Source organism: Anopheles ziemanni, chromosome 3 (assembly GCF_943734765.1).
Source record: "Anopheles ziemanni chromosome 3, idAnoZiCoDA_A2_x.2, whole genome shotgun sequence".
Classification (NCBI taxonomy): domain Eukaryota; kingdom Metazoa; phylum Arthropoda; class Insecta; order Diptera; family Culicidae; genus Anopheles; species Anopheles ziemanni.
In genome coordinates this window covers 4,723,518-4,787,737 of record NC_080706.1, presented here as the reverse complement: position 1 = coordinate 4,787,737, position 64,220 = coordinate 4,723,518, and the positions used below count along the sequence as shown (strand labels likewise).

General features: G+C 45.5%; 1 protein-coding gene and 2 non-coding genes across 3 annotated transcripts; 2 read left to right on the top strand and 1 right to left on the bottom strand.

Moving 5' to 3' along the window:
• The first annotated feature begins 11,885 nt into the window (after positions 1-11,885).
• Positions 11,886-11,958, top strand: Trnaf-gaa (transfer RNA phenylalanine (anticodon GAA)). Its single transcript has one exon. It is a non-coding gene; the product is annotated as a tRNA-Phe (tRNA).
• A 5,034-nt stretch (positions 11,959-16,992) lies between these two features.
• Trnaf-gaa (transfer RNA phenylalanine (anticodon GAA)) lies at positions 16,993-17,065 on the top strand. Its single transcript has one exon. It is a non-coding gene; the product is annotated as a tRNA-Phe (tRNA).
• Positions 17,066-28,408: 11,343 nt separating this feature from the next.
• LOC131289346 (nephrin) lies at positions 28,409-59,110 on the bottom strand. Its single transcript, XM_058318581.1, has 19 exons — positions 59,045-59,110; positions 58,309-58,417; positions 57,580-57,721; positions 51,523-51,669; positions 46,717-46,778; positions 46,063-46,307; positions 42,718-42,790; positions 37,130-37,281; positions 36,217-36,367; positions 35,821-35,951; positions 35,336-35,489; positions 33,480-33,571; positions 32,997-33,387; positions 32,672-32,784; positions 30,744-30,845; positions 30,429-30,513; positions 29,545-29,663; positions 28,936-29,202; positions 28,409-28,867 (listed from the first exon to the last, which is right to left on the bottom strand). Exons 1-19 carry the CDS (start codon positions 59,108-59,110, stop codon positions 28,409-28,411), a joined length of 3,060 nt encoding a protein of 1,019 aa, XP_058174564.1.
• Positions 59,111-64,220: the final 5,110 nt, after the last annotated feature.

The window sequence follows — 64,220 nt, the reverse complement described above, 5'->3', positions numbered from 1 at the left end:
TCCCGATTGGCTACGGCGTGGTGAATGTACCGGGAATTTTCTCACCTTCCCGCCCCCCTGAAGGGTCTGCTTTCCTCGCGAGTTTTTCGTTCGAAACTGGCAGCTTTTTCTCATTAAAATGGTTCATCGAGACGGAAAGATTGCGCAGTTGCGACAGAAATTGTTTGAAAAGTTTCATCTACCGTGTTTTTTTTTTCTCACCGTTGCTGCTGTTGTTGGCCTCAGCCACGTTATGGTACGCCCTTCGTCCTCGAACCGACCATTCGTGTGACACATGTCAACAGATAAATAAACAAAATCGTAATTCCCACTCGTACTCCGGGCGGTTGGGGGAGGGAAAAAATGATAATTTAATTGTATGGCATGTTGTTCCAGCTATCGGAACTTATTTCGGATTTAATTCGTTTCAAAAAGTATACACCCAGTCATTAGCAGTTAGTGCAGAGAAGCTTTTATTCTGCACCGCGCCATGGCGGCTGTGGAATGGATTGAAAATATTTTAACCCACTACCGCTCATTACTTTCTGACGTTCACGGAAAGGGAATGGAAGTGAATGCAAAAATCAGAGAGCAAACGGCTAAACTTTGGCTCGTTATCTCGTGATTCAATTTTCCCAACATTTAACTGCTCCGCAACGTTGGGTTGTCCTTTTTTTTTTTTAACCGGTGTGAGTGCAATTTTGTAAAGTGCAGAGCGAGATTCCGGTTTTCTAATTGCTGCACATTTGCAGTTTGCTAGCCCTCGGTCGTCCAAGACCGGTACTTTTTCGCTCCCAGTTGGACGTTCTTTCTGACGTTTTAGACGAGTTTCCTGGCCGAAAGCAACGAGAATTCCATTCCTTCACGATGAGGCGACCACGGTTGCTCGACCGGAAGGTCACACACAGGGGGCACACAGTCGTTGCGAAATATTGGACCTCCAAAGTTACTGGAAAAGTAACGGCGTTTGTTGTGTGGTTTTCGTTTTATTTTCACCAATCCCAACAATCGTTGAAACTCAAACGCTCGACAGAGGATGCAACAAAACGAATAGCATTAGTGGCCAGGCACAATTGAATCGCCTTTTCCCGGAGCCCGTTTTCCGTTTCTGTCGCTTATCAGATACATTGTCGACATTCGGTTGACTTGGAGACGCCCCAACAGTCGGGCAGCACTTTGTGTACGCTCGAGATAAGTGAAGGGTTTGTGGAATTAAGGAAGAAATTTTCGTTGGAATAATGGTGCCTTTCGGACACAATTTGCTGCAGGCAGAGATTAGCAATCGGTGGGCAAATAAATGATGAAACTGCTGTGTTTTGTTTTTGTTTTTTAGATAATTTCTTTTCCTCAAAGGTTGAACTAATTCACACGATATTTAAGAATGTACAGCTTTGTTTGGTATCAACCAAGTTCATACGCTAGAATCGACTCGTTTTAGGTGCAACATCCTACGGCTCTTCGAACACAAGGGAGTTTATTCGTTCAACATCGAATGTCCTGCGGCAGCCCATATCGATGGTGTTATCAGATGTGTCCGTTGTGGGTCAAAAAAGAAAACAAAATTATCCATCGCAACGAATGCTTGCTACTCGAAAGGGTCTCAATGTTCAGTCGGCCCCGAGTGAATTGTTGCACTTCAGGACCGTTTTCCTCTCGAATGATTTGATCCCGGGAGACTGTTGTGCTATAGTCGATTCAATTTTTCTCTTCGCGCAGTTGTAGAGTTGGTCAGAAAGTTGTCTTTGAACGGGGCTTTAGAAGCCCAATTTAACCCTTGCGGGCGCAAGAATGTTTGTAAATAACCTGTTCTAAACTAAAAAAAAGAAAAACAATTTTAAATCTTTTCTTGAAATAATACTAGCGCAGTCTTAAACACTTTATTTAAAAACAATTACTAATGTATTAAGAAAACTGTATTCCAATCAATACTAAACTTGTCTTTTGTAAAACACAAAAAATATATAATATGAATACAAGTTTCTAAAGTTCAACTCTTCAATGATTATGGTACTCGTAACTTTTAGGGTTTCTGGCAACATTGTAGAATAAATGGTTTTAACTCAAACATTGTTGAGTAGAAATGGCTTAACAATTGCACAAATTCAACGCAAAAAACGTGCTTTTACACAATGGGATGTACCTATCGATCATTTTGCTTCCGTTTTTCACAAGAAACCCAGAAGACTCCGATTGTCAGATCGATCATAATGCTTTACTCCAAGAACTATTCCTTACTGATTGCTCTGACAGTTGACTTCTCTGACCTCGTTCGCAGTCAAAAGGAGATACATTGGCGTAGTATCGCCCCGTTCCCTGGTGTAATGCGTTCGGTCAGCTCGGAAAAGCGGATTCCATCCAGCGAACTTAACGTCTGAGTTCGTTTGGCAGAAATACCCAGCTGACTTGCTGGGTATGTATGTGTGGGCCGTCCAGTGAGTTGTCTATCTCTATCAGTAGGACGTGGGACATGGCAGGAGTGGCGTGTAAGCGTAATGCGACCGACCGAAAGTAGCTCGCAAACGCTTTATCAAACCTCGCATCGTCCACATCGTCGTCGTCTTGTGAAGCGCGATCGAGCAAGGGGAATGGAGCGGTTGTAGGGAATTTCCGCTCCATCGATGCGCTTTTCCGTTTTTCTTTTTTTTTTTGCAACCGGTTTTCGGTGAGTGCATCGGTTCAGTGAGCGTGGAGTACGTGCAGAACGCAAGGTTATCAGACGCTGGAGAGCCTGTTTGTTCGCCCTTTTCGGAGTGATGGTCTGGGTTTGGCCAGGGGCAGGATGGGGCAAGATAAACTGTTCATTCTTGCGCGTGAATGGGTGATAAATGTAATTTAATTTGTCCGAAACCATTCAATTAAGTGTGGCTCCGACCGGGCGAAGAAAGCGGTAGATAGTCGACGTTGGGCTATCGATACGATGTTGGTTTGACGTCGGGATCAGAAGCTGCCCGAAAGATATCATGCACCGGCGCCCCTAACGTTCGCGTTCATATTTGCGAATGGAGAAGTTTCGGGGAGAACTTTTCCGGAATTCTCGAGGGAACCTCGCCGCGCACGAAGGATCCCTTCCAGACAGGGCGGCTTGGCGATTTGGGGCAGGGACTTTTACGCTCGATTACGGACCGGGACTCGTTTACGAGCTTCTCGTTTTGATGGCACCGGGGTTGGGATTTGGGTCATCACCGGAGCGGATTTAACTATCGACGTTGACCGGACCGGGACTCCGTGGTAGATCTTGGCCGGTGGCAATGATGTACCTCGTCCAGGTTGGCAGACTAAGACTATTAGAGGTTACCCGACTTGCGATGGCTAATTTGGAAAATGATAAAATAAGAGATGAAGCCGTTCGAAAGTGCATGCTCGGAAAACGGGAAAGTTTCTATAAGGATGCGGAGGGAGGTATGTTACCGTGGATAATGGACGATGAAAGCCATAAAGAGTCACACAGTCATGATGAAACCGCTGATTGAGGGGCAGAAAGTGCACTCCAGACGGGCTTTATGACCTTTCAGTCATTTCTACATATTTTTAAATAGATAAAAGATGCGCATTTTCTCATCTCAGCTGCTAGGATAGTGGACGCTTTTCATTAGTCTGCCAAATGGTACCGAGAGAAAAAGTGAGCGAATGAAATCTGAAGAACACTTTACGTCTGCTGACAGATTGCAAATGCTGGCTTTTATAGCGCAATGATTGAATAAGTTTTATGGCACAAATTTAGATCATTTCTCTCCGGTTCAACGAAATTCAAGTGAAAAGGATGAGTGCATCAGCTCATCAGCTGTGAGTGGTTTTAATAACAAATGAAATATGAATGCAGGTATACGATATTTCATAATTGATCTTTTCGAGTGAAGAAATAATAGTAAAAACATATGAATTATATAGTTCGTAGTGTTCGCCAGTCGCGTCCACCAAATGGACTGAATGTATGGAAATCTTTCTTGAAATCCAAAGAACACAACGCCCAACATGAAAAACAACTGATTTCAACAATTTTAAATCAATCTTTTTAAGAGGGATCGTTGTGTTGTACAATTGATACCATTTATTATCAACAGCTTTAAGCTAAAACATGCTTTCGACTGTACTCCGCTGTTCCCAAAGTTGTGGTTAACATGGTTTTGACCCTCAATTATCCGCTATACTCTGGTTGACTTCCAAATGAAGCCTCGTTTCAATCTAAAACATCGACAAACACGAGATATATTGAAGTTTATAACAGTTCGGGTTCGAGGAAACGGGTTGAGCCGTTCCGTATGCAACGGATTCATTAAAGCTGGTACTTGAGTGTTTGAAATGAAAGCATTGCGAGACGGTGTGTGTGTGTGTGTGTGTGTGTGGCATTGGTTGCTGGCCGAAAATGTCACAGAATGAATAAATTTAATTAAAACTTTTCAAATTATATGCCGCCACGGTTCGGTGTTTTATGTTTAAGTGGGAAATGCCTGGTTTTCCCGGGAGCGCCCGAGAGTTCACCGAGAGAAGCGGATTTTGGGTGGTGCATATTTTTGAACTGCATTGGCCGAGGACGGGGATCGATGCAATATTTCACGAGTCGACCGAACCGGGCGCCGTTGGCATATTTTTTTCACCCAGTAATTAAAATTGATTGAAAACTGGGGTAATGGCTGACGGCGATTTTGGTGGTTTGCTCGGAAAAGTGACCGCCTGATTATTGCTCAGACACGCCTCCAATTGGGGGGAAGGAAATGGTGAAGAGTTGTGTTGTTTATGGAGATGAAAGAACCGAAATTGGGGGATACCATTCTTCCGGTTCTTTTCCACATTGAATGTTACCGAATTTTCCCTCATCGAAGAGCGTGAAACTTCGAGCAGGGACTCATTTCCATTGTTTATGAGCGTTGTTTATGGCGACTATCGTTCATCTTCCCATTTTTCCACGAACTGTAGCCATCTTTGCAATCGGGGTGTGTGTGTTTTTTTTTCCAACGGTAGTGCTAATGGAGTTGTTTTTCCCACCGGAGCCGGAAAATTTCGCACCGAAACAAATAACTCAATTATGAATTTTGGGTCGCTGTCTTCGAACGGCAACGGGAAACCACATTGCGCTATAAATAGACAGCCGGTGAATATAGCTTTTTGGGCAGCTTTCCGAAAGTATATAACAGCACACGAAGATAAACAACCTTAAACCATTCTTGTGCCAATTTTTTCCACTCGCCAAGACGGCGAGTTATGGAAGAACAATATATTCATAGCTCGAAGTTCCTTGCGAGGGAAAAAAGTTTTCCCCTTAACGATGGCCAACCGGATGCAAAGCCGCTGTGAAGTGCGTCCGTGGTTCAATTAAACCGGCACCCCGCCCGGAACCGGCACCGACCGACGCCAAAGTAGTGAAGTTGTGCAATTAAAGAAATAAATTTTACGGTCCGAAAGTATCTGCGAAACTATCCACCGAAAAACCTCCCCGTTCAGCTGGTGGAAAAGTTATCCCTGGGAAGCTGGTCGGTCAGTTCGCTCCTAAAACTAAGACTGGACTGGGAGGGATGGTTAAATTATGCGTAAGCACTCGGCTGACCGATGATGAGAAACTGTTGGTGGAAGTTGTTTTGAAGTGGGCGAAGAATTTAATTTGGAAAAGTCGAAACTATTCCACAGATCCGTTTTTCCTGGTTAGCTTGGGTTGGCGTTTTGGGTATGTCTAATACAGATCTACTACTTGTACACTAGTGATGGGAATAATAACTATTTTAACGGATTTAAATCAAACTGTTCACTCGTCATGAGCATTCAATTCATCTTTAAAGAACTGTTTTATGGTTCAAAATACATACAATAACGCCATGCAAGGAGTCGAATTCCCGAAAGCAGAGTGACTAAGTGAAAGAGTTGCTAGTTACTACAAACATTTTAATCTCAAGCAGTTCGAAATCTTTCATTTAACTTTAGTAACATTGTGTTCACTCATTCTTTCTGACTGAGTACACAGATTTTAAGACTAGTTTTTCAAAATAAGGATCTATTTTAAATCGTTTTTTATTATGCTAACATAACCCATAAAAATGGTAAAATAAGGTATTACTCAATAAGTCGCAATTGCTGCCTTAATAGGTATTGAAATATTCAATAGTTCCACTGTTGACACACAGTTCATTACTCAGATCTTGCATGGGTTGGAACGTAAAATAAAGAATCTTGATGCTGATTTCGCTTTTCTTCTCTGTTTGCATTGGTCATGGTTTGGAAACTGTACTTCCCCCTGCACCATCTGCACAATGAAAGTGCCGTTATATTGGCGCAGGGATTATTAAATGAAGCCGGCGTTTCCGGTGTGGCAAAAGAAACAAAGTCCAGCATTGGAACCGGGCGTTCCCCAAAAGAAAGAAAAAAGCCAACGTAACGAAAGTAGCGTTCGGAAGCCACCGTATGTATCGGTGAAGTGGCGATGAATAATGCAGCAGAGTGCAGATCCCGGCACGTCGATCCGCTGCGAGATGTGACGACGAGCAGCCGTGAGGTACGTTACACGCCCCGGTTGGGAGATTAGCCTGCCGGGGAAGCTGACCCGCGTCACCTCGTAAGTCCTCGGCCAATCGGGTGAAGTGCGAAGCCGGTGCCGGTTGCCAGAGCGTTGAAAGTGTAACTATTGATTACATCGAAAGCAAAGGCTGCCGGAAGCGTCCATTTATCACGCACGGAAGCGGAAGGTGTTGGCAACCGGTGCACTTGAGGGGGGGGGGGGGGGGGGGGGGAGAGGCTGACATCAGGGCAGTTCACCAGGACAATCGGTCACAATGGACCAGCGTTGGTAGTTCTGCCCTCAGGGGAATCAAGGACGAGAAATAGAAAATGAACGCCGAGAGAGAGAGAGAGGCGTTTGTACCGTGTGGCACTAATTTGATCGTGATGCAGGATAAAAGCCATCCCGGAGTGGTCCCTTCCAGACTGCGACCGAGGGGTTCCAGAATTTGCTGCTGGCTCACGTAGCGCCAGTCGTTGTGCGGAGTGTTTTATTGTTCCCCGGAGAACACCTGGTTCGAGTGTCTTCGTGGTTCTCGTGACGCGTTCCGAAAGACAACTTCCAGAGCCTGTACGAGGAGCACGATCTTTACCAAAACGTTGGATAGTCTTCTTTCCTCTCTCTCTGCACTGTACAGGTAGAAAAGGGGGTTGTGGAACTTTTCCACCCAGTAAGCTCACACATGCACACACTCTCCAACCACCATCTCGGGCAAAGGGGAAGCCATACTTTAATGTCCTTGGGCGAGTGAGGTTTGTAGGTCAAAAGCATCCAAACGAGCGGCTTGGATCAGGGAAATGGTTCGGTCTTGTCGGTCGTACCCTCGGGGAGCCCAAACTCCCCCTCCCCCTACCCATTTCCCTCATTATCTCCAATCCAATCTTTCTGTCACCACTTGTGCGCTGTGGCTCATTCTTGGTGCTTGTCACCTTCTGGAGTCGCCTCCTGCTCCGCCTCCGAAACCGAACCCGGGTTGAAGTTCTGTGTGTGTTTAGGGTCCAGGCGGGTTTCCAGTCCGGTCGGTCACCGTGTCAGTTGTGCAGCGGCGTTCGGTTTTTGCTCTTCGAAACAATATTAGTACGTTTGCTTCCGATGGTCAACATTTATCTTTCATTTACGTGCGGTCCTCCAAACCCCGTTGGACGAACTGGCGATGGATCACTAGCGGGAATGGCAGATAGAACAGAACTCCTCCTTGCGCCCCCCCTGGCGATTTCCACATATCCCTTTGTGTGCCGGTGTGTGTACATTACGAAATACCGGTGCTTTGATGGTCAAGCGTTCAGGTTTTGTTTGTTGTCCTCCCTTGTGGGGCTCAGTCCTCTGTTTCCCGGTTTGGGACTGAGGCGCTTCGAACGCTTTTCCCCATTAGCGGGCGGCCACATTAAAGGTAGTGTACGACCGCGGAAGCAATTATGATGGTGTGAGTCATGGGTGCGTGTATGGGTGGCGGATAGTTGCTGATTCAGCGGCCATTTTACAACGCACGCAAAGCGGTAGGTTAAACGGCATCCCCTGGTAAGTAATTGTTTGAACAGCTCCAAGATGGCGAAATCAAATGTTTTCATCTCGGTGCTCGGTGCATTACGAAGCTTTTAGCTTTCCCAAAGGTGTACGTTACTGCTTGTGTAACGTTGGTTGTGATATGAAGGGAACACACACAAGGGAATAACGAGGCATGCTCGTGAAAATATGTGAAAGAAGTTCCCATAAAGGAACTCTGCAAATGAGCCTATAAGAAGGGGAAGAGAGTCAGTGCCATAGAAGAGAAGAAATCACACCGACTTACCTGAATCGATGCCTTTGGTAGAAATTGATTGAATAAAAGGAGAATATTTTTTCCAGGAAAAGTTATAATTCCACCATTGAAGTTTCCTGCTCCTTTATATCGAACTGAATCGAAAGCTTTTTGCTGAACTCATGAAGAGCGAGCATCATCGATATTTTCCGTGTGCGAAAGACGCCAACCAAAGTGAACAGAGACCCATTTTCATACAATGAGTAAAACGAGGAAAAAGGGTAACTTATTGAAGAAAGAAAAAAAAGTCTTCATTAGCAAACTTTCCGGGTGATGTTGCGGTTCGGGGAGAAAAGCTGGCAAGAATGATCTGGCAAGAAGCCAACGGAAACCCAAGGGACATGACAATGGGCTTGTTTATAAACACCTGCTCATCTCCGTCTCGGGCAAGGATCCACCAGACGATACCGATGCGGGGAAATGTGTGTACCGGGTGGGTGGAAGGTAAAGTCGTTTTCCCAAAAAAAAAATCAAGTTCCGGCTGGATGTATAATTTTTTGTTTTGTTTTAAGTAAACTCTTGCGTATCTAGGTTTAACCCATCACATTATCGAGGAAAAAGCTGGAGTACAGATGCGTAGTTTTTTCCAAGTTGCAAGGGTTTTCACTTTCTTGCCTGGATGGAAAGCTAAAACGATGGTTATCAGATGGCCTAGCAAAGTGTGATGTGATCAGGTGAAACACTGATAGCACGACCCCGGGCTAAAGTGATGAAAAACTGGTCGAAAAGTCAATTTGGTTCGTGCCTTTTCAATTTTCTTTCCTTCTTTCTCTCTACCGTAAGAGGTTGCTCAGTTTTTTTTTTCGTACGTTACCTATATTACTGTTTGATGTTTACATGTTTTGTTTTCCTTTTCTTTCGCTTCAACAAATAAAAACATTCTTCACGAACGAGCGTGCCTTTGCTTCGGGGTAAAATGCTTTTCAACTTTTTGTTCTTTTTGCTCCGGAAAGTGTTACAAAAGAAGGCTTATTTTCGCCTTCATTCGCGCCAAACAAGATGCTAAGAAAACTGGCGAAAAAGCTGGTGAGTTGAAAAAAAATTTCGAAAGCTTTCGGTGCAGAAAACTTGCCCGCGAGCGATAGTTTGTCACGTAAGCAGTTTATGCAAAACAAGGCCTCACGAGAGTGGAGGGGGGGGGGGGGGGAAAAATGGATCAAAGTAGGCAGCGAAAAGTCGGAAAAGTGGGGTAAAAAAGTCAACACAGGCAACCGAACAGGCTGCAGGCGTTACAGGCTTTTTGTGATGGAACATCGTGGCATGAAATGATAATGAACTTTTATTTAGTGTTTATTAGGACATCCAACGGAATTCCTGATTAGGCTGGGAGGAGTTGTGGAGCTCGAAGTGTTTTGGTGCAGCTTGTCGACCCGAAAGCCGATCAGCACAGTCGTAGACAGAATAAGGCAAGAATTTGTAACCAACCCGAGAGTAGGGGCCCGCCGGTGGAGGATTATTTCAATCAACATCAACGCAGGTGCTGGTGAATTCTGATGGAGACTTTTCGGAAGGTTTCGGAATCTATTGGAAGACGTGGTAGAAAGGAGGCGTTTGTCTGCTATTTAGATTCGATTTTCATCAAATACACCGCACGGAAAGCTGATCAATTTCCATCCTACGCACAGCTTTTCGGAAGAGGACGACATCGTCTTCGTTAGGACGGGACCTCCACCGAGACGTAACGTTTGAGGTTCCACGTTTTGGAGGCGTACGGATTCCTGCCGATGAGTGTCGGCAATTTTTCAAGCCAACTATTATCTCATTCCGGGCGAATGCCGGGCAGAGAAGGCAAGATTGGGTCGATCGGATGTCAGGGATAGATCACGGAATTTATCTCATCTAGAAGCTGGGCTTAGCAAACCATTGTATCAGCTCAGCCAGGCGAACCAAGGACGATTGGGCTGTCAGATATGGCGTCTAGTTTTGCCTTCTGCTTGCTCCTTTTGCTAGAATCTATACAGTTCCCTTCGGTTTCGGGATAACAATGCTACTTCTTTTTTTTGCCCTCACCCGTAGGTGTTCTATGATGGCGAGATTAGGATTCACCGTTTGAACGGAGCGTGAGCATCTTGCCGGTGACGGCGACGCTGGCAATATCGTGTAAATGAGGCTGGCAACCATTGAAGATGGCACACAAACGGAAAAAAGCAACAACATGGCGGCATGAAACAGCATCCTCATCGTTCGGCTGCAGCAGCAGGAGTCTGCCATATGTAGGCATTCATAAATCTCACGGTCTCACATGGGCCCAGCCATTGGGTGCCTTTGTAGTTTCCGTTTTCTTTTATCGTTTACTCGTCTCACCGTTTCCCGGGCGCAGAAGGTTTTCCATTTTTCCCACTCACTTTTCGCTCGCTTCCCAACTGTTTCCATTCCATCCGGAGGGTGTCGGTGTGGAATTGCCATATTGGATTCCGCGGGGTGTTGTTTTTCTTTCCTACATTTTTGCTTGCACTCTCCTTCGCTCCTGCTCTCTTTGTCATTCAATCAGCCAACTTTTTTCCCCTTGATCGTCGGCAATTTCTCTTGCGAGTGATATTATTCACACGTCATCGTCGGATGCCGGTATGTTTTCGTGGAAAAATGCTCACAAAAACACACGTACCCATGGTTTTTCCTGACCTTGAACGCCGAAGGAGGTTAGTAGTCGGCTTGCCCGTGGGCGAGGGAACACCCAATTGTGCCATCCTTTGGGGTAGGTTGGTTGTTTTTTCTCGAGTTGTTCTCATTCCAATGTCACACCCCGAAAGGAATATGGTGTGTCTGCATATATATTGAATTTCAAAGTTAATATATGAATGTATTCCGGCTTCGCCACGCACACATCGGTACATGATGAACATCCATATCCTGGGTATATCGTGCCAGGCAAGCCGGAAAATGTAATATTGGTGGCAGAGAAATCAAATCAATGTGCCATTTTAGAACATTTTTCGTCCGGCTTCACACGATGTAGGACGATAGGCATGTGGAATGACAATATTAGGTGCTAGGCAGAAGAGAATACTTAAACATATTCCGAAACAGGAAATGATAACATTCGCAATTGTACTCTGCTCGTTTAAGATGCATTAAAGATTTTATTACAATATTTCTAAGCAGAATAGATAAATTTATTCTTTCGAAGACTTAAATGTAAACCGTGTGTCTTCATTACCCCATACAGTTTGTACTGAAAGTCTAGATTTCGATGTTGCCCTCTGGGAGAACTCTCTGGGAACTTCTGATTGCAACTTTTGATGTTGTTGAACGGCGAATCGGAATTAATAAATAAAGTTAAACATACCGAACGACTTTCAAGGAGTGGTTTAATTTGAATGAAAAATTATTCCAACGAAAACCAATCAGCTGACTCAATAATTTTAATGAAGCCTACATGTTGTTTTCTTGGAATGTTATGAACAACCTCAATGGAAGGCCTCGTGTAAGGTAATAGCAAACTGATAAGGATTCCTTGGAGTGGGTCAATAAGTGTAATCCTCGTCTTTGCAATGCTTATAATTTGTATGACCTGGTTCTTATCACTTTTGACAACTGCAACGCGCATTGAGTAATGTGCAGCTTTCTTGTCTCCTTGCTTTTTTTCATCCTCCACACAGCAATAGATTCTTGCATTAACCAGCAGCCGAAATAGCTCAGTTGGGAGAGCGTTAGACTGAAGATCTAAAGGTCCCCGGTTCAATCCCGGGTTTCGGCAAACAAATTTATATTTTTGCTTGAAGACTCCATTTCAATAAAATGTTATGTGCCGATTCTTTTATATCTAGACATATACTAAGTATTCTATGACTAGCAGTTCGACCAAAATCAGACCCAATACCAAGCGTGCACTCGCATTTGATCGCCGAACCTAGTCGAGCGGTTCTTTCTTTTGCGGAATGCTTATTAGCGTGTTTGTGAAAGATGGAAGAGTTCAGTCTGGAAAACGTTTGACTGAAGATCTTCGCGTTCTCAGATCGATGCCGGGTTGTGTCAAATTAGTTTTTATTTTATATAACAGCATCGAATCACAAATATATCATGAAATTGAATGCACTACTTACACTTTAAATTTTAATCTAACTGGCTCCTGAAAATTCTCAGATATCTTTCCACTCATCGGATGTTGTCGGCAGCAAGAAGGCCAACTAGATACTAATGCTATTCGGCTAGAAGAAACGTCCTGCAAATATCGATTCGAACATTCAAACGAGAAAAATCTAGAAAAAACGAATCCCTATCTCGAAAACCAAAATCTTAAACGAATATGACAGGTTGACGAAAACGGACCGTCCAGATGCAGGGGTTTGCTACTTTTCCGACCCACGAAGGACCCGCCGTCTACTGCCAAGAGTGTGTGTGTGTGCGGATCCTCACGACTTTGGTGAACTCAACCCAACGTTTGGCCCCGATTGATGGAGACGATTAGGATTGAAAATGATTTTTGGGACGGGTTCTGCAAATTGCCTTCCAAGCCGAAAAAGGGGCTCGGCGGAGGAGGTGGTCGGTCGAAGTAGGCTATTCTCAACATATGTCCATCTTGGTCGAACCTGAACGCCCGGAGTCAATGTGCTGGGGATCGAAACGAAAATCTGTTAATATCGAAACTGGAGGGGGTTCTTCTCGAGCCCCTCACACACGAAGGTTCTAGGGACACCACGCGTCCAATTCCTACTTATGATTGGCAGTTATCCAAAAGGAAGGTCTCCAGCAACGGTTTGACTCGTCGGCCAACGTGACGCACACAGACCGACCCGACTGACCGTCGCAGACCTTTCGTGCTCTGATTACCTTCTTTTGCTTCACGGCTGGCCGGAACGGCATCACGGATCGGTAAAACTAACGACAGTCCGGTCCAGCCGTAGCTCGTTTGTCATAATGCGTTAAAAATGGAACCAGACGAAATGTCCCTTTCGTCGTTTGATACAACGAAAAGATTAGGGAAAACAATCTCCAGCAGAATTTATTTCAGGTTGATAAGTAAGTAAGAACTCCAGATAGATGTTGGTCGCTTAGCTCAATAAATAGTTCTCATCGATTGACTGATGTTTTTATTGAAGGTTTTCTCTGCTCTTTTTATTGTTACTGTTTCATCGAAATTGCCAGTTGGGTAGACATATTTATTTACATTTCAAAACATGAAGAAACTACCTTTTTTTCTCGATCGAATGAACAACGAACAAGAAAGCGATAACATCGCACGACAAATGGAAGCGACCGGGCCCGTTTTCGTGGCAGATAGATATCATATAATTTAGAGCAAACTGCCAAATGTGACTCCAGACTCACGTGCATAAACTCGTAAGACGGCATAATCTAGTGCCCTCGCGACTCGCTTTGGGAGTGAGTTCCGGAACAAGTTTGTGTGGATTGCAGAAGTTTTCACGATTTCAAATTTCCATTTCGTTCAAAATGTATCCGTTTTCCTTGGTTTGCTCGTTGCCCGAGGGGAAACAAGGCGGAGGCAACGGACGACCTTGCACCGGTAGATGAGCGGTATTTGTGTAAGTGTGTGTAAAAAGTTGTGTCCCCATCGGGGACTGTGGTCCACCATTTCGGGGGTGGAAGAAATAATGTGGAAAAGTTCGTTCGAGTCGTTTCTCTTGGCGCGGGCACAAGCAAACAAGCACTTTTGTTTTGTTTTTCGGTTCCGTCGTGAAGAAAGGTAACATTGAACCGTGTCCGAAATTTTTATTCGCAAGTCGACAAACCTCTACCGGCGTCCTTGCGTCGTAAGTTTCTGCCGGGTGGCAGTATTTTTGAACACTAGTCGCCGGCTATAAAATGTTGCTATTAAAGCGTAAATACAAATACGAACAGTTTACAACCGTGGGGGGGGGGGGGGGGGGGGGGAAGCGGAAACCAGGGCGAGGAAAACGGACTGGTCCGAAGGAAAACCACTGTTTCGTTGTAGCGGGTATCAAACCGGGACAGGAAATAAATACCAACGCTAAAATGCGACTTGGCACTCGCAAGAATTGCGTTTGAATTAAAAGTTTTGCTATTGCGTTGTATTCCGGTTGGTGGGATAGTTTTTGTTGTAGCTATTTGCTTTCTTTGCTATTCTTGTTCCAAGGAAAAATCAAAAAAGTCCACACTTTGTTCGAAAAGAACAAGCGTTGGCGTGTGAATGAACGTATGAACTTTTGTACAAAACTTGCTTCTGGTTTTGGGCGGCGTAAAGTAAGCAATTTTGTGCTTCTTTCGAGCCTTTCATAAAGTTTTCGCTGCTTCAGCCTAACTTCGAGCCTTCCTAATGGTTGGTGATGCTCCGGAATGGTAATGAATACCGAACAGCCAGTATTTTCAAGGCATATTGTGATGATTTAAATTTCCTTCACCATTGCTTTTGTCGGAGACTTTCGAGGAGACGCCAAAATGTGGAGCATCCTTTACCATCCTTTCAGCGGCGAGCTGGTGTTGGCCAGTCTTTCACGCTCGTATAAGACCAACTTATTTTCCCAACCGTGCTCGAGAGTAATAATTTGAATGGCAATAAACGTGCCATTACCTTAAAAATTATCCCACGAGGCGCGAAATATCCTTTTACAAATTAAGGAAACATACCTTTTTTTGTCACTCGCTTCATATCACGCGGAAGTATAATGCTTCGCAGGGGTTTAAAGTTTTTTGTGATGCTTTCAGAATAACATACAAGCACTCACACACACACACACACACTTACGGTTGCGATTCCGTGAGAGCAGTGCCGGAAATGAGACAAGACTTTTAATTGAATTACTTTATTCCGTCAAAAACTTTCGCCACGCACAAAACGTGGGGGAAAAAAGACGAGCGTACAGAGCTCAATGGAAAAAAAGCTGGCGAAATGTTCCCTGCCCGTTGAGAGGCTTTTCTCGCTCGTTATCCTGCATTTATAGCAGCTGTTCTATTGCATAAAAAAAGTAAAAGGCAGGAAGAGTTACGCCGCAACATTACACACAGTGACGGGTGCATTTTTCGGAAGCGATCCGTTTTTAGAGTAACGTAAAGTAACACGATGTGGGGAGTGAAAAAACTTTCCATTTTTTTTTTTTTTGGAAAACTCACATCCAACTCGACCAAAACCTCGGCTCGGCAGCGAGATGCAGCCATGGAAAGTCATGGTGGGGGTTTGGGTGTATGAGGAGTTTTCATCCCGAGGGGAGGAAGTATTATGTGCCGGTAGAATTTATGAGTTTATGGCCATTCGGTAACCGAGTCGAGCATGTGAAGGTGGCAAAGGATGGAGGAAAAAATAAGATAAATGAAAATCAGCCTCACCCATTTTGGGTGTAAATTTAGCAAAAGCGGTCTTGCCTTGTTTTTCACCACGGGTTAACATCGTAGTTGTTGGCAAAACTTTATCTTGGTGGTGTTAGTTCTATTCGTATTTTGTAACCGGGCTAGGAAAAGATTCCGAAAGGTGTGAAATCCTTAAAGGGCCTATAGTGAACATTTTCGTTCATAATTTGTAATAACATTCCTTTAAACTATAATGTTGTGAATATTTTCTTGTACCAATCTTAAATTCTAGCTGAAAATAGCCTCTTCCCTTGACTACATTTGCTCAGTTGCTTCGTTCGAACAAGAAACTACTTAGTACAGGTAAACATCGCATCGTGGTAGGAGCAAATATTGAACCTGAACAAGCGCTTCATATTTACAACTCAGCACTAACCTCGTAGTGATAAATTTTCCAACCGATGCGCGCGTTACCGGAAAAATACCGATCCGTTCCGGAAAGCTACCGCTTTTGCGGTTGAAAATGTACAGGATTCCGGGTTACGTTTCCAGGTTTGCAGGTATGAACATACCCTATATTCCGCTTAACGCTACCATCCTCCTTTGGAATGAAGAATCGTGACAATGAACAGCTCTAAAGTTAGGTAAACCTTGGATCCGGAAGCCATATTCAGCAGCCAGACTTTACACGAACAAAATATGGATTCTTTTTTTCCACCATCGGGCACGTTCCCTGGAGGCAAGGGTTCTGGCAGATATTGTGTTCAAAATATGGCTTAATAGAAAATATCACACAGGAAAACACTGCCGACAAGGGAAGCTCAAACAACTTCGAAGGAGGATAGTTAAATTGAAAAAAAATAAGCAAAGTAGTAATAAACATCAGCCAATATATTTCTCGTAATGGGATGATAGGTAAATACCAGAACAGCTAGGGATGAATTTATCAAAACTCATGGTTAGTTATAGGTGGTTTATTAGATTTTTCACATAATGGGCTTAGTACACATCAGTGTCTGTTAATAATCTTAAAAGCAACACGTTGTGGGAACTATAAGACATGCATATTTAAATACGCTTATTGGAAAATTGATTAATGGAACAAAGCCATGTTCGTTCTTTAATGCTCTAGAACGTCAGGCATGCATACACACCACCTTGAAAATAATAACGCTACTTTGGACGTGCTCGTTGGCTTACTAAGCTGCTACATTCGGAGAAAGGCAGGTTTATTAATCACCGCCTTTTCACTGACCTCTTGGTCGACCGTCTTGGTTGGTATCAGCTTGCGGTTAATTGCTTGGTTTGCTCGGTAGGTAACAGTATGGTGATTAGACATAAGCCCTCCTTCACTTCCGCTTATTTTCTGCTCTTCTCGTACACTTTCCGATGGTTTGTAAAACACTTTCCAGGCTGGCGAAGCGATAGCGAGGCGCACTCTGATGCGGAATGCTTATCAGCTGTTTGGGGGGAAGCTGCAAATGCAAAATGCGACGCAAACGTTGTGCAACAGGTGCAGATTATCGGAGCCGAAATAGCTCAGTTGGGAGAGCGTTAGACTGAAGATCTAAAGGTCCCCGGTTCAATCCCGGGTTTCGGCAAGAAGTTTGATTTTTTTTCTCTTTTAATTTATATTGTTTCCGTAGACGTAAAGAAATAATATTATGTGAAAGGATTATCATACATAGATTTAATTTTAAATTTCATAGAAGACACACATCGCTTGAAGGAGGCATTTAGTTCTACGAAATCCGTACGCTTTTAACGGTCCGGAATTAGTTTCGAACAAACCCACCGATATACACTTCCTCTACTCTCGAACCAATTAAAAAGGGATTATCAAAAACCGGCACCTAATCGCAGTTTAATACTATCGAACGGATCAAACGTCGTACCAGTTGCCATGACAAACATCCATCATGTTCCTGTTGCCACTAGATCACTGAACCTGTGCGAGTTCTGACCCGCCCGGACTGGAATCGCTCCTCTTCGTATTGATTCAAATCAAACTCCTGACCAACCCCAATATCGTTCGCCCTCCCCTATCATCATAATGCTCTTACTCGCTAGAACTCGCACCGATAAATGTTCACACCCTTGTCGAGGGCGACACGACATTAAACAACGTGTAGGTTCACGGGCCGTCAGAACGCCGAGAACGTCGTGGTTTGGCCAAATGAAAATTGAATTGTCATCTGCAGCGTGTTTTCTAGGGTTTTGAGGTCCCCGAGGCCCGACACATTGTTGCTGTCACGCGCAGCTTAGTGACACCACGTAGGGGGGTTGTGTTGTGTTTTTGTCAGTTGACTGATTCGACCTTATCCGGTTATGATGCATTGAAAAGAGCTTAAAAAATTTTGGAAAAATTCACAACACCTCTGGACTGTAAATATGATTAACCAACAATTATTTTAGAAACAATTTACACAATCCAAAAGCATTACAGAGATCGGTTTTGCAAATGATTCCAATTCTGACATTGTGCTCACATGTGCTTATCATGCAAATATCATCCTGAAAGATGCTTTTTCCTAACCTCATCATTGGGCCTCGTTCAACCATCTATCTTTTTCTCCCCTTAACTGTTTCATTTCGCGGGAAAAACTCACGCTCGGATGACTTTGCACCGTTTTTGATTGGAAAGTGGTTCGCCATTCGCCGCTGCAGGCGTTTGCAAATTGTGCTGAACGGGATACGAGGCAATTGCTTGGCATTTGATGTATCCGGTCACCCAACGCAATAGGAAGCAACCCGTTGCTCGAGCCCTCCGGTGGGGTGGAGGAGAGGGTATGTGCTTTTTTGCATTTTACACTTTTTCCCGAATTCACGGCTGGCAAGAGCATGCTTCCGTTGCGATTCTTCGGCAAACATTTCGAACCACTGAGCGTCAATTCGTTCCCGTCATTCGGTTCACCTTGGCTTCTGCGAAAATAAACGCTGAAACACAGAGTCAAATGCGCATGAAGGATTGGGTATTTCTCCCGCAGTCATCTTTGTGTTTGCACTGAGCGCAACGTTTTGTGGCAGCCGAAACTTCCGGGTGGTTTTTGTTCTACGTAGCTTCTTTTAGGGTTTTGATCCTGTTTGGTTCTGTCTTGTAAAAACAAAAAACTTCAGTTTGAAAACAGCAGGTCATCAACCATCACTGCCACATTTTTTACCCATCTTTTTGGTAAAAGACGTTCAAAAGGAATTTATATTTTTTTGTTAAATGCAAAAGGCTACATCGAAAAGGAATTTGAAATGTGGAAAATAGGGACATATTTGCTCATATTTATATAAATCCTTTGTCTACTGGGTTTGCAAGTGCGATGAGTAGAGTACTTTACCATTCTTTATAGAATTGTAATCATTTTATCTATCCGATTACTTGCACGCTACGATTCCATCGTTTGGTTTAACATATTTGTTATTCTACATTGGTCATTTAATTTTTTGAGTTTATTAAATATCTTCCTGAAAAAAACGCAATTTAGTTGCAGTTAAAAAAGAAACAAAATTTAGCATTCAACTAGTATCCAATTTCATACGGTCAAACAATATATCCACGCTGCACGGCCCTAATAGGGGTAGGAAGTAATCAACTCCCAAACCTTGACCAACGATGCGCTGGAAGTTCGAGCGGCTGATTGTCCAATCAGTTTCCCTGGAGTGCGGGAGGAAATTAAAAATTTCCCACACATTCATGGTCCTTTTTTTTCCTCTTTTCACAAATTGATGATGATGCCTGCGTCGGACAGCGTAAAGGAAAACCTTTGCCCGAACCTCGACCCAACCAGAAAGGAGTCGAGCGAGAAACTGCATTCCTCGAATCATCACTGGGCTGGCCGATAGGCTTATATCTGGCGTGCAAAGGGAGCGTTTTTTTTTATGTAGCGAAAACGATAAAATTTAAAGCGCTAATCGAAATGTCGGACACGTTCATCCATCATTTTTTTTTCCCCGGAGGTGTGTTTTTGATGGGAGTTGATGAGAGACTTGCTTTTCACATGCGGCATGTATGTTAAAAAATTCTTGGAATACTTATTTCGCCAACGAACGTAGGAATATTTGATACTGTTTAGGTGAATGTTAAAACTCAAACTGAAACATTATAAAACGGATTTCTTGGAATTTGTTGTAGCTGCCAAATAATTCCAGAATGTTCTTTTTTCTGCTAATTTTACGTAAGGACGATTCGGATAAAACATGAGGCAGGCAAAAACGAGTCCTCGATCCTAAACAAAGAACCCTGGCCCTTGGAGCGATTCGTCAACGTTTGTGTTCCAGACCGATACGAAACCATCGGAAGCTGCGAAGGTTCAGCCGAAGGGATAACGGATGTTGCTGCCAAAGCAGCCCCGTTTTTATTCTGTCCATCACGACCAAACCGTTCGATAAAGCCATTCAACCGGCAACGCACCACTAATAAAGGATGAGCTTGTTCCGAGCTTGGGTTGATGAAAAAGTGGTCGAACCTTCAAAGCGAACCAAAAGTTCCACCATGATGAAGAAATACGGGAGTGTTTTTCACAATCAGGTGCCACGATGGCTTTGTTCCATCGCGAAATGACAACGGGCTCGAAACGACCGGTAGGACTAACACGAATTTAGCGAGCGTTGGCTCTTTCGACCCTCACCTCAGGGTACGTATCCCAGTGTTTCGAGTCCGGCTGAAACATCCCTGCTGGAGGGCTCGCTGGCGTCAAAGTGAACAAATGTCCGGGGTATCTATCTAGGTTCGGAGTCAGCCAAAAGATGCGCCTGCTTATGTCATTTTACAGTACGGTCGTTTTGGTTATCTTGTGCCGCTCAATATTGTTGTACTGAAGCTCCAAACTAGGTCGTCCAAGGGAACAGCGACTATGTGTTTAACCGACATCGAAGTCGAAGGTCCGTTGTGCGCTATTGGCGCCACCATTTTGCAACGGGAAACTGTACAAGGTATGTTTTTCTCCATTTCTGTACCCGGTTTAATCCGTCGTTTTCGAGTTTTGTTAGCAAGCAAACTTACCGTTTTGGCAGCGAATGCGAAAAGAACGCACATCGGCCGCTTGGTGAGAATTGATTTATGCTTTCTCCAGCCGCGAGAGCTAACCAGCGTACGTTTTTGTCTTTCAAACACGTCGTGAAGGGCCAGTAAAATACACTTCCGTCGACGTTTTACTCGGTGTAATATTTTGACTAGGATGGTTTCGTGCCATCCTGGCGTTATTTTTCCGACGCAACGGTTACTTTCGGTTCAGCGATGCGTTCACAGCTTGGTTTAAAGTTCGCTCGAAAATGTCCGCTACGTTTGTTCATGGTTTCCTGAATTGCTCACTAATATTTTCCGTAGACGTGCAACACACTCATATAGGCTGATGTTTTCAAACTCATAAAATGTAGTTTTTAGTAAAAGAAGCTTAAAAATGGTTCTGTACATTTCCATCGCAACAACCAAGCAACAGATCCGATTTCCTTACAAACAACCAGGCGTCTCCACCAATATTCGAATATTCGAAATTTACAAACGACCATGCGTCTCCATCCACCAACCAGCTAACTTATACAGTATTCAAACAACAGATTCCAGGGGAAAAAGAAATCAAATCGCCCTCGCCGGGTAGGTTGCGAATCGGTGTTTCGATTGTTTCGAATCCGGTGCTGAAATGTATAAATTATGAAATAATGTATCGAAATATGCATGAGGTATAAGAAAATAAAAGGGGGTTTTCAATATGATTCAATCGAATTCCGCATCGGAAAATCGCACCGGTGTGGTGTGTGTGTGTGTGTGTGTGTGTTTGCACAAGCTATAGGTTAGTCGAAGCAGGTGAGACAATTCGGTGTTCGTTTTTGGAAATTCTTCAATGGCCCCCGCAACTGAAGGATGCGCCGCGCTCGGTATAGGGTCGGATGTGCAAATGCACCATTGGAAATAAAGCCAGTGCTACTGATTTGCAGGTGGTGCAGGTGGTGGTTTGAAGAACAAGCGGGGGAACATAAGAGGGTTTCAAAACTTAAAACGTGGCGCACAAGTTTTGCACGGGTTTACTCAAGCATTCCCTCTCTTGAAGCCGGAGGTTAGGAGGCGTTGGCGACCGGGTGACGCTAACCCTGGCGTATTGGAAAAGATTGGGTGCATCGGGAGACTGCGTATGAAATTGGTTTCAACATGCGAAGCCGAATCGAATGCCTGCATGAATAGTTATGTGTTGCGGTGCCGACCCGAAACCTGGTTTCGTGCATTGTTTGTTGAATAAATTAAACAAAATGAAAGCACTCACCTAGGGCCCGACCCGGTTTGCTTGCGTACAGAGCCCGTACACTAGTTTTTGCCCGCCACTGCAGCATTGAAACCGTTTTAAATACTCGCCAATAATCGGGAACAATGGCCAAGGGCAGGCCGTTGCATTTCGAACGATTTGATTTTCCAAGTTTCAATTACCGTTTGGAAGTTTAAACAGGAGAAACGTGCCATCGAAAGGGTGGAAGTGGGTTTCCAAACTGGTTCAAAAGATGGTTTTCAAATGGTGGAAAACTAGTTTCTTTAGGATTTGGAATTGAACTGAGCAGGTTCCTTCTGCTAGGGTTATTTGTTAAGAGGATTCATTTACCTTGTGGAGGTCTGGGAAGGGAAGGAATGAAAAAATGATTTTAGGATAGAGCTGTTCATCGCCTTATATTTCATTTCTTTGAAATACAGTGTGGGCTCACACTGAAATGGCCAACTTTCCTACATTTGGAGCTCCGGAAAAGAACGCACCGAATGCCGAATGCAAGCATGTGAATTAAAAATTAACAAAATATTTCCCAGCCATTTCCTTTCGGGTGAATGTAGGTCATAAAAGAGAATATTTTTCTTTCGAAAAGCAATCAAATTTTGAATAGAAACGATAACCGCTCAGAGGTATAGCATGAATATAGTTTCTGGTTGCAAGCGAAAGTTGGAAGTGAAGAGAGCAAATCGATGAGTTGTAGGGGCCAAGTTTTGCGATCAGTAAATAGTGCTGCGTTCATCGAAGTGTTTGCCATCTTTCAGTTGGACATTTGGGAAAATCGTTCTTTGGCGAAAAAAAGACACACACACACTGTGAATTTATATCGCATGGACACCACTGGACAAACTCTGCCATCGCCGCAGGCAATCGAGTTTTCCGAGCGTCCCGTTAGGAACAGTCCCGACTCAAGAAACGTGTGTCCCCCGGTTTTATTTCACCCGCTTGCATCCTCCCTTCTGCGGTGGTTGCTTTAGAAAATGAGAAAACTTTTCGACGTTTGCCGGCAAACTAGTTTTTCGCAGACGGCGAGAAATTATGAGCCCTAGCGCCAAACCATCTGTCGGTGGAGTATTTAGGGAGCGATTTTCGGTAATCGGTTTGCTCCACGGCACGGGTGGAAAGTTGGTCCGGTTGGGTTTTCTTCCCGGGCCTCCGGGCGGGAGATGCATTCAAGTGACTTTGACTTATTAAATCGGGTGCTCCGGAAGGACGCGTGGTAAGTGAAAAATTCGGTCGTTAACAGTTGCCGGCGTTTAGTTTCCCAAAGGGTGTGTGGTTTTTTTTTTGTTTTTGGTCTCCTTTTCCGTACCTTGTGGGGGGAGATTTTTCCGCAGTAAAACTTTTCCTTAGTACACACTTGTACAGTGCTGATTACGGGAAGGGAATATTACCACCTGAAATGGAAATGGTTTATGACTCTGTTTTCTGCAAACAAGCAATGATGCCGACTTAAACATATTTTTTCCAACTCTAGAAAGATTATACAAAGTATAAAAATGTGTTCTCCACTCTCCATCAGGGCAGGAAAATTCCTTCCCAAAAGTTTGCCGTTTTCTGTAACGGAACATCCCGGGGAACACGTTGACGGTTTTATTGCAGCGAGATTTTTATCTCCTTCCTTCTCGGCCTGAAACCTAAACTATTCGAACACTCCGTTCCACTTCCGGAACTCTCCCGGAAGCTCGGTGGAAGTTATCCGCTGCGTGATCATTCTCTCGGAAGCGACCAAACGCGGGCTGAGGACTCGGGATAACGTGGTCGTTGTCGTTGTCGTTGGCATCATTATTATCTCGTTGGCATAGCAATTAACTGGCGCTCCACGGTTCATTTGAAGTTTGGCGAGTTTTGCGTAAGATTGGAGACGTATCGAATGTGCCAGCGTGGTAGAAGGGACGGCTAAGTGAGCTGTTTGGTTGGGGATGCTAATTATTGGACGATATTTTCTCTCATCAAATAACGGTTCGAACGGTACGCGGTAAGTTGATTTACTTGGAATGGAAATAATCCTGAAAGCCATGGATCTTATGACGGTTATGGAGAAAATCAATACTTAACAACACTAATACCGGGGAAAACATGACTAATTCGAGAATATTTTGTTTTTCAGATTATGTATATAACTATTCCTGACACAAACTTAATCTTGTCTATTGCAATCACCAAAACACTAAGACATCAGAATTCCATCCCGGCTCGTATCGATTTTAAAATCAAGCTAATGTGCGCTCCATTCCATCTGGGGTGCTAATTAAATTGCAATTAACTAACAACTTTCGACCGCCCCGGATAGGCCTTGAAGGTTTCGAAATTAGAAAAGCGACTTTTCGTCCAACCAGTTGAAACCTTCGTCAACCCAGTTTTCCCCGGAAACGCCTGCTCGAGGTAAAGTAAATGGACGTAAAATGGAAAACGTCCCAACGTCCCAGGGCCGAACCAGTTTCACGGTGATCATCGTACCTTTCCGAACCTTGTTTTACCTTGTTTCGCAAATGATTCGCCGGGTTTTTCGGAAACCGTGTTTGCGGAAAAGGACAACTCGGAAGTCGTCACTTAAAAAGCAAACTGTGGTTATCGTGCACCGAAAAGAGATCCTTAATGAACATTTGTGCTTAATTTCCCTTTCGGTTTGTTGTGTGCCGTGTATTGTAAGAGGTTATTTTTTTCGGAATCTTCTGTCGACGAAACATAAAAGATAAAATAAATATAGATATTCCCAGCGGGCAAATGGAGGGTACGAGTCGGGCTAGGAGCTGAAATCAAATAATCATAAGAAGCGTGCTGAGCGAAGAAGGGAGCTAAAGAACTCCGTACATTGGACGAGCGGCGACTACAATCTTGTTCTTCTTAAATGGATTCAACCGTGTAGTGAAAAGTGAAGCTTTTTTTCCGCTCGCACCCGAACAAGCTCTCAGGAAGGGACAAAACTTGTTGAAAATCCGGTCCGTGCTTCCGATTTCCGTCCGGTCGTTAGTTTTGTTTGCGCTCGAAGCTGCGGTAGAGTGGAGGAAAAAGGGAAAAAAAGCCGCCCCAAAGAAACTTCCATTATGGTGGAGAGAAAACTGTGGAAAGGGTGTTGGTGTTCCATTATGGTGGAGAGAAAAGCTGTATGAAGGCGCAGCATTGCGATATGTCCACCCTATCGTGTTGAGAGTGGAGAACTTTTATTTCCAAACCGGGAAACGCTGCAGAGCATATTTTCCGGCGAGCGAGGGAAACAAAAACGAAACCTCAACGGTGGGTTCAAGGGTATATTTAGTTGCTGCCATAACGAAGTTCAAAAGTAGCCGCGTCATTGAGAAAATCGTTCCCAGTGCCATGGAAAAGCGCGCTCTACACGAACCCGATTGGTATTGAGGCGCTTTTTTTCCACAGTGAACGTAAAATTATGTACCTCATCGAAGTTATGATACCGTAAATTAACGAGAAGTAGCTCCGAAAATCGATGCACATTGGGTGAATGTTTGTAGATGCTTTTCGAGCCAACCCCGGTCCGATTTATAGTGGAAAAATAGTGCCAACACGAACGCCAGCATGACTCGGCATGGAATATGATTGAGGAAAATGAAGGGTCATTATTTCCCGATTTTTTGCCTCATCATGTTAATGTATAAAAAGAAGCATGGAAGGACAAATCATTGGGGTTTGTGAAATGGGTCAGTGTCTGTATGTGTAACATTACCTTAAATGGGGAAAGCATAGTGAACTTTTCTTATGTGAAATAAATAAAGCGGTTAGTATGTACTTAAATCAATCTAGTTATAATGACTTCATTGGACATTAGGTTGTGGGACAACTGTGTCAAAGTGTCGTGTGTTTTTTGTTCTATTTCAAATATTGATAGTCATTGGAGTGATATAACAAATCAAACACACACAATCAGAAACACACGTAAGAGTTTTTTCATCGTTTTATTCGTTCTGTTATAAAAGAAAAGAAACGAACTTTCATAACGAATCCTTTCATCCCTGCACAATGTTTCTCTGTTCTGCTCTTTTCTGCTCACTCACACACCCCTCCTGCTTGCTTTCAACCGTTTTGTATGCTTTCGTATTTTGTTGGCTTCTGTTTTAACACTTGCTGCCTCATCATTCTTCACCCCCTTTGCTATCGACACTTAAAACATTTATACACTGAAAGAAGATCTCTGTCGCGTTCCATTTGTTTGCATTGGTGGTTTTCGATTTGGTGGTTATTGTATGTTTGTGATTTATTTTTGATGTTTGTTATACACTGTGTCGTTGTTTCTTTCAGCTTAAATCTTGCTTTAGTATTGATGTTTCAGTTGAGACTTCTTTTCATACAATGTTTGTCTTTCCACTAGAATATAGTTTTCTCGATTTTTTGATCTTCATTTTACACATCCAGTTCGTTTTCTAGCCTTTTTTTTGTAACCATGCGCCGTTGGTTACACTTCTATCACCTGGTTTCAATAATTGAAAATAATTTGCATAACCTACATCTCTTATCGGTATGCTACTCGATTTGTTCACAAATGTTTGTATTGACTTACACTGCGTTTACAGAGACCCGCTGCTTCGAGTTTCTTTTCCGTATCCGTCCTTCTAGATATGTACATCTGTTATATACAAACGTTACGTAGCTTCTTCGACCTACATATGTCGTTACACTTCTCGGGCCCTTGCTTTATTGTCCCTTACATCTTGTTTTTTTGTTTTTGTTTCGATTTGTTTCACACTTGCTTCGTTCGTTTTACACTGCCGTTATGTTACAACACGTAGTTTGTTTGTTTTTTTCCTATCAATTTTCTATTCGGTTTTCTATCTTGCCACCTTTCTTATGCACCGTTACAAAGTGCAATATAAATAAACTCTGAACATGGTAGGGTAAAATGTAACTAAACAATATAATACTTCTGAATTGTTTTTTGTGTCCTTTTTTGCGTGGCAAGGTGGTTACTTGTGCCGGAGCTGCTGTCACTATTAAATATCATCTCCGCGAAGCTTTAAACCGATTTAACAACTCCCAATTAAAGATGCGTCTACATTTTACAAATTGAATTAATTGGATCGTAACGTCCATCGGAGGCACCGAGGGTAGAATGGGTAGCAACAATCGATATGCATAAATTTGACTACTGAGCGATTTTCAAAACATATCGGAGATTAAACGGCCAATGGTAAAATTACCAGGGGGCGGTTTTTCCAAACCAACTCTTCCAAACCATTCGGGGAATGTTAGTTTGTAGCTAACAGTCGCTACCATGTACCAACACCAACGAGCTCGAAAAGATCGCCGATTGACATCGCTTCCATTCACGTGATTTTCCACCCGACACGGGGAAAAATTTCCATATCCGGTCGTTTGCGATTTTCACGATAGCACCATTGTGTCGGGTTGCGTCAGTCGATTGTGTTGCGATAAATTGTCACCAGCCCCATTCCGAAGCTCGGAACCGGGAGGGAAAACACGGATAAGCAACCAACAATTGAACGAACACTTGCACGCTCCCGCTTTCTCTTTCTCTCTCTTTCTACCTCTTTGACCTTTCCATCGCCGTTCGTTCGAGAGTGAAAATGTTCCCCAACAGTTGACAGCCCGTCGCCTGCTTTGGTGGATGGTGTTTGATAAAGCATTTTGTTTTTTCCTTCTACCGACCGCATGCACCGGATGCGTTTGTTATCGTTGTTTGATTTTCGAATTTATGCAATTACGCGACACACCCCCCCCGCGACGTAGACATGGATTGACACCATGTGGCCGGCCGGAGGGAGTATCACATCCTAACCGCATGTTGCGCGTGAGCATTTGGCAATGTTACATAGATTGCATGTCCTGCGGTAACTAATATTTTTCCGATTTAAAGTTTTGATTCGACCGTGAAGGAAACACGGTAACAAAATATTGATAATTAACCGGGGGGCGCAAATATTGGGACATCAAACGGTTTGTTTGTTTGGTTCAACCAGTGATTACCAGCAGTTTGAAACATGGTGGTAAAATGGTTCATGGTTTTACAGTTACATTTAAGTAAGTGGTATTTTAAATTTATATGTGTATACAAAATAAATGTAGTAGAGAGAAATAAGTAAACTTGTGCCAAGGAACGATAAAAAAAAAAGTTAAATGTGTCAATGTGATTAGGAGTCGTGTGGATGGCAACCGATGTTTTCCTCTACAGAATATATATTCTATCTACATTCATTGACTTGGTACACTTGGTCTCGTGTGTGGCGTTGACCACTCGCTCATCAGGGACTCCGCAAATGGCACATTGTAGTTTACTAAGCTAAGTAGTACGTACATGACACTATTCCATTCCGCAATTGGGATTCGCGAATCAATTCCTGCCTTCTTCTTGTTGTTGGCGTTAAGGAAGCGCTTGAGACCTGGAGTGGAACTTGCACTGGGTCGCTTTACGATCGATTGTGGTTTATGACCTTGTTGTCCCCCTGTAATCTACCGAACGGAGGCTGAATGTTAAACTATTTTCAACGGTTTATGACAAATAACAAAAACAAACCAACGTTCTTTGTTGATGCACCACAGTGAGAGAGAGTCCTTGGAGGACCCTGCGACTGTCCCACGACTGTGCGTTGGCCACCTTTGCTACATTCTAGCTACCAAGTTTATAGAAGCTCACCCTCGGGGTTCGGCCTCATCCGCTCCGGTCGGACGAGGGAAAGTCTTGTGGTGGTGATGCTGGTAAGTTCGCTCGCTCGCCCCGCCTCACGCTTTTCACTATCAACACTTGTCCACGGCCAACCCGCCCGGTCCCACCGTGCTGTCCAGCGTGCTATAGTTGGTCGTCAGCAGTGGCATCTTGGCGGTGTAGATTTGCGTCGCGCCGTAGCCCCCGTTCGACGACGACGAGCAGGAGGTGGTCTGCGAGGTGCTGAGCATGCTGTCGTAGCTGTTCGGCGTGAAGTCCCGCAGGGGCAGTCTTGTGTAGATGTTGGGCGAGGTGCGCGTCGGCAGGACGCCACCGACGCCGGAGCTCGGCGAGGTGGCGCTCGGAGGGCACGTGGAGCTGAGCAGGAGCCCGCCGCCCGCCGTCGCCGAGGTGGTCGTCGTCCCTTGCGGGCCCGCCGTCGACAGCAGCAGCGAGCCGAGCTGCGGACCCGCGCTCGGCTTGGCGTAACTTCGCACCGGCGAGCTGTATATCGCGTAGCCCGGATTGGTCGTTAGCGAAAGCTCTCCAAACTGCGGAAAGGATAACAACGGTGTGTTTGGACGTTTGGTACCGTGTGAGGGTATCTGCTAGGACGTACCTTCTTGAACCCGTTCCCGGTCGGTGACATGAGGTGATGGTGCGTCGGCGAGTAGGCCGCCCCGGTCGAGGCCGGCGTCGTGAACTTTAAGCTCTCGGTGTTCAGCGCGAGCCGCTCGAACTGCTTCTCGTCGTCGTCCTCGCTATTCTCGTGCGGTATCACGTCCGGGTTCTTGTCGTCGATGCTGGAGTGGCTGCCGATGTTGCGGCTCAGCGGCTCGGCGCTACCCTTATCCTGCTCGGTGTTTGCCGTCTGATGGTGCTTCTTCTGCAACAAGGCAAGAGAAGGTTTCAATCCTCCTGCAGGAAGTCCAACCACCCGCGTGGTGGAGCACTCTTTCATAAATCAAACTTTAAAAACACACATCTTTAAAGGTACAAGAGTCTGGCGCGGTGGTCCCAGTACAACATGGAGCATCGGGTTTCAAAGCATCTTCCCGGAAAACGTTATGCTGCCGGGAGGCAGCTGTAAGGCCCCATAAGTGTCGCATATTTTTGCCAACACTTTTACCCTCCCCGCGGTGCGACACCTTCATCTGCTCGGGGTTGTTTTTTTTTTGGTGACTGTGTGTGTGTGTGCGGGAGAGTGTCTTCCCCTCAGCAGACTTACCTTCGTTTTGAACTTTACGAAAACAATGATGCAAAGGGCCACCAGGCAAAGCGTTACGGCAGCCCCGACGAGAGCACCGAGCAGAGGCGTTAGCTGCACGAGGACGGCCTTCGATGGTGCTGCAAAAAAAAAAAGAGGGGAAAAGTGTAACGAATGCACATGGATGGTGTGAGTATGGGTGGGGCGGGGGTTTTGTTTGTTACCGGGCGCAAGGAAACGATGTAAAAATAGAGCATAATTTATGAAACAAAAAGAAAACCCCTTAAAGCACCATAATGGTCTAGGTTTCATCCCCCTTCCGAGTAGTGTGGGATTTTATTTTCTTCTTTCAAATGGGGCACCTTCGTTCACCGTCCCGTGGGGGACCATTCTCGCCCCCCCCCGCTCCCATCTTCACGGCGCTCGTTATCGAATATGGACCAACAAAACTTATTGCGCCCGCTCGCTCCCTTGGAAGGGTTTGACCTTCCTTGCACAGGTTTCCTTCGAAGCGGTTCCTTGTGTCGCTCGCCATTGGAGCACCGGGAGAAGGTACAAATGGAGGCAAAATTTGTTTGCCCTTTGGTGGGGCGGGTTTCGTTGCTTGCTGTATATAGGTTACCTCGGGGATGATGATTAGGCTGGCGGGAGCTTCCACCAAGTACCCATAAAAGGCTACATTACGAACCGTTACCGTTACCGTTTTTGTGTCTTAAATGGTGAAAAATGGCGATCATTTTTTGAGGAGGAGGAGGACACGGCGAGGGGGACAAAAGTTTTGTAATTTAGTGGACCTGTATGTTACGTTTTTTGGGTATTGCTTTATGCTGGTGAATATGTTGAGGCAGGGAAAATTTGAATGTAAAGATTTTGGTAAATAACAGTCCGTATGTTCCATTCCTTACCCGTCCTTAGCAGGGGCGCCGGAAGCGTCTGTGCCTTCACCCGGTAGCTCGTTGGGGCCGTTCCCTGTAGGTTGTACGGCGTGATCTGTTTGTCGCGTTGTTGGAGGTATCAAAAAATGGTAACAAAAAAAGATACAGCAGAAAGGTTAATGGGTAGTGAAATGACAAATTAAAAAGAAAATTGTTCGTGCAGTTGAAAAACGTTATGTCGCTCAATTCCGAGCCGGCGGCAAGCGCGTCGACGAGAGCGCTAGGGATGACGGATGATATCCGACCACCGTGGCGACATTTAGCTCGACGCAAACCGTGGCGTACCTTAATGATAAACTTCGTGTCGCTCGGCAGCTTCTTCAGCAGCATTTCCGCACTCTGGTAACTGATGCTTTGCAGTAGCTTCCGTTTCGACTCCTCAAACACCTGCAGATGGAAAGGATACCGGTAGAAAAAGAAAAACAGGTAAGCAAAACATGTTAAATGTCACAGTCGACTACGGGCAGCCGGACGGACGGACGGACACTGCAACGTCGTCCGGTGATTATTCCCCTCCCCTTGTAGCGCGCTCGTAACAACCAGCGTGGATAAACTCCTGCTAGGCCCCCTCTAGGAAACGGATATCACGTTTTAAACACTCCGTTAGGCGGTGTCCGTATCCTGATGCACTTTTGTGGCGAAAGGGATCAGCGCGAAGACGGAACCGGGCGGTCCATTTGCTGTGTTTCGCCATTGCGCAAACATCGTCCGGGAATGTTTTCCGGAACGCGAGTGTATCCTTCTGGCGATGGGATCGCAAAAGTGATCCCTTCCGTCCGTGCGGGGCTCTTTTCGTGTCGTTTTTTTTTTCGTCCTAGTTTCAAGAGCTTGTTCACATTGGAGATGATTATTTCGTTTTTGCGCCCATTTTTCTGCTGGTTGCTGCTGTTTTTTTTTGTTGTTTATCCCTCTACACGTTTGCCGCATCTTGGGGTGATTGTGGGGTGTTTTCATTTTTTTTTCCTCTAAAGGACAGTCCTTGTTCATCCTTGGGCGAACATTTGACGGGTGCACCCTCTTTCTATCTGTTCTGTTTTTTTTTTTAATGTGCACGCTAACGTCCATTCAGGCAGTTTCCTTCGTCGTGAAACTTCCCGATGCTGCTGATTGGGACAAGGGTTGCCTTTTTTACCGCGAGGAAAAGTAAAAAGTACTCAACATCGCAACAGTAGTTGCATCAAAATGCCCAACGAGAGCAAACGAGGGAGAACGTACATAAGAGGATACCGGAACGTTCGGGCAACAGGAGAACGTAAATGGCGTTCCCCTTTTTAATGGACAACCCGTGCTTCCTTGCCCGGCATGCGGCTTAGTTTGTTATTGTAACGATGCAACTTTTTAATAAGCGCGAATGCAGTTCTAACCCCCCTCCGCCCCCCCACCGGTAATAGCCACACCCCTTTTCGCGTGGCCAAGGGTGAGGGTCGTCTAACAGGATTTTTGACGGTCGTGCATCGGAATGAACAGCCGTGGGATAGTTTGCCATAGTGATTATGCACTTTCCCGCCTTTTTTCGCGCTTATAGCGATGTTGAGTCAGAGTTGGAAACAAAAGGATTTTATATCATTACGCCAGGTACGTCGGTTTGTACCGTACCGACCCTGGGAAATGCTTGTTTTTCCCAGCTTCTTGTAGTGAATCATCATCCTCTAGTATGTTCTATAAGTGCAATATGTGCTTAGCAGGTTTTCTTTTCAAACCTAGCTCTTTCATAAATGTATTCAGAACGTTTCCCACAGTTTTCTTTGAGTGTCGATGCATTTTCAAGAGTTACATTTCTTTATAACGTGCTAGTATGTGCTTTTAGTGGAGTAGTGCTCCTTTATCATACCTCTAGGTATCTCTTTATTTTATTAAAACCTCCAACAAACCAACATGCCAACCTGGGAGTGCTTTTAGTTGGATCTAAACGCCATGTTCTAATACGTTCTCTGGTGCAGCGCGAAGTGCAGAGTTTTGCGCGGAATGGTTTTCTTTGCAAGAGCAGGTCTTTCATAATCAAATGCATTCAGAACAGTTTCCCACAGAGCCACAAATTTTTCTCCGAGTGTCTGTTCATTTTAAAGTATTATTTCTCATTTTAACCTTTTAGTATGTACTTCTTTACGGATTGTCTGTAATTTTCTATGCACTTTGAAGCACTCTTACTGAAAAGAGGGAACATTGCGAACAAGAATCTAGCTTGTAGTTTGTAGAAATAATTTTTCACTCACGTCGATATGGAACTGCTGCGGTATGCCACCGTCTTTTCCGGCGATACAGGAAATGTGCACTGTGTACGCGGTTACATTCGAGACGGTGCAGCTCTTGATGGGGTCAGGTACATCTACGTGAAGAGCCAGACAAAAGAAGAAACACATACAATTAGTTGTTGAACTTGTGATGTCATCCATCGAGACTCGTTAGTGACGCGATTAAACCGTGTACCGGTATATTGTCACATCCGGTGAAAATTATCCCGGTGAACTGAAGCTCCCGGTGTTTGTTGGAGGTGATTTACTATCCACACCTTATCGGGGCAGTGCTAATACTACTCACCTGCCACGAGTATGTGATAGGCGCAGTGGCCACTCTGTCCGTACGAGTTCGTCGCGGTGCATGTGATCGTGCCGAAGCTGTTGAACGTATCCACCCGGTACATGTACAGCTGGCCGTCCACCAGAGGCACCGACTCGTCCTTGTACGATCCCGAGTGAAGATGCAGGTGTTGCTGCTGCTGCTGCTGCTGCTGTTGCTGCCGGACGGAGTGCTCGAGCCGTTCCAGCTTCCGCCGGACCATCTCCTCCAGGCTGGGACCCATGTGGTTCGTCTCCAGGTCGATTTCGGCCAGCGCCAGGTTGGCCGCCTCCGACTCGACGTTCGTGTACGGCGGCAGCTCGAGCATGCTCTCGAGCGAGTTGTTAAACTGCCACCGGAACAGTAGATTTGGCTACCAGGGACGGGGGTACGATGGGAAATAATTGCATTATTAAAACAACAGCATGATGACGCGAGCAAAACGGGGAGGGTGAAATAAATTACCATCGGATTGGCGTCGATATCGCAGGTTATGTTCACCGTTTGCTTCACCGCCGCCCGTATTATTTGCGCTTCCGATTTGCACACCGGTGGATCTGATCGGCCGCCGAGCAACGAGATCGATCGTGGAAGAAGAGATAGATTCGGGAACGGTATGGGAAACGAGAAAGCGAGAAATGTGTGCGTTAGTTTTGAGCAGAACATAAAACCGCGAACCTCAAGCGTAGGTCGGGATGATAGATGCAAGAACCGCGATGGTTGAACTGTTCGTTTTCGGACATTACCATCCTGAAACCGGGGAATAACCCACGGTTGAAGTTTTGAAACCGAAAGGATGGCGCAGTAAAGCCTATTGCCTACATTCCGGCGCAAACACGTGTAAAGGATGTTATGAAGGAGAGAATATCGATCGATTACCATTCCAGTGTTCTCATGTTTCAACGTTTAGTAAAACAGTTTAAATATGAGTTTGATGAGATTAATGCTGATGTTCAAAGCGTAACCGAACCGGAAACATAATATGTGCGACTCTAATGAAAAATTTAATACAATCTATTCAGCTCAGTATCGTTCAAATGCCTACTCCGTTTGGAATGCACTAAATGGCAGTTGCATTGGTTATTCGTAATCAGATAAACGTTTTTCACGATAGAAGTATTTTGAACCACTGTTGGACCAAATAGCAAAAGGCAAAGAAAGGGGAGCAACGGCCGGGGGGAAAACGGTATGCTACAATATGCAAATTACTGCCACGATGGCTCCTCACCAACACGCGTGCACGACACCGAGGTTCTGTCGGTGATGCGATAATGAGCTAGCAATTTCGATTCGATTCGATCCCGTTTGCGTACGGGAGGAAGTCAACCGGTGATGGTGGCCGCGATGGGTGGTTGAGGCATTTTGTATCACCATTAAATATTTCAAGCATTTCAACCAATTTCACATTTTCCAATCTACCCGCATTCGGGTGCCGGTAACGGCGCACGAGAGGTAAGAGGAAATTGCCGCTTCCATTTCACCGCTTCGAATCTCCCCATCGTCCATCCCGGCATGCTCTACCGTTTAGTAGCGTTGAAATAGAACCTTAGTATGTCCGTTTCCGACTCGACGAATCCGTACAAATGAGGCGCAAAGTTTCAAAGGTTACCCACAGCCATAAAAACACCACGTAGGGCGTAACGAAGTTCGCTGGGTTTTTGCCGATCGAGGCAAACTGTTTCGATTTCGATGCATAGATAAAAATGGCCGAAATTTGAGCGTCCACTTCTAGCCGTTTGAAATCGGGTCCGGTTTCCGCAGTTAAATGTGCCTGAACATCGGTAAAGTGGTATTACTATTAGCGGTTACCGGTTGATTGGGCGCAACTGGCTGGTTTGTTTATTTGTACTGTAGTCACAAGGATTATTTGAAATTATTAAAAACGAAAACTCTATTATGTGTTCGAAACTTATTTGCAACATCGTTCGTTCGGTTACCTACATTTGTGCTTATTTGGCAAAAAGGATATTCATCCCAAAGCTCAAAATATACACGCCATGATTTCAATCTTTTAGTTGGGAAATGTGACGAAAAAACGTGTATGTAACAGCCTTGAAACATATGATGGTAATAAATTAAAAACCCCTCTCATGAAAAACGATCCTGATGAAGTGAAACTCGGTCGAAAATGCAATCGTGCATCGCATATCGTTGGAAAAGAATTGAAAATAAAAACAACAGATAAAAACGGCTGCACATCAGGGGAGCAACAAATTAAGCAGTTGAAAAATGTGTATGCATCACACACACACACAATCGAATGAGACAAGAATCTGATCGCGGTCATTGTGGCAAACGTTGGTGTAAACATAATTAATTACATTTGATGTCCAAATAAAGTTGATTGCTGTTGACGGTGCCCTCGCTGTTCGACGCCCGGCACATGTACTCGCCGTGGGTTGACTTCGTGATGCTCTGCAGGACGAGCGTCTGATTGGAGACGATGATCCCACGGGCCGATTGTAGTAATTTATTCTGGAAATAATAATTTTAAAAAACAAAAGAGAATCACTACGGCGCTTGATTGAGGTGAAATAAAGGATATCGAGTTCGCATCGGTTTCAGTGGCACGTGACGCACACACGTTTTAAATTTTTCGATATAAATTAAATCAACACAACTCACTCCTGTTTGATCAATCAATTTTGACATTTTTTCAAAATAATGTTATAAAGTTGTAAAGGACAAATACAGGATGCTCTGCTTCCAACATAAAGACGGATAAATTCCAAGGAACACAATTAAACTCAACAGTCTAGTCTGAGATCCTTACGACAGGATGGTTCATTTACAGGTGCATACTTACGTTGTGAAACCACTCGATTTTCTTCACCGGCGGGTTCGCCTTGATATCGCACTCGAGGTACACGTCCGAGCCCTCCATCAGGTTTTGCGAGTTCAGTGGCGCACCGAGCGCCAGCGATATCACCGGAACGTCTGCCAAGAGCACGGGACCGAGAAACAAATCGAATCGAAAGGTAAGTAAGAGCAAAAGTCTCCAAGTGGTGCGAGAGTGCCACTTTCAAAAGCTCGCCGAGACAAAAAAAAAGGCGTCCTCGAGTTCTTGTGGAGTCCACTTTTCACACCACGTCCTTCCAACGGTCTTTCCCAAACGGCAGTAAATTGGTGGTGGTAAATTTGACTAATTTACGCTAAAGCCATTAGAGTTGTGTCGCTTGCGCTGGCGGGCGGGACTACTTACGCTTCACATTCAGCACGTGGGTATCCTTCAGCGAGACGGTCGGTCCGTCGCCTTCGCTGTAGCTAATTGAGCATGTAATTGATTTTTCATTATCCTCCGGACCGGGCACGAACACCAGCTCCGATACGGTGACATTTCCGTCGTTGGACGTCTGCAAAGGTAAGCCGGCCAAGGGGGAAGGGCGGCAGATGCGGCGAGAATTAGAAGAAACGGAATTTATGGAAGGACATCACGACACACTCCACCGGCCCGTTGCGTACCACCGGTGGAACTTTGTCGGTAAAGTTTGTGCCAGGATAAAGGGGAAGGAACAAGTTTTTGGCAAATGTGTGTGTAATCGATTCCTTCCTTTCGTTTTCCTCAGTTTTCACCACCGTCAGCGCCTCATGGAAGGTTGAGTTCACCTCGCTCACCTTCACACGCATGGGGAACGGGGTTGGTTGTGTTTTTTCGTTGGTGACAAGGAAACGCTGTCAAGTCTTTGAACAATGTCACAGTGAGGGGTTTTAAGAAGAAAATCTTATTCGATTAATTAATTTCAGATTTTCCCGACAAACTGGCTGACGGGGAAGAAAGGATGCCCGACTCAAGAAAGCAGGCAACTTGAAGGAACTTGGAACAAAAAAAAAAAAGCTGTATGTGCGGATTAGTTGCGACGTTTCTACCAGCATGTTTTTGGCTTAAAAGTACAACCTTCGGAGCATGGGATCGATCTCCGGGCTTCCCGATCCGACAGAATGTTGCTTCAAGCTTGGAAACTTTGGGTGATGGAAATCGACGATTAAGGATGTGGGTCATACAAGATGGTTGGGAGAGGGTGGCACAAAAACGATGGCGCTCACGGGACGTTGGGAAGTTTGTGCTACACAAAGGATGAAGGACGAAAAAAAAAACGAGCAAGGAGGTAACGAACCGTTTGTGATGAACCACGGATGACGGATGATCCCTTCGTCCAGACGACGCTCGGGGCGGGGCGACTTCCGGCCGTGATGCAGGAGACCTGCGTCTTGACGCCCGCCGTCAGCGTTTCCCGTAGGCCCTGCATCCGCACGTACAACGGTGGCACTGGAAAGACGCGAAAGGGGCATGAAAGCCGAAGGTCAGCAAAAAACGAACTCTTGTTGTACTTTCGAGGAAAATCATCAATACGCAGGAATTCGGGGCACGAAAGACACGACGGTATTCAAGCGAACAAACGGCCCCACCGGATACGGCATGAAGGAAGGGCGGTTCGGGCGAATGGGCGGGGGGAAATGAATGTTGTTTTGTAACTAATTGGATCGAAACTGACAGTGATTGAAGCGAGATGTTGTTGTGAGATGCGTTGGCGGAGAAGATGTGCGCTTTTCCCGGGCGGGCGCGCGGGGACGGAAAGGATGTGGATGGAAATTGGTTGTTATTGGAACAACAGTGGTGGGTGTGGGACGGGTTCGCTTTGATAATGAAGGCTGCGTGTTTGCCTGGGAGAAAAACAGCCTCTTCATCGATCGAACGATTCGAAGATCAGGGCGAAGGAGAGCGGGTATTCCTAACGTTGCCACGTTGACGAGGATAACTTAGGAGCACGGTGTGATGGGCGGGGGGAACGTACGGACAACGAAGGTTAATCTAATTTTTCAAGTTGTACGATTTTCGATACGATCGATTGAAGGCGGAACACGGGAGGTGTTGAGTGAAAGATTGAAGCATAAATTAATTATGCTTCCAAACTGGTACAAACTGGTTGCGTCGAATGGTTTTAATAAGCACTGATTGGATGCGCCCGACGCCAGTCAGGTGTAATATTGATCAATCCTTCAATGTAATGTGGGAAAATGTTGTATAGAAAAGTTTAACCATATCCAGGTTATTTCTACATTCCTAGTCGAAGCTAAATATCTTTGTTTATTTCGACGAACTTGATTATCGTGGCTGTTACATAGAGTTGGGTAATTCGGAATCGGATTCATAAATCTGAACGACTCTTTATACTTAATGAATTTATCTAAATCTTTTTAGAATGGGTTTGATAAATCTTTGAATATTCATACTGATTCGCCTCAAAAAACCTTACTCTTTTTGTTAATGAATCTTTGAATAACCATAAATTAACACTCGCAGATAAACTTATGAATGGAAATTCATGTTATTGAAACGATTCATATGAATGAATTTCGCCACAATATGCAGAAAACACTTTTCCCACAACCGAAAAGTGGCTACCTCATAGAGCTTAAGGCTCATAAACAGATAGTTGTCATTGGTTTAATGTCGTTTAATCTCGCAACGACGGTTTGTGGTGACATAAGCATGAAAAAGAACCCATTTAATTTACTTACAAATGGATACACTTAAGTGCTGATATGTTTAAGTGCTAAAAGGGTTAGCATTTCAAAAGATCGATGAATGCGATACGCGAATGCGTCGGGGGAAGGCCAAACTTTAAACCGTCCTAATTCTTAGCTGAATATTTAATTAGCTTAGATAGGGGGGTCCCCGGTGGGACCATGATCCGGTAAGCCGCCTATCCGGTAGCATCGGTAGGTCGTCGGTGGTCGAGAACGGAATAAAATTTGGTAACCGTCTTGGCATCAGTCCGTACGTAACGGTGGGTAACAGCACAGATCGTCTTGCTAAAGGCAAACGACCCCGAGAGGTACGCCCTAAGACGTATCGTTTTCGGATGCCCCAAATCTAAACAGATCCGAACGAGGCAATCCGGAACTCGAGCCACCGTAATCACTCACTTTGCTCCGAGGGAGGTTTCGAGTGACAATCTTGCGGCAACCACAGGGTTGGGGTTTACCGCTCCACTTCCTCTTCTACGGCCACTTCGATGTCCGGTGTGGTGTGAGAGACAAATGTTTGAATGTTTGGTTTTAAATGTTTATGTTATTCCGCAACCGAACAAACCGAACAAGTCCCCCCGGTGTTGGCTCTGAGCGGTCTAAGAGCTAGCGAGTGGTCTATCGTCATACAAATATAGATTAGACTCACTCCTCTCCCTCCCCCCCAACTCCACGGTGGTGAGTTATGACATTGTACGGCCTCTGATTTTGTGCGAGTTGGCACAAGACATGGGCCCCCTCTGTGATGGTGGACGAGATCGGCTTCGAAAGTCCATAAAGGGCACGTTCCGGGCCCCAGTGTTGCCACCGCGGGTGTAAAGGCGGCACTCGTAAATTCTTCTATCGTCTCGTAAAACCGCACCTCTCCGGCATCGGCGAACAGCTTGTGCTTTCTCGACCTCGAGTCGCACCGATTCAATTATGATGCGTTTTTCGGCCGGTGCATGTTCGGGGCGTCGTTCGTTTTATCGTCCCCGTCAGGCCCCCATCATAATCGTCGCCATCGTCTTGGCAAGCCATTAGCCATCGTAGGCCGGCGTATCGTAGTATCAGGTCGTAAAACTCCGTCCATCGCGAGTGCATTTTATCGAACGAGTTTCCTGAACCGGCTCCTCTCAGCGGTTGACGGCTCAGCGAGTTTCCCGGGCCGGGCCGTAAGTGCAACACGGTGAGGTTATGGGCTCGTAAAATGGCATCATTATCCCGGAACCTATCCGGGGGCACGAAGCTGTCGTTTCCTCCACCTCTTTTGCTTCGGGAAAACGGTGGCAATGATAGCTAGTTCCGCCCATTCGCTTGGAAGGGAAAATGTCGACCACTTTTCCCCCGCACTCAACGAAAAAGGGTTGATGGTGGTTGAGTGGTGATGACTATTTTAAAAACTTCCTCCGCTCAACTCATCGCACGCCTGTCAACCTTGTCGCTCGGGACATTGGATACGAACATTAGTTTGTTTGTTTTTCTTCGCACGCGATCGTTGATTTTAGTTACGGTGGTTTCGATTCGATCGCTGTGTTTGTCATAGCTGACATCGGAAACAGGGAAACTATGGCACTTTCCATTATTAGCACCCGCGTGTCGTAACTTCCTCCACCTCTCCCGGGGGAGGTCGCACGGGAGAGTGTCTCTTTCGGCGACTTGCGTAAAACCATCATTTCATTCCGGCTCCCAACCGTCATTGTGGTCGAAGAAAAAAGCTGATCCGAATCGAACCATGGCGATGGGACAGTCCTTCGGGAAATGGATTTGGATCAAGCTGGCGCCCGGGATAAATCTTGCCACTGGGCGAACGATGTTACGATGGGTTACAGCTACACGGAAAATGCCGACCACAGAGTGATCCATCCATCGACGGTGGTTTCGCTTCGGGGAATCGGCTCGTTAGATAGGGTTCCGATAATTTTCATCGCTCCGGGGCTTTCAATCAGCTAGAAGGGTGTTAGGTTAGCCAAGAGAAGCCTGGTTGTGCTGGTGGTTTCCCACATTGTCGCATCGAAAGCGCAAATTTATTTTCATGAATCCTTTAATGGAAAGCAACGCACTTATCGATTTTTTTCTAATGCAAAAATCAAAATAGCGTTTTGTTGTCAACAAGAGGGGTTTTTAATTTTAAAATCGAAGTCACAAACAATCACTTGGAACCCTTTTTGAGCTGTAATTAAAGCCGTTTCATGCAATATAAATGCCAGAGTAATAAAAAGGCATCAGGGTGTTATGCATGCAACCTACAAACGCACTAATACTCTCCTAGGGACACCGAGAGAAGAAAGAGACGTTCTCCACACAGTCAAGTATTTCAATTTCCAACGGTACCAGGCACTTGACAGCTCATAAAACATTGTGAGCAGTCGTTTGAAGTCCGCACGCGAACGGAGTGCAGCAGCAGCAGCACTCGACACAGAGAACAGGGAAAATCACATTTTCGTTCCATTTTCACCCTTAAACAACGGCAAAAAACTCGACGCCATGTGATTTTTTTTGTTCCCAGGTTTGTCCCGTTTGTTCCAGTTCCCGGGTCTAAATTGGCTTCGCTGGGTCGGAGGTCGTGGGGTTGCGAAAACTCTCCTAACAACACACGACCTCCGAGAAGGATCGGATCGGAATCACAAGCAGCAATCTCGCAAAGGCTGCACCACGAGCAGTGTTCGGAGGTCCACTCCCGGGAAGTTGGATCAAGTCTTCCGATTGCAGTTGTGAATGCCTTCCAGCCAGAGCATGTCGGTGCGTCGAGTTCCAATTTGTTCCGTTTGCTGCCTCTCGTAGCGTGGCGGATATTTGTTTTTCGTACCAGTTTGCGCTGATTCCACTTTTTTTCCCTCCCCTTCCCGATTGTGATGCTCCCTTTTCGCACACGAGCTACACGAGCCTTCGATGCATCGATGTTTGAACCTCATGTATGATATGTTTGTGAACGAGGCGGACAAGTTTCACTTTAGACGGGAGAGAGAGAGAGAGGACGGACCCATGTCTTCCATGCCGAAGCACGATCATCTCTGGCGATAAAAAAAAGCGGAAAAGGAGGTAGATGTGTGCCTGTTGGGTAGATCGTTGCGATTCAATTTCCACCGGAAAAAGCAACCAGCAAACAGCCGTCCGAAACGAAACCAATCGCCTGGCACCATGGAGCTTTGGCATTTGGCTCGGTTGGAAAGGACGGGGGGGGAAGTTGTGTTGAGCACAAATCGTATGCTTCTTCAAGAGGATAGTCAAGCTCGTTGGCAAAAGCACACAACTAACAGCAACAGAAAACAGTACGCTGCAGGGAAATTGTTCGTCTTTTGCGCAACGCATGCACATTTATCGACGAAATCAGCACGGTTGTTTGCATTTTCGTTTCTTTAACTTAGACATTCACAGAGGTTGATGCTAAATGTAGGTGGAGATATTTTGATGTCTTATGCAAGGTTAATTCCCAACGATTTTGAGATCGTAAAATGCGTTGTCCCATTGATTTACCATCATAAAACCCTTCCCGGTGTTTAATGCTATCCTGTTTGTGGCGGGATACAACCTAACCTCAACATTCACCCCAGGGTTGTTCATTTCAGTGTAACTTTTAAAACACACTCATTAGACAGATGGCATACCAATTCGTGCTCGATTCGGCAAAAGTTGATCACGATGGAAAATGTTTCAATTTTTAATTAACACTCTCCTGCGGGCATATTTTTTTGTCCGAATGCCTCCACCGTTCGCTGCGGGGTCTTGGAAAGGGACAGCGTGCATATCACCACCACGTCTCCTCAGGCTCTGGTAGTAAAAGTTTTCGCTCCGATGCCGCCAACAATGGAGCAACAGTCGACGCTTTCACAGGTCTGAAAAAGACACCAAAGGGGTGCACAAGAAGACGAACGAAAGAAGGGGTTAGGTTTTCCCAATTGGGAAAGGAACCCGGTTCACACAATTTTAAAGGCCTCGCCAGGACTCGCCTAACGCAGCACGGGGTGGTTGGGGTTTGAACTTTGTGTTTTTCCCCTGTACCGGGGCCACTCTTCTTGCGGGATCTAATACGAACGCTAATGATTGGAAAAGTTTTCCACCATCGGGGGTGTAGTGTTTCGGGCGTGTTTCGTCGGTCGGTCGGTCGGTCGGGTCCCACATTTCCGACGACAACAACAACGCGGAGTTCTGCTCTCGCAAGCCGTCCAACGGCTTCATCCTTTTGGCTACTTACGCTTCATGTCCAACTTGACGGCGCTGGAAAGTGGCGGCACGACGTGCCCGTTGCTGGCTTGGCACGTATAGACCTGGCAGCGGGAGAGGGAAGAAGAAAAGAAGCGAAAAAGTGAGTGAGACATGGAAACGATAAACATTTGTCCATAATTAAAACTTTTCCGTTCGCGCCGCGCATCGATACCGGTGCGAAAATAAGATGTTTCATTTATGGGTGTAAATTTGTATCGGGATTTGGAAGAGTTTTGAACGCGTTTCAGCTCAGATCCATCCGGACAAAGATGCAGTATTTGTCTTCAGTGTAAATATTTCTGTGATGTTTGAACGATTTTTGGGGAGGGTTAAAGCGGTCAATGGAGCCGCCTGGTGTTTGTGTGAAAAGGGCAACGGTTTTTGTTTTTCAGGCGAGTTATTACGAATTGCATAAATAGAAATAAAATTCTCTTGGACTCCCCAAAGAAATCAAATTTGAAAGTCCGTTTAATTACAGTAGCTTAATGGTCTTCCTAAAATGCGTAATTGTAATGTGTTAGCAACAAATTAATGTTGATGAAGGTAAATGTTGTAAAGTGATAGGATCTTTAATGTTTGTTTTCTAATGGTAAAACTTGGGTTGTTTGGAGTATGTTATAATATCCATCACAATTGCAGCAATGTAGTAAACTTATCCATTTCAAACCCTTCTTCATCGGTATTTGAAACGATGCCTTTGAATAAAGTTTGTGCTTGTGTTGTTCCACGCAATTGCATTCGCTGTAAAACGATGCCTCATTACGATGCACTCGTAGGAATAAACCAAAACCGTTTGATTCCCTCCGTGCGACGGGCGAAGGGGTGAAAAGAGCGTGATTTATCTGCACTTCACTCGCTCTTATCGCCCGAGACGTAGTTCCTGCTCGAGTAAAGTGATCGATCATCGGGTTTTCGTTTATTGCTGGCTATCTTTTATTTTTAGTTCGATCCAGCAGGGGGTTGGAAATGTGTGTGAAATAGAAGATAATAATAATATACATCATCCCAGCGTCAGCGGATCGAATGGGATGGTTTTTACACCCACCGCCGACGGCGAACACGACGATAAACGACTTCCATCGTGCATTGATTGAAATTTGATGACTCTTCGGTAACACATCCCAGCAAACCCGCCCCGTTGTTGTTTTTTTTTTCATTCCAAACCCGGGAAAACCATCGATCGCGGGCGCGGCCACCATAATGGGGTGGATTCGCAACAACAACATCAACACCATTATGCTCATCATCATGATCATCATTATCGTTATTTCGAAGTTACGATTCCGTAAATCGAATTTCTTCACCTTCCCCCCTTCCGTCCCGTTCCAAGCCGTTTGGATCGAAAACAAACGATGGATGTGTGGTATGGGAAAAGCAGGAAATCCGTCATGTTAGGAATCGTGCGAGAAGGAGGAAAAAAAGACACAATAATGCGTAGAGTGGACTGTAATGGTAAGCGTAAAATAAACACCAACAACCGGTAGCCGGTACGAGGTGGTTTCTACATTTCCTTCCGCACCCCGCCCCACCCGTGTTGTTGCACAATCCCGTACGTCCTTGCGCCCGGGAAAAACCCACTCCGGATGTGGTTATACAATTCAGATTCTTGGAAAATGGCCCCGAAAAACACGGACCACCCCAGATACGCCATTCAAAGTCGATCGAAAATGTAATCTTCGGGTTCTCCCGAAGGAAAGCACCCGTCCGGATTGTGGTTGTTCGTTAAGGCACCGGCAAATGGAAGGGTTCCTTGGCTAATCAATCAACCGTTGTTAACCCGAAAAGGGCACTTTACGTCATTGAGGTTGAATTTTTCGATTAGTCTTTCCCTGCTTTGGTTGCCACCGGTTGGCAATGGTTTGCGGAACACCTGGTTGGGATCATGAGGAGGCAGGTTATCGAAGGTGGCCGTCCAGGTTAATCGCTTCCGGGATCCTTTGAACCGTAGTGTGAACACGCGCACATTTCCCAAATAAACGTGACTCAAACAACTTGAATACAATCTCGCGTTGGCAAGCACGGTGTTTCACCGCTCTAATTGGTATGACTTTTCGTGGCTATTTTCCTTGAATGAATTATCGTCCTATGATCTGTGGCCTAGTTTATTTTCCTCCTGGGAACCTGGGAAGAAGGTATGGAAATTCGATCGGCTCGAAGGCTAAAGGTGCGTGGCCTGGCCGATCATTACCTGTATGACTTTGTGGTAAATATGTTACACCGAACATAAATAGTGGCCCTTCTTGCTCCCTCCCTGCTTAGAAAGCAAACCTAAGGAACTCTGGCCGTTGAACAAAACACTAGTCAGCCATCGTCTTCGGCCGCGCAAAAGCGGACACATCTTAATCCAATTGTAAAGGTCATCGGGCATCGTACGTTAAGTAGAAGTCGGAGTCTTACCGGCCAACCCCGGTTCGGACACGGACTAACCGTAGGCTTAAGGCATAGGTCAGCAGAGGGTCAGCAAAAAAGCGATGTCCTAACAAGCATTCTAAGCGACAAGCGTCAGTAGAGTGTGAGCTTTCACAGGAATTTTGTATTCCTTTGGAGAAATTGATACCTTGCTTGACTTCACTTATCCGTGTTTTTAAGAACGCGGAAATGGTTTTTACTAGCGGTTACTTCAAGGAGTGAACAGTTACGTCAATATTGACGACTAAATGAAAGTAATTCAAAGGAAAATATAATTGGCTTTAGCCACGACCTAAATCATTCCTCTTCAAGAGAAATGTTTATCTACATTTGCAGGGTTGATGTTTATGTTTATCTACATCTACGAATGCTGGGAATTACGTGAAACATTTATCAATTCAGCACATTTAGGAACCAATTATGCTTTGGCATATATTCACAGCACCGTACCTTCCTGCTTCTGCTGTTTGTAAATATGGATGTTAAATTGTGCTGCATATTTAAAGGCACATTGGCTGGGAAAACCTGTCACGATACGACACTCTGGATCCACTCCCACGATCCAACCGGGGATCACACATCGCGCAAATTGATACAATTCACTTAGTGATAACTCGGGCTCGGGCTTGCTGCTCCGGATCGGACCAAACATTATCAATCATTCGTGCACGAGCCCGAGCGGGGGGGTGGGAGGTTACGGGTGACCCATCTTTTTTCCCGTTTGCGAAGGATCAGGGAAATCGCACGGTACGACGCACGGATCGCATTAGCATAATGCAGAAATAAAACTCATACCATCTCGGGCACGAAAACGAGATCACCGAAGAAAAGAAAAAAAAAAGGGAAACGCAATTGGTAAAGGAAAAGCAAAGAGAAAATGATATTGCACGTCGCGCACGTGCACACACACACGCATCAAACTTACCGAGTGTAGGTCGTGGCGCGACAGCTTCTCCAGATAGAGAACGTTCTTGACGGTGCCATCGGGCAGCACGAGGAAGGAGTCGTCCAGCAGGGCGTGCTCGCGCCACCAGGTCACCTTTGGCGTCGGCAGGCCCCCGCTGGAGATGCAGGTCAGATTAACGTCCGCGCTTTCCCGGTACGGACCGACGACGTTGTTCGCGACCGCCGCCCCTTTCTCATCCAGGATCGTTATCTTCGTCGGTGGCACTGGAAAAGAAAAAGACAGCGTGGGGCGAGGCGTTAAATCAGAATGGAAATTGTCGTACGCTCGTATGTGTACAGCGTTCTGTGTGTAGGTGTGTATGTATAAGCGAAAAAGATAAGTGCTGATAACCCGGGTAAAATGTAGCTCACGTGATGGGAGAAGATGTGTGTCCGTACGGTGGCTTAGGATGTTTTTCTTTTGCCAACATCAAACCAGACCAGAACCAGAAAGCAAAGGAATGGAATTTCCCAGAACGATTTAAGGTAAGGAAGGTGGATGGGAAAAAGACAGCGATGGGAAAACACAATTTCCGGACATTTTTCCTTTGCCCCCTGACAAAGGCATACACACACATACACACGTACACCTGAAACTTACACACATGCAATTTACACACATGCACATACTTACCCAGCACGTCGAGAAGGATCCGACAGTTTTTCGTGGGCGATTTGTGAAAATCCACTCGGCATCTGCATTTGCATGTGATTCGACGGCGTGAGCGTTGGAAAGTGAGAAAAAATTAATACAATAGGTTTAGTGGACGGTGAGGTGAGATTCTAATAAAATGCTCAAACAAGATACGGATATCAAGAGCGAAAGATTAGGAATTAAATAGTACAAGAATCCTGGCGAATCTGAATATCTTGGAATACTGTTCCAAAATGAGAATAAAGAATATAGCAGGTAATCGAAAAAAGTCAAGTTCAAAAGTTTCTTTTTTGTACTTTAAATTCGATTCGTATTTTCGTTACTGTTCAAAGGCAGTGGAATTGATTTAAATGTTTCAATACTCATTGAAAATATGTTTCTATTAGCATAACGTATGCCATTTCGACTCGCATATTATTTTCGTGTATGAAAAAACAATTTAAATAATATTCCACCCTCCTCTCTTTTATCTTATGGATTTTTCTCCTTTTTTGTTCCACCGTCAAGGCTTCACTTTTGCCGAAAAATCCTTGACTTGCCCGTACGTCCCTTGTTTTCTAGCGAACCCCCAAAAACACGAGATCTAACTACGAACAGCATTGATCATCCTTGTCGTTCGAGGGTTGCGCTTGTTAGGATCAATTTGCATATTTCGATTCAATTCCGATTCGTCCGAATTTTGTTTTCACCCGACCAAAAAGAAAGGGGTATTGCTCGAGGCGAAACGAACGTGTCCTTCCCGTGCTGTCCGTTATTTTATTTCCTTTCCTCGTCGAGTAATGCTTTTCGCATAAAACTTTTCCGTATGATTTCCCAACCTGCGCCGCCGGCTCCCCGATCTGCAATGTTTGCGACGTTTCGGAAGGTTGTTTTCCTTCGGGATACTTTCATGTGGCAAAAGCAAGACAAGTCTATGAAGATTCGATGGCCCAGATTTTCCTTGGCCCGTGTCGTCGTGCTTGCTTCGCTTGTTGTCAAAAATTTACGATCTCGGTCTTGAGAAGGAAATTGGATTTGAATATTTGCGAAGGCCGAAAAGGAAGCCTCCAGAAAATAAAAAAAATAAAACCCAAGTCTAGAGTCGACTACTGTGAGTGGCAATAAGGACAAAACGAGATCTTGAACTAACAGTTTTTGGGGGGAGGTATGGGGCAGCTGAAAAGGAAACCTAGTCCCCTCGTTGGGTTCGATGGCAGCCTAATAGTGCCCATCGGAAGGTGACTTTTTTTCGAACGGGGCGAGGAAAAACCGATCGCTACTCCAGGATGAGCACTTGACGACGACAACAACAACAACAAGTGTGCCAGGGATGAAGATTTGTTGATAGAATAGAAGCTATCCTTTTCTGGGTGTTGTGGCAACCCGAATGAAACTCGGCTCGATAAGTGGTCAAAGTGGTATTTGAAAGGATTCGACTGAACGAAGGAAGTAGAAATGGGATGGAGTTGTGGAGGCATGCAGCAAGCGTATTGTGAGCATTATTATGATGGCGGTTAATATGACGAAATGTAAGGAATATCGACTAAGAATTCAATTGAGCTTTGAGCTATCAAAGAATTGATCGGATAGAAAAGGAAAAGATTGTTGAGTGTCGGATGCGAAATTTTGAAAGGTTGTCTTGACTGCTTTAGCCTTCGTATGGGCCCATTCAAATGTTTTATTGATATTGAGTTCATGTAACGAATGTATTTGAACCACAACGTTTCCATTGCAGAAATTCCATTTTGAATTGAAATTGATGTTGATCAACTTTTCTTATCGCACGCCAACATGAAAACAAAGAAGCAAAAAGTTTCTTTAGGAACCAACCAAAAAACGTTAGAAAATGTAATCAAATATAAACTTGTAAGTATTTATATTTGGAATCCGTAACCATCGCAAGGTAGAAGGAAAAAGTAAAAAAAACTAAACACCAAACACAACAGAAGATCAAAATTGGATGCACTTCAATGGCCAGGTATTGACGTCAACAATCTATACAGCGTAGGTGGGTGATTGAAGTTACACTCTTTTTATCGAATACCATTTCCGCATTTCCTACTCTCCCGATGACGGTGTAAATTCCAATCATTTCTTTTCGCAAAATCATCACCACCACCACCACCTCACGGCGCCAGGTGGGACGCGTTCGGGTGCGAATGCGTAAAGTCGTAAAATCTTATGAAACGCTGCCATATTTGTATTTCACACCTCGACCCCGACGTGCAAACCCCAAAAGTGATTGGGAAAAAAAATGTGACACGTGGTACACACTCGGTGGCATGGCGAGTACATATCGAAGGGTGGGAAAGTGTGCGCCAAAGGATTGACCTGGTGTGGCGGGACGGGTTGGTGAAAAGTGTGGTTATATCCTTCAACATTATGTCCGCAGTAGTCCTCCCACGTGTTTTGGGAAATACGGAAACTGGGTTTGGGCCGTGGGTGAGAGGGGCTGCCGGAAAGTAATCGGCGTTACGCTGTAAGACTCGTGCAAGTTTAGTGTTATGTGCTCGTGGAACTACGCCCCACAAACTTGTGCGAAGAAGAGCTGGGCCGCATTCAGCATTCGGCAATTGAAACCATCCAGTGGCAGTGCCTAGTGGAACAGTCCGATGTGGCGAAGGGTGAAATGTTGCGGTACCAGGATTCTTTCCTCGGATAACAAGAACAAACCAAAAAAAAGGAGAAAGAAAGAAATCGCCAACACCCCCTATCGAAAGCATCATTTCGGGGGAAAGGATGGCTTCGCTTCGATTGAGATCTCGAAGGGAATTCTTAGCGTTCCAGAGGCTACACCCGGATTTGGCCCCCGGGGTGCCTTCCGAACCCGGGAAGGTCGAAAAATAGCGAGCAAACAAATCGAAGCCACGTTCGTCGATTTAATCGTTTCGGTCGAAAGCGCAAACTTTTGATTTCGCCCTGGCGTTGGTGCGCTTTTTTTAGTGCCCTGTTTGCGTTTGCGAGTGTCGGACGGACTCGGAAGGATTTCTTATATTTCCACCCCCCCGAGGGTGTATTACTTTCGAACGGAATGCTGGACGCGTGAGGAAACTGCGGCAGCAGTGCCCCCCCCCCCCCACTCTTTCCATGGCGATGGAAAATTCGCCAAAAATGATACCATTCGTTTGAGCATCTTCGCCATTTTCCTGCTGATGGTGGCAACTTTTCGGCTGCTCGGCGCAAACAGTGCTGAATATTTCACCACCGGCCCGGGAAAACAAGCGAAACGAAATGAACACCATCGTCGGGGGGCACGGAAGGACTGGCCTTGCGTGGCCATTTTTCGCCATTTAACGGTTACACGTTGGGTGCGTCGTTGTGTACCCTTTTTACCAACTGGAGGATAACATTTCAGGCGCAAAGCTATTCAGGCGGGTGGTAGGTTGATTTTTATTTTCATTTTCCCTCCCTCCGATAGTCTAAGCAATTGAAACACATTCAACAAAGGATGTCTGAGCGTGTGTGTGTGTGCGGGGAAAGAATTGTTTTTCACCCGGTTTTTGGGCTCCACTTGACTTCCTTTCAACCTTTTTCCCGACCATCACCATGACCAACCATACGGTCATTAGGAACAATTTTAACTCAATCCAGCACAAGTTAATCCACCCATATTCTCTACCCGGACCATTAGGTTTGAACGGAGCACCGGTTGAGAAGCATAAAGTGTGCATGTTTTGTAGGAAACAAAATACAACTATAACCTCGCTTCATTTCCAGATTGTATGCTGGTATGATTGTAGGATAATAAAATAACAAGTTGATAGCTTGGAAAATACTTGCGCGCTAGAGTTTGTCCGAAATTTGTTGGATAAATAGTTACTGACAGATGAAGTTCAAATCAACCCTTTTTACATCAAAGTGGGCCGACGTACGCTGTTTACATTGTTGTCAAAATACCATTTCGTAACAGAAGTTTTTAGAAGTTAAAGTTACTTTTTTTTTGTTTATTTTTGTTCTTTTCTGTTATGGAATTAGTAAGAGTGGTGAAATTGCCAGTGAAAATAATTTCCATTTTAACACGATTTAGATCTCATCTTGCCAGCACATTTCTCGGCACAAGCTCCAACCCTCAAATTTATTGCTGCACTACCACCGGAAAACCTGAGTGCAGTTCTAACCAGGAAGGGATTCATACCTCACTGGATAAGCTTCGAAGGGCAACTTCCTCCCAATACCGATACACATTTCTGCAATTCCGCATCGGTTTCCGATACGCGTATTTGATTGATATTATGGCTTATTTTATGGTTTTGATAAATTCCTTTCTGATTGCAAACTGCGGCCTTCATCTTCAACACATTCCGAGCCGGGCGCAGTGTGATGGAAGGCCATATAATGTGGGTTTATCTCTGGCCTGTACGGGAAAACTAACGTAACACTCGGAAGGATTTGCAGACGAAACTAGATTTCGGTATCCTTTTTCCTCCCCCGTCTTTGTTGGTCGTTCCTTTTGTCCACTTGAAGGTAAAATTCCTTTCGCGAGAAAAACTCAATTCGCAACACTATCACGTGCGGAGTGAGCACTTTGTCAGGCTTAGCCTTGGGTTTATAGATGTTTCGAATGGCGGGTTTCGGGAGGAGCTTCCTGCCTCCGAGTTTTCTACCAGTGCGGCCAACCAGGTATCCGTGGGGAATAAGTTTTATTCCACCCGTTTCCACGTTTTCCCTCCCATAGTTTCCCGACGTGAGACGGTGTTTTCCGGCATTCAGTGAAATCTTCGTGATCAATCCGGGCGGATCGGCACGGGCGGGACTGAGAACAGATAATCGAGGTGAAACAGTGAAGGCACAACCCGGCACACATACCTGTACAGTCCGGCATCCTCCTGCTTGACGCCCTTGAGCCGAAGGGCCGGTGGACTGGTGTCGTAGTAGAAGTACGCCTTCGATTTGAGCACCGCCTCGTCCGACCAGTGGATGGCCTGCTGGAGGCTCTTACCCCGCGCGTCGAACCTTGAGATGGGAGGAAGAAGAAAAAAGAAGGGAAAATGAAAGAAATGGCAAAATGTGTTCGTGAAAGGCAATGAAAACCTCATGCTATGGCCAACGAGGAAGAACCCGGCCTCCACCGGGCTGATTCGTTAGAGTTTTACGAACGTGCGGGACACGCGAGATGACTTCGATCGAGAGCCACCGTCGAGGAGCTGGCCGGGGCAAATAAGCTGTCGAAACGTGTCGAATTGCGAACGAGTGAAGCGAACCCAAACGGACCGACAACTGGAGAACTGCTGCCGGAATCGTTGGCGGACACGAACCGAGAGGCTGTTTGGCCACCTACAAAGTGGGCGTCGACGGCGGGGCCGGGACGCAACCTCTGGACGCAGGGGCCAATAAAATCCAAGTGTTGATCACTTACGTAAACATAAGGAATTGATAGCGAAGGGTAATTTTCCGAGACGCTGGCAGCTAATGAAAGTGACACACTTGGCAACCACCCTGCAGGGGATGTTGTGGGCCATCGTTAGGGGGACTGGGTGGCAGGGTTTGCGGATCGTAGTTACACTTTCGCTTCAACGATCCGGTGCGGAATAGAGGCCAGTAGGGATATGGTCCATTAGGTACAGTGATGAGTTGCACAGTTCAGGCAACTACCACCGCACTGGCTTTGGCCTTTTGCGTTAGGACTCGATAGAAGTCTCTCGTGTACGTGTGGTCTTTTCGTGTGACTCCAGCGGGGCGATAAGATAAGCCAGCCAGGGGTAACGAACTTCGGGCTGAACTTCTTGAAGGGGCTTATGCCGAGTCGGAGGATACTACTACGCACCACGGAGTCCGTTGGCGAGATTTACTCGTTTGAGCTCACTTAATGCACGATAGTTCTCGCTTTGAGGGGCCAACTTAACCCGGGCCTTGCGAGGGACGGTGCTTCTGGGACCGAAAGCCGCCGTTGGTAAACCTTTTTGAAGTACCAACGCAAAGCTGAAGGCAATGACTTTACTGCAATAAAAATTATCTTTTACACCACCACCACCACCGCCACCAGTTTTGCGGTATCGAGGGAGGAAAGTTGTTATCGTTATAGGTTCGGTGAGCGCGCACAAGGAAAGGATTATCGACTCATAAGACTTTATTTTATAGCGTCCATAATGGGAGTCAAATTGAGGCTTAAGCTTCGCATGGAAATGTCTTCCATAAGTGGAAAGAGGTAAAACAAATCGACCTCAAACACGATCGAATAGAAACATTAATTCATTTTAATGAGTGTTTCAGGTGCGTATGTGAGAAGCACCGACAATTGGTGTGATTGCTGGGAAAATATCATCGGCTATCGGTGCGTTGAGGGGTGTTATTTTTAGCGCCACCTCATACGAAGTTGGCAATCAACCACCCAGCAAAGGGTGGCACAATGCCGAAACAACACAATTTCCGGTACTTCCATATTTCACTCGGTGCGACGCGCATGTAACATTGTTTGCTTTCGGGTGTTTACGCCGTGCAGCTTAATGCCGCCGTGTTGCTCCCGTGTGACCGTGTTCATCCCGTGCAAACGTCCCCGGGCGCTCGTTCGCATGTTTATGCTCGCACGCACACCTTGTGGGTTCGGTCCAGACCCGGGTATTGTTTGTGTATACATCCCTGATGCACGTACACGCCCCGTGCCCGCCCCGGGCACTGTGGTGTGATCGATTGATGAGCGAAGTTTACAAATATCATTCTCCTGCAAGTATAAACATTGTGAGTGAGTTCGAAGCCGTTGGGCATTGGGGCACTATTGAGCACAATCGAATTGGAAGCTCTGACGGCTACTTTAACAACGTGCTTAGTTGATGGATGATTTGAACATAATTATAAAAAAACGACATCCTATATTTGAATGCGAAATACAAACTAGATTAAGAAGACAAGATTCAAACCTAAAACTGTCCGGAGAGTTTCCCGTGGTGTAGCTCCCAGAACATTAAATCCTTTTAGCAATGGAAAGTCCTCTAGTCGGATGAAAATTCAAACAGGAAATAAATATGGCATCCATCAAAATATAAACGTGACCAAAATGAAGGTAAGGAAAAAATCTATAAAAATACAGAAAAAGCATCCGGTTTGAAAATGTCAAATCAAACACTCCAAACACCGGAGCTGCATCGGCCGGAGGGTTTAGATATCGCGATTTTGTCCGCTGAGCTGGCCTTCCAAATCTCCACCGGATGACATCACACCTGGCCGAGCCCAGGAATCAACGGCAAATCCTTTCAAACAGGAACACACAAAAAAAAAGAAGCTATTTATACTAAAGCCAAAAAGTCGGTAATCCGATTAAAACAGATGTCAGTGCCCAATGTATCAGAAAGAAAGAAAAAGGTTGGGCTTCCGTCCATCCGACTGTCTGCATGTTGATTTTTATGTCTCTCTATTGATGTATATTTTGTAGAGTTGTGTAAATCGGATTCAGATTCATGAATCTGAATGAATCTCTGCCTTATAAGGGATTCATGAATCTTTCGCCGCGAGATTCATGAATCCCAAAGACACACCAAATGATGTAAAGTCACCAACCAAAAGTCGGTTGAGGGACCACCTTTTTTTTTTTTTTTTTTTGGTCTCATTGTCCACGCCTATGACAGAATCGGGGAGATTCATGACAGAACCATGAAAGATTCATGAAGATTCATTAAGGTTTCGAAAAATTCATTAAGCTTTGAATATTCGAATCCGCTAAGATTCATGAATCCATCTGAATGAATCTTAGGTAAAAGATTCATATGAATGAATCTCGCCAAAAGATTCATTAAGCACAACACTAATATTTTGAGGGAGGACAGGCTCGTTTTTTAAACTCTTTTTCCCGCCTTCTGCATTCAATCAACATCGATCCGTCGGAGTGCGCTTCTATGCGGGTGTGGTACAGGCGACATACGTGAGCGTCCGGGTGAGTTTTAGATCAGTGGGTTAATCCCATCCCGAAAAGCGGAATGTGTTACGTGGGAAGCAGAAGGGAAGACAAATCACGTGATAATGTTTTAACCCTTTTGACGAGGGACAATGCGTTGCCGTGCGGTTGGTAAACGATATTTGATGTGCCGGTTATTTTAATCTTTCAAGCATTTAAACAGTTTTGACTCGTGTCCCGGGAATTCAAAGGACGCGTTCGACAGCTATGGGAAATACTCACTCCAAAGTGTTTCCGAATGAAAAAAAAAACACGAACCGGAAGGATTCGAAATGGAAATATGATTCCATTCCTATATGGAACACCTTGAAATATTTGTTTGCCGGCCAACGACCTCCTGTATTCAATGACGAATAATCCAACAAATCATGGTACCGCATGGTACTCTAGGCACTGTTTAATATTGAAGAGACACGCAACCGTCCAATTTAAGGAACATCTAATCTGCGCCATCGGTTTTCGTGGCAGCCTTGCTATTTGTTGATCGAGCGGAGGCTTCGGAGGGCAGCTATTGACAGATGGCGAGAGGGCGAAGAAAGCTACGCTGGGGTTGAGTGGGTGTAACGATAAGAAACCATCGGCAAACTCGTTCGGCTAAATATACATCAGCTTCCTTCGGGTATGATAAAGCCCGGGCGGTAGGAGTTAACGGTGGAGACATTGAACGATCGAAACGAATACTTAACGAGGAACGATATTTGCTTCACAAACATAGGGCGCAGGGTTTTTCTGGCTTTATCAATCGAGGCGTTTTCGGGGTTTTGATGTGGGTCTATTTGATCGGGGATTTTTGTCACTTCCCGTGCGACCATGTACCGGGGCAAGGCAGGATGCTCCAGCGTTAAAGGTCAAATAGTCTTCCGAAGTCAAGATGGATTGGAACTTCGGGGGTTTTCTTTTGGGTTCACACTTCTTCGCTTCAAGTAAACGCCGGTGGGTGTTCTGTTTTTTTTCCATGCGTGCGTATGTGCTTATGATGATTTAAGATATGAACTTTTTTCAACTGTGGTCTTTGCACAGGTGGCCTAGAAGCAAGGGAAGAAAAATATACAACGTCAAAGTAGAAACATGATAGAAGATGTTGCGTAAATTCCGTTCTATAAAACCGTACCGCTTGCGCCTTCTTGACTTGATGAGGAGAGATTGATTTTGATGGTTCCGTGGCGCACACGACCATCATTAGCCATTTAATGTCCCCTGGTGTACATATTTTTTACAACCGAGTCAAATCGGGGCCGGGACAAAAATGTCAAGCGCTTCGATCGCTGATTTATGGCCGGTTAAGAAGCTTAACTGTGCATCCATCGGGTTTCGGTGTGGCTCAGACCGTTTGGTGGGAGGGTGGAATTTAATGAGGTTTTTCAGAAAGGCTATCAAAACGTCCAAATCCGGAACCCGAAGGGAAGTTATCAAGATCATGTGCCACTCCGGAGGGTGCTCAGAATCGGCGAAAAGACGTTAAACGGCAAGCCTGGCTCCGCGGGAGACTAAAATCGAACATCAGCTCGAACGACCTGTAGTGCATTTTAATGCAATTGTAAGACTGACAAACACTGGCCTTTGCCGAGTGCTGGGTAGAGCATTATTCATACTCAACATTACTCTACATACTGACAAAATGTCAGTTATGGCCGATACGCATGGCAGCTACAATTACAGTGGACGCGCCGCATAACCGAACAGGACGCTTCCGACGAATTTATTTGATTACGATAACGACCTACCGGTCGACCGTCCGGTGACATCCCATCGCTCCCCGTGGGTCATGTTTTGTGCGTCGTTGATCAGCCTGAAATAAACCTAAACCATGATCTTGACGCAACGAGGTTGAGGAATTTCTGTTTGCTTACTCATTCGTTTGCTTGCGCTGGTCCGGGAGTCGCCACACTGCATTAGCATTCCGATGTTTATCGTTTGTGATTGCTCTTTGGAGCTTACAACGTGCAAGTCCGTGCCGTCTCCGGGGGAGCCTGCTCGAAAACTCCCGAGTCCTCGCCGTAAGGATTTTGCCGTGGCGAAAGAATGCGCAGGAAAACGGGAACGGTAAAGTGGTTCCAGCAACCCGGAACTCTCCACCGGGCTCTCTGTCCGGGAAGGCGAAGGTAAACAAAACGCACAACGAATCGACCCCGGCGATGGTATCTTGGGCAAATTTCGTCTCATTTTCCCCGTCACCGCCGCCTGTGCACTTCATATCTTTGGTTTAATTTATTTACTTTGCTCTTGAAAACTGTCACCGGTGCTGTCAGTCTGTGTTACTTTTGTTTGACAACAACTACCTCGTGGATCTGAGCAGTAAAGAGCAGTTTGTCGTTCAGTTTTATTGCGTGCGGGGTCCGGGTTTTGTGTGATGTGAGGTTTGCAAAAAAACTCCAGAATATGCTCAAGTGTTTGCTCCCGTTTTGTGCAATCAAAGATTTCTTTTTCAACCAGCATCTCGTGGAGGGAGTGTGTTTTCAGAGTGAGTGTTTGTGAAAAATGAATGGTTCGTGTGGTTGATCTGCTGAAAAATGTTGCAATACCTACGTGCCAATACGGTAAGTAGGATATTCCCATTGCTGTGAAGTTGCTGTGTCTATAGACAAACTGGTATAGATTGAGGATATACCGAAATCACTTAACGAATGTACGACAAGTGCAGGTTCCTGCAGGTAGATGATACTAGGTGAATCGAGGTTTGGAGTTTTAAGGTAAGCAACATTATTCAAAGTTCAAAATTAGATTCCATATTCTCTATCTTCTTAATTTTCATAATGCATGCTGCACATGTCAGTCAAGTCATGTTAATTGATGCATAAGTGAGGCGGATGGCGCAACGATTCGTTCGGTCCATTAGACACCGGAGACTTTTCAACGACAATGCGAAAACCCGTCTACGCGAAATGATGCCCCTTTCTACCGCTGGCAACGTTAGTGAAAGTCCCCGGCTTGCTAGTCCCGTGCATGATGTGAGGGTCAGTCGAATGGAAACTACTTACGAGTAAATTGGCTTTGTGTTGCCCTCCTTGTACCAGATGACCAAGTAGACCTTGTCCGTCATCATGGTCATTGTAGTTGGCAGCAGATCGCACGGCAAGGACACGTCCAGCCCGACCGCCGTTTGGACGTCTATCAGTGGGCCTGTGCGGGAAGAAGCGAACATGGAAATAACGGGTTAGAATGACTGGAAAAATATGACAATTTGTGGCATGTTTAGCATCACACGACGATGGCCCAGCTGGAGCGAACTCGAATTCTGTGTGCTCCATTTGAGCCATTGTTTCGGTTGGGCGGTCGACAGACAGGAGGATTACACGCCAATTTAGTCCCTCAGTGATTGCAATCGTGGATAAATGGAAGTTACATGGTGGAATGGCAGTGCAAAGCACAAGTTCTATGGATAACCATTGGCTTATGGTTTAAATAATTGGTGAACTTGACCGGCAAGACAGCATTACCCGGTTGATGGGCTTCTAACTTTCTAATGGATGAAAACACACAATGTGCCCCATGGTTCGATAATTCGTCGCTTTCGTCGCATACAATGATTCAAGAATCCGCTTCCATCTCTCGGGTCTTTGGCCTAATGCGACTTTTCCCTCTTCGACAAACACCAATAGTTGAGGTTTTCCTCCCCCCCGTTCCCTCGCTGTCCCGAACATTGGGGTCATTGGTATTCATAAAAGTCACCAGAGTGCCGGCAACCGGCTAGCCGAGCAAATGTCAACCGTTTTCGACACCTCCCCTGATGGCGGTTGAGGTTGAGGTTCGCCAGCCGCCGGCCGGGACCAAGTCCAAGAACTGCCGAGAATAGTCAATTCCTGCGGTCGGAAGCGTCTTCGGCCCACAGCGCCATAAGTCAGCTCGTCAGATGTGTAATCCCCAACTAATCCACACGAGCGACGCTGCACCCACTCGTCGCGTGGATGGCCCTTATGCCCTAGGCGTTCTTCTTCATCTTCCCCGAGCACTGAACGGACCCATTCCGAGCTGGTGCTGTATCACTTTCCATTTTCCGAGCATCAATCTCACCGAGCGTCTGTGTGAATGGCCGTAGAGGACGGGGGGGTAGGACACGCGATGCTGACACAGATTCGTTTCTTTGAAGAAGGATTTGTACGTCTTAAGGAGACCTGATTTTTCTTCCCGAGCTGTCACTGAGCTGAAAGGTGGAAAAGGCGACCGTTGCCTTAGGTAGGGAGGTGGAGCCGACCGTTCTACGAGTTCTCGGATGCTTTTTGCTTCCTCATTTTCATAGCACCTTCTAGGGTTCCCCGAGCAGCAGTCAGTCAATGTAAATTCTTTCGCATATCTTACTCAAGCGGCCGCCGGGAGGAAACATGCGGACGGATGGCAATATGCTTCCCATGTCATTCGGAAAATGTTTCCCCTCCTCCCCCACCGGACGGAGTACTGAGAGGTGGTAAGTTTCTGTTCGTCGCAACTCCTACTCGGCTTCATTACCTTACGTGGAAGAGGCGAGTTTCGTCGTCGTCGCCGGCAAACCGTTAGCAATTTGTCTTTTATCATTTATGCACGCCGACTCTCGACGACGGTAGTGCCATTTTTGGGATAGCGTTAGCACTTTGAACGTCCTTATGCAGCTTTATTTTACTGCGCCAGGACATCCGTTCCGTGCTCAACGGTCGCGCTCTGTCTCATCAAATCTTCTCGGTACAGAGGAAAAGCTTGCGCAATCCCGGGCGGACAAGCAGGTTAGGTATTACCGTTTTAATCTTCTTAAGATGTCGCACGGTGGCATCGTGCCAAAGTGGGATTTCGCCGTCCTAATTGTCTGCTGTGCTGAGGAATGTCTATGATCTGCTCGTGGGTAATCTTTCTCTTTTGAGATCAATAGAGAGATTGCGTTGTTTGCGTGCTAGCTTTTAGCATTTCTTTTATCAAATTGTGTATAAGGTTTTACTCAAAATAAACTTATGTTATTGAAAGAAATGAATGGTTTATATCGAAGTATCACTCAAGTATGCAATTTATTTCCAGAGCACCGCTTTGGGCACATTAGCTTATGTCAGCAAATAGTCTACGATGAAACTGAGAAGTTTGAAGAACATTTCTGGATGCATGTCGCATCGTCAATTTCCGATGTTAATGCCATAACGTTCTCTGCAGCAAAAGTCTCTCTACGAGCGCGGTTTTTTTTTACGTTTGCAAAAGTGCAGATCGTTTCGTTTTTTTCGTTCCCTTCAGGAGGGAAATGTTATTTAGACGACACAGTTTTTCCTCCACGAGCTCGGCTCTGGAGAGTATCGAGTGGCGTGAAAAAGTTTCCCATTTTTCATAGGTGCACTGTCAGTTTTCTTTCCGAAAGGTGCTTGACGCTTATGCTCGGCAAGCCTTGGAGTCGAGAAATGATGCCTCAAGGTTCGCGCCGGTAAAACGTCCCGCTCGATAGTTTGCTACCGACAGTAAATAAACTTCCTGCACCAACGATACCCGACGCGGGCCCGTTGGTTGCTTGAGTTGTTCCAGCTGGGACACGCGCGCTATATTATGACACTTGGACACACGGTGGAAGCAGCAGCAGCAGCAGCAGAGCAAACACCGACTGGCAACTTTTACGTGCCTCACTATTCACCAGGCCAAATGGTTTGCGTCTTCGACATTCGGTCGTTTTTTACTTTTGCCGCTCGCTGCCTGTTCGATACTATTCGAAGGGTGTTCTCCAAGTGTTCGATAGCTGCGAGGCGTAACTTTTGCGTGGCGTGGCAGGTTCTAGTAGAAAGCCACTCAGGTTGGTATCGGCTTGGGAAGAAGAAGTTGCTCTCCGCTTGCAGCTTGTACTTATTTCGAATGCAAAGGCGCAAAGGAAAGCACCATGGAAACGTAAAATGACTAGAAGTGTGGCTACTGCTCACCATAATTCTTCGCCTAAAGAAAGACACACCGCGTTGCCATGGACACGCCTCTGCGATATGCCTCCCGCGTGTGTGCGTTGGCTGTAGTTGGAACCGCTCCGAGGTGTTGAAAACCCGGCGAATGACGTTCCATCCAGGTGGAGTGTGTAGGAGAGCGGCGAATGGTCGCGCACGCCTCAGGAGATATAAATTACATCATATTTCAACGCCTGCCTATTGAGTGGTTCCATCGGATCCGGGTTGGCTGGGAAATCGTCAAAGGTCACGGGGCGAGAGAGGCCACCGGGCGGGAAGGTCAGAACACAAATATCGAAGATTTCCCTCGGGACACCGGGTGGCTGGAAAGTTTTTCCACCACCGCAACGCAGAGTGGGGGAAAAAAACTACCCCTCCTAGGAACAATGTGTGTGCTTGTGTGTGTGTGTGTGCGTAGCAAACAAATGAACTAACTGTTGTTCCGCAACGATGATGATCAACGGGGGGGAGAGTGGTCTCCTCGGAGGAAGCGTGACTTGCCATGGAGAAAATTTCTGAATGTCCCCCCCACCCGTGGTCGTGGTGCGGAAATGGACCATCAGAGGGACGTGCTTTCAGAAACGTCGTGGGTAGCCGCAGGGGGAGTGCACTTCTTTCCTTTCTCCATTTGTTTGCTTTCCTCCGCCATCAACCGGAAGTAGGCGGGGGATCGAATGCCCCCGAGAGGGTGGCAGGGGGTGGGGGTCTGTTGGGAGCTCTTCATTTACAGCGTGGAAAACCGCTGGTGTGCCGCAGTCGAGGCGTGAAGATTTTTACGGTTAATTGAAATATTTTTCTCGATTTTTCCGCGCCCAATAAAATGTCAGCCGAAGGAGGATACTTTTTTAATCTCGCATTTAAGACGTCGATCCGGAAACGCTTCGTTTCTTTTTTCCGGTTTGTTTTTTTTGTTTTCTCTGCGACACTTTTCCCCTACCCTAATGGAGAAATTGAAACAACGGCGGCAATGCGAACCGCCGATGGGGTGCCATTTCCCCCCAGGTGACTATTTATTGATTGAAGGGAAGAGAAAATGGGGAAACGATGCTGCCATTTCCTTTGTTTGTCGCCTTTGAATAGCGAAGGGAAGTTTTCCATAGCAGGTAGCACGTTTTTCTTCCATTCGAAGTGATGCTCAAATATGCGGAAAGTCACTTATTAATTATTTTGTCCAACATTTTTGAATGTTGAAAGTTGGTAACATATGAGACCTTTTGAATAGCCTATCAATAACCTTTCTTTCAGTTTTGGTAAGGGCGTTCAGTACAATTCTATATTGGGGTTTTTTTTTAAATTTCAATTTCGCCGATGAAAAGAAGAGCTTATTTCGAAATTGCTTTCCAGTAAGTAAAATATTCTTGTGTGTTAAAACGGTCGCTTTTTGATTGGAGCAGTTTGAATGATGGCTGTACGCTAGTTTATGAAATGTTTTCGTTTCCCCTTTTGATTTGATTGAGTATGGCAGACATCCATCTTTATTTCCAGATTGTTTTTGAATGCCAGCCATATTCCCATGACGTGTAAGCTTCAACTGAGCTTGTCAGCTACCCGTTTCATGACCGGTACATGCATGATGACGGTATCGATTGCAATTAATTTAATGGATTAGTCGACGAGCTTGGGTGACGGTTGTAAACCCGCTCGAGAAGTAGGACTCCATAGAAGCGAAGGAGGGAAGCATTGCAGTGGAAACATAAATTGAAGAGGCCTAAAGTTCCACGTACGGATGTGTGAGTGTATGCGGCATCGACGAGTAGTGTTTTATGGGTGTCGGTTTTTATCACGATTAATTGCTCTAATTCCGTCGATTCGCCGGCCCCGGACTCCGAGTTCGGAGTGGTGCCCCCCTTTTGCTGCATAATTAATTACGCCATCGGGTCAATAAAACACACCTCAAGCGGGACGCCGGACCGGACCGAAGTGGGGTTTGACAAGCGCTTCGGTTTTGTCACTTCGATGACCCGCGGCCATTACCTTCTCGATGGGCCACTTAATTAACGAAAATATGATTGTGTGGATCATCTCCAATTACCGGGAGTGGGCGCACGCCGCCCCCTCCCCCCGTGCCGTTAGTCCTGTGTCAACCCGCAAAAAGGGAGCGACGGGACTGAGGGAAAAACTAGCCCATCAACCATTATCAGCCTACATCAACAAGGGGCACGATTGTTCACACCGGTGATTGTTGATCGCACGTGTGAAGAGGCTTTTCTGGGTGCGTTGCGCCAAGCCTGTTTCCCGTTTTCCCAATCTATTTGCCCTCCCCCCCGCTATAACGATCACCCTTTGGTGCGGAAATACAATGCGGCCCCTTGGATGAAGAGGCGAGCTACTGTTGGAAACTGCTGCTGCTGGCGAGTGGCCACTTGAAAATATGCTCACGTATACATGAATTGCGCGAAAATCATAGTTGAGTTGCACTTCAGCCGTTCGCACTTGATGCCTTCGCACTGCGTTAGTGAATTTTTCCGGGTTCGAGGCCTTCGTTTTGGTTTTCACCTGCTGTTTTACATGGCCCCCGTTGTGTGACCGTACAAATGTACACTGTTTGAGCTAACACTCGAAAGTGCCGAAGCGCGTTCAAATTGGCCGTAGTTAATTAGATTTTGTTTCAACAATTTGAACAGGCCTTTTCTGAACTACAAATGATGCAAAACAGTACCAGCTTTTGATTGATGTGGTTGTAACTTAAAGTAATTGGTTTACACTTAAATTACATTTATCGGGATTAATGACTCACATCCTGTTTTAGGTCTCACTAATTAACTTTTTGGGGTCTGGATCGTCTCTGAAGTATTCGCCTCCAAATTAACCCTTACTGAACCTCATTCTCGAACAGTATCCGAACGCGACCACCGCCTTCGCAACGGGTTTGGTCGGGCAAATTTGGAATCAATTTAACGTGCAGAGGAAACCCCTTCTTCATAGGGTCAAATTTATCGATTTATTGGAGGTTTTCACATGCTGAAATGTGTGCTAAAACCACATACCACGGCAACAGAAAAAAAGGGGACGGAAACATATCAGCGCTCGTCGTCGTGACGCCGCCAAATATTCAACAGATGGACGAACTGGAGGAAGCTCATGTTATTGATTTTTAATTCGTTCCGTTGCTGGCCTACAAATATTCAGCCGCGTTCGGAAACATGTGTTCCATTGCAAATGGGTTCATCGGCGTGCCTCCTTCTGTCCGTTCGTCTGTATGCCATCCCTTTTCCAGCTGTGCAGTTTGATGTAGTGAGGGAGATGCAATTTTGCATGCCGTCCAAACAACAAATGCCCTTTTCAGCACGCTTTATTGTAAAGTTTGCCCATTCGTATGCGCTTGAGAACTTTTTGCTTTGAACGTTTTGTAGAACAGGTAGGCGCACAAGCGATAGAATTTTATTTGTATCGATTCGAAATTGATTTTTGACATAATGCACATTTGAAAGCGTCAAGGCTAATCGGCTCGTTGGCAATACGTTACATAAAAGCATGAAAGGTTGATTGTTAAATCCAAAAGTACTTTAATGTGACGGCACCCTAGGGGCATGTTTATTGAATGTAAATTCGAAACGAATGCAAAGCGTAAAAAAAATAAATCTGAAAACAATGTGGCCAGTTTATGATCATCGCTCAATGAAATGCACAGAAAAGTAGGATTTTTATCGCACGCGATCCTCAACCGAAACAAGTATTTGAATAATGTTTGAACATGTTTTATACCTCACCATTTTCATTACTTTCCAAGGGCTTCCGAAATCCCGTTT

What these genes read in the sequence shown, in the direction of transcription:
- LOC131289346 (XM_058318581.1), bottom strand. Translation starts at nt 59,110, where the DNA reads ATGATAAAAGACAAATTGCTAACGGTTTGCCGGCGACGACGACGAAAC. An exon ending in TCCGTGGTTCATCACAAACG is followed by an intron (nt 36,368 to 37,129) that starts GTTCGTTACCTC and finishes TTACCTTTGCAG; the next exon opens with ACGTCCAACGACGGAAATGT. An exon ending in CGCAGCAGTTCCATATCGAC is followed by an intron (nt 30,846 to 32,671) that starts GTGAGTGAAAAA and finishes TTCCATCTGCAG; the next exon opens with GTGTTTGAGGAGTCGAAACG.